This window comes from Podarcis muralis, chromosome 6 (genome assembly GCF_964188315.1).
Source record: "Podarcis muralis chromosome 6, rPodMur119.hap1.1, whole genome shotgun sequence".
NCBI classification, from domain to species: domain Eukaryota; kingdom Metazoa; phylum Chordata; class Lepidosauria; order Squamata; family Lacertidae; genus Podarcis; species Podarcis muralis.
In genome coordinates, this window is record NC_135660.1 from 89,204,027 (window position 1) to 89,266,910 (window position 62,884).

At 44.0% G+C, this 62,884-nt stretch overlaps 1 protein-coding gene across 1 annotated transcript; it reads left to right on the forward strand.

Annotated features, from left to right (window-relative positions):
- Positions 1–7,935: 7,935 nt before the first annotated feature.
- On the forward strand, positions 7,936–57,024 carry ERCC6 (ERCC excision repair 6, chromatin remodeling factor). Its single transcript, XM_028728897.2, has 21 exons — positions 7,936–8,041; positions 11,135–11,553; positions 12,884–13,004; positions 14,731–14,836; positions 18,337–19,045; positions 27,135–27,263; positions 30,387–30,545; positions 32,051–32,186; positions 37,794–37,964; positions 38,146–38,322; positions 40,702–40,818; positions 41,513–41,608; positions 42,866–43,084; positions 44,677–44,787; positions 46,374–46,493; positions 47,295–47,389; positions 50,121–50,266; positions 50,351–51,028; positions 52,201–52,369; positions 53,919–53,997; positions 55,052–57,024. Exons 2-21 carry the CDS (start codon positions 11,138–11,140, stop codon positions 55,484–55,486), a joined length of 4,389 nt encoding a protein of 1,462 aa, XP_028584730.2. The 5' UTR covers positions 7,936–8,041; positions 11,135–11,137; the 3' UTR covers positions 55,487–57,024.
- The last annotated feature ends 5,860 nt before the right edge of the window (positions 57,025–62,884 follow it).

Below are 62,884 nucleotides of genomic sequence, written 5' to 3' on the forward strand. Positions count from 1 at the left end.
GCCCCATTAGCTAAAGAGGTGCTTAAGGTTAAGAACAGTTTCTTTTTTATATATATATAAAAATTTTATTAGGGTTTTTACATTACAAAATAGAAAAAGGAAAAAAGGAAAAATACAAAATAAAAATAGTTAAAAACAATCAATCTTTTCATCACATTATTTTTCATTTACTTGTTTCCCGGACCTCCTCATACCTCCCTTTTTTGTATTCCAGTTCAAATTTATTAGCTCAGCAGTTTCTTTCCCTCTTTATTCTACCCAGATCTTTAATCTTAAATTATTATAACATTAAATTTTTACTTATAAAAAAACCATTTTTTCATATTCTTTTATACCATTACAGCTAGAAACCACTTAATTTCAATCCAACATCATTCTAGCATTCATTAATTTTGCAATATCTCTGTAAATAGTCTTTAAATTTCTTCCAGTCTTCTTCCAACGACTCTTCTCCCTGGTGTCGGATTCTGCCAGTCATTTCCGCCAATTCCATGTAGTCCATCACCTTCATCTGCCATTCTTCCAGAGTGGGTAAATCTTGTGTCTTCCAATACTTTGCAATAAGTATTCTTGCTGCTGTTGTAGTGTACATAAAGAAAGTTCTATCCTTCTTTAACACCGATTGGTCAACTATGCCCAGGTTTCTTCAAGAAGGTATATTTAAATACCTTTTTCAATTCATTATATATCATCTCCCAGAAAGCCTTAATCCTTGGGCACGTCCACCAAAGGTGAAAGAATGTACCTTCAGTTTCTTTACATTTCCAACATTTATTATCGGGGAAGTGATAGATTTTTGCTAGCTTGACTGGGGTCATGTACCACCTGTATATCATTTTCATAATATTCTCTCTTAAGGCATTACATGCCGTAAACTTCATACCTGTGGTCCATAACTGTTCCCAGTCAGCAAACATAATATTGTGTCCAACATCTTGTGCCCATTTAATCATAATAGATTTCACCGTTTCATCCTGAGTATTCCATTTCAACAGCAAGTTATACATCCTTGACAAAGTCTTAGTTTTGGGTTCTAACAGTTCTGTTTCTAATTTTGATTTTTCCACCTGGAAGCCAATTTTCTTGTCCAAATTATATGCCTCCATTATCTGATAATAATGAAGCCAATCTCGCACTTTGTTCTTTAGTTTTTCAAAACTCTGCAGTTTTAGTCTATCTCCATCTTGTTCCAAAATTTCCCAATATTTCGGCCATTTAACCTCCATATTGAGCCTTTTCTGAGCTTTCGAAGGTTAAGAGCAGTTTCAGGTTAAGAATGGACCTCCGGAACAAATTAAGTACTTAACCTGAGGTACCACTGTAGTTAAAATGGTTGCTTTTTTTTTAGAATGCTTGCTGGAAGTGGGGAGTTTTAAGACAACTCTCTGAAATGTAATGGGAGGGCAATTTAAAGCGTAGGTGCCACCACAATAGATGCTCCATTTTGACACTGCAAGGAATGGACGTTCTAAGATGGTATCTGCACGATGCCTTTTCCTGCACAGCACTGTGATTGGTTGGCTGTAAAAGGAACGAGACACACTTCTAGGTATCCTGGTCCCAAGCTGTTTAGGGCTTTGTACCAGCATATTGAACTTATCCCAATAGCTATTGGACTATTATTATTTTCCAGAACTGAGCTCTGCATTGACCTTGAGTGAGTGAGTATCAACAACTTGAGGGACGCGGGTGGGGCTCTGGTCTAAACCACAGAGCCTAGGGATTGCCGATTGGAAGTTCGGCGGTTCAAATCCCTGTGACTAGGTGAGCTCCCATTGCTTGGTCCCAGCTATGCCAACCTAACAGTTCGAAAGCACGTCAAAGCGCATGTAGATAAATAGGTACCGCTCTGGGGGGAAGGTAAACGGTGTTTCCGTGCGCTGCTCTGCTTTTGCCAGAAGCGGCTTAGTCATGCTGGCCACATTACCTGGAAAAACTGTCTGTGGACAAATGTCAGCTCTCTTGGCCAGTAAAGCGAGTCGTTTGTGACTGGACAACTGCCAGGGGTCCTTTACCTTTAAGTATCAACTAAGGGACTGGCTCTTCTGGATAGAATCCAGAAGGGATTTGCAACTAATTAAAAACACCAAATTTTCCCCCTGGTATCCACTGAGAACAGAGCATTTTAGAACTAGTTATCTTACCAAACTCTTGATAGTGTCCTTCAGAAGTGCCTTTATTGAGCTACATTTCCAAGTAATGCCCACTGCAGTCTTGGATGGCTGCTACAACAAGGTCCCACATGCAGACAGACTATGTGTGGTCAACCTCAGGTGGAAGACATCACTCATTATCTGTTAGCTTGCCCCAAGAGATCGTTTCCTGTTCGTGCAAATGGCACACAAATGGTTCGGTTTGAGTGACAATGTTGTTGTTTAGTCGTTTAGTCGTGTCCGACTCTTCGTGACCCCATGGACCAGAGCATGCCAGGCACTCCTGTCTTCCACTGCCTCCCGCAGTTTGGTCAGGCTCATGTTTGTAGCTTCGAGAACACTATCCAACCATCTCATCCTCTGTCGTCCCCTTCTCCTAGTGCCCTCCATCTTTCCCAACATCAGGGTCTTTTCCAGGGAGTCTTCTCTTCTCATGAGGTGGCCAAAGTATTGGAGCCTCAACTTCACGATCTGTCCTTCCAGTGAGCACTCAGGTCTGATTTCCTTAAGAATGGATGCGTTTGATCTTCTTGCAGTCCATGGGACTCTCAAGAGTCTCCTCCAGCACCATAATTTAAAAGCATCAATTCTTCGGCGATCAGCCTTCTTTATGGTCCAGTGACAATAACAACTTCATAATGCATAAAGTAAGGGACGCGGGTGGCGCTGTGGTCTAAACCACAGAGCTAGGGCTTGCTGATTGGAAGGTTGGCGGTTCGAATCCCTGCGACGGGATGAGCTCCTGTTGCTCAGTCCCAGCTTCTGCCAACCCAGCAGTTCCAAAGCACGTTAAAGTGCAAGTAGATAAATAGGTACCGCTCCGGCGGGAAGGTAAACGGCGTTTCCGTGTGCTGCTCTGCTTTCGCCAGAAGCAGCTTAGTCATGCTGGCCACATGAGCCGGAAGCTGTATGCCGGCTCCCTTGGCCAATAAAGCGAGATGAGCACCGCAACCCCAGAGTCGGTCACGACTGGACCTAATGGTCAGGGGTCCCTTTACTTTTTATGGCACAAAGTGGCCCTCTATGCCAGGAAAAGGTTGCTGCCCCTGCTCTATGTGCTAGCTAAAAAATAAATAAATCAGAAAAAAGGAGTTAGATAAAATCACTATCAACTGTTTTTGGTGATTCAGAGGCTTAATCTGAAAGCAAGCTAGATTTAAGCTTGTTGGTGTCTCTGGTATCTTCTCTCTCTTACTTCATGGATGTCGGCTTCTGAGTAGAGATGCATGTTCTGCATTATTTCATTAATACTATTGCTACAGGTTTGTCATGGCCTTTGGCTAGAACACTGAAATTATAACTAACAATAGCTAACTGGCCAGCCAGTGGCTGTTGAGCTACTGAGTTCTGCACTAGCTGTAGGTTCAAGCTCAAGGGTTGGGAAAGATGCTGCCAGTACGGAAACAGACCAATGGTCTGACTCTGTATAAGATAGTTCTATGTTTCACAGGTAGAGACATCACCTTGCCAACAAAGGTCCGTATAGTTAAAGCTATGGTTTTCCCAGTAGTGATGTATGGAAGTGAAAGCTGGACTATAAAGAAGGCTGATCGCCGAAGAATGGATGCTTTTGAATTATGGTGCTGGAGGAGACTCTTGAGAGTCCCATGGACTGCAAGAAGATCAAACCTCTCCATTCTGAAGGAAATCAGCCCTGAGAGCTCACTGGAAGGACAGATCCTGAAGCTGAGGCTCCAATACTTTGGCCACCTCATGAGAAGAGAAGACCCCTGGAAAAGACCCTGATGTTGGGAAAGAGGGAGAAGGAGAAGGGGATGACAGAGGACGAGATGGTTGGACAGTGTTCTCAAAGCTACTAGCATGAGTTTGCCCAAACTGTGGGAGGCAGTGGAAGACAGGAGTGTCTGGCGTGCTCTGGTCCATGGGGTCACGAAGAGTCGGACACGACTAAATGACTAAACAACAAATGTTCCACAGGGGTGGAGGTTGCAAGGTGTTTGACAAGCAACAGGGCAGCCCTCTCTGCCTAACTGGATGCATCAGCTTCCACCATGTTGCGGCGTTCTGGGATGCTTCTCTGTCACTCCTTCCTAATGAAGGACAACTAAAAATGAGCCGCAGAAGCTGGTAAGCAGAATGAGCTCTCAGCTTTGTGGGAGATGTTGAGAACAAGAGGAACATCAAGGAAATGGTAGGTCTGCAGAGTGGAAAAGATGGAGAAGTGTTAGCAAATGATGACGAGGATGCAGAAGGACCATGACATAGGTGGTGTTTCTGTCTCGAGGGTAGGAATGGCAAGATAAGAGATTTAGACTAAATGTTAGGGAGAAGGTCTTGCCGGTATGAGTTGTTTAACAGTGGAAAGAGATTTATAAGCAGAGGCTGGAAAGCCACCTAGCAAGGATGGTGTAGCAGCAGGATTTCAACATCAGCAGGGGGCTGGTTATAACAAGACATATTATCCAAAAATATATCATCCTTGTCCCCCCCCCCCATTTTCCCTCCCTCCTCCCCCTCACAACCCCCCCCCCCCGACTTCCCTCAGTTCGTCTTTGGTTTCTCTGAGACTGCTGTTTTCTGCATGTTACAAAGTTGTATAGATCCTCAAACTATTTAGCTGATTATTATCAATAAAAGGTTTGCGAATGTTTATTCAAAGCCTGCCAAGGAGTCAAGTTCGCTTTGTTGCATCTTCAGATTCATCCTTAAAGTCACAGTTATCCTTGTCCCGTAGCTTGTATGTCAGTTTTGCCAGTTCTGCATAGTCTCTTTAGTTGGGGTTTTTTCAGTCTTCCATCCTTGCTACCAAAACTCTCACGGCCGTTGTCGCACACATGAAGATGTTTTTCAACTTTTTTGGCAGGTCTTTCCCTACAATCCCCAACAAAAATGCCTCGGGTTTTTTAATAAATGTTAAATGGAACATTTTCTTCAATTCATTGTATATCATTTCCCCCAAATTTTTAATTACCTTACAATCCCACCACATATGATAAAATGTCCCCTCCTTTTCCTTACACTTCCAACATATATTTGAACTAGTTTTGTACATTTTCCCTAACTGCACTGGTGTTGTGTACCATCTGTATATCATCTTCATGTAATTCTCCTTCAATAGGGAACAATCTGTAAATTTTAAGTCAGTTTTCCATAATTTTTCCCAATCTTCCATCATAATGTTGTGACCATCAGAATGTTATGACTTCCATCATAATGTTGTGACCTACATCATAACTGCTACGTGGGGCTACCTTTGAAGGTGACCCGGAAACTGCAATTAATCCAGAATGCGGCAGCTAGACTGGTGACTGGGAGTGGCCGCCGGGACCACATAACACCGGTTCTGAGAGATCTGCATTGGCTCCCAGTACGTTTCACAATTCAAAGTGTTGGTGCTGACCTTTAAAGCCCTAAATGGCCTCGGTCCTGTATACCTGAAGGAGCATCTCCACCCCCATCGTTCAGGCCGGACACTGAGATCCAGCGCCGAGGGCCTTCTGGCGGTTCCCTCATTGCGAGAAGTAAGGTTACAGGGAACCAGGCAGAGGGCCTTCTCGGTAGTGGCGCCTGCCCTGTGGAACGCCCTCCCAGCAGATGTCAAGGCAATAAACAACTATTTTACTTTTAAAAGACAACTGAAGGCAGCACTCTTTAGGGAAGTTTTTAATGTCTAATGCTGTATTGTTTTTAATATTCAGTTGGAAGCCGCCCAGAGTTGCTGGGGAAACCCAGCCAGATGGGCGGGGTATAAATAATAAATTATTATTATTATTATTATTATTATTATTATTACCTCTTCATCTTTCGTCTCCCATTCTAATAGTATGCTGTATGCAGCCTTCAGTAGCTTCACTTTCCCTTCAATCACTTCCGTTTGAAACCTAGGTCTAGTATAACTAAATCCTTTCTTGCTGTCTTCTTTATGTGTTTTCTTCCAACTCTATGATGCTATCCAACAAGTCAATACTGAAGGCAATACAACCTTCATGTTTCTTTGATTTTACTTGGTTCTTGTACAACCACAAAACTTAGCATCTGGAACTTCTTTCCAGTCGATGCTGCCTTTTTTTAATTAGGTGAAAGCGTACTAACTAGACAGGCTGGGAACCGTATACCTGAGTTAGATTTATCAGCTGCTAGATGAAACTAAAGAATTCAGGAAGGGAAACTTTGCTGTCGAGAGATAAAAGACACTCTGAGCTGAGCTCACACACTTGGCTCTTAATTTCCTGGCTCTCAACGCAAATAAGAGGAGCATCATTTTCCTTGCCTAACAGAAGGAAAAACAACAGTACTGATTCACGTGGTGTTTAGAAAACTCTTCCTGCTGGCTAAAATCAAGACAGGTATCTTTCCATGATGACCTTCATACAGTTAACCACATACATAAAACACATAAAATCCAACACTGATGCCATCTAGACTATATGTAGAGAGAAAGTGCAGTTGCCATGTTAGTCTTGTGGCACCTTTAAAGGCTGACACATTTTATTAGTTTCCTAAAATGTATTGGGGTTTTTTTAAACAACAACAACAACACCACCACCACTCAAAGTGGCTTACCAAAAAAAAGAAAAAGAAAGAAAGACAAAAGCGTAGAATCAAGAAGAAAAACATACAGCCCAACTTTAGTTAAAACTTGAAAGCAGTGTTATGTACTGAGTTGAATAGGATCCAAAATGCAGCAGTCTGATTGGTCCTAGAACAATAGGATTCAGAATGCAGCAGTCTGATTGGTCCTAGAACAATAGGATTCAGAATGCAGCAGTCTGATTGGTCCTAGAACAATGCAGCAGTATGATTGGTCCTAAGGAGCCACCCATTCCAGCTCCAGGTGGAAGTGAATCCGCAACCTGATTGGCCTACAGGAGAATCCCGGAATTAGCAAATCATGTGGGTCCCATTGTGTAAATAATGTACAGTGGTACTTCAGGTTACATACGCTTCAGGTTACAGACACCACTAACCCAGAAATATTACCTTGGGTTAAGAACTTTGCTTCAGGATAAGAACAGAAATCGTGCTCCGGCGGCGCGGCGGCAGCAGGAGGCCCCATTAGCTAAAGTGGTGCTTCAGGTTAAGAACAGTTTCAGGTTAAGAACAGACCTCCGGAACAAATTAAGTACTTAACCTGAGGTACCACTGTATATAAAGCAGACATCCTGGGGGAACTTCCATTCCTCCTCACCAATATGAGCGGAATAAAGAGCCTGAAATCCACTCTCGACTCTGAGTATATTTCAAGCAGGTTAGAAGTCATCTCTGCTCTCCAAGCACATGGGTACTTATTTATATCTGTAGACCGCCAATCACCCAAAGATCACAGGGCAGTTCACAAAAAACCCCAAAAAACCCCAAAGCAGAATGATGACACAAAATGCATAATATATACATACCTACATATATATACACATTATATATATATATGTGTGTGTGTGCATATATATATATGTGCATATATATATATATATGTGCATATATATATATATGTATATTATATATATAAATATATATGTGTTTTTATATATATATATATATATATATATATATATATATATATATATATATATGTGTGTGTGTGTGTGTGTGTATACATATATAATTTTTTTTATAAAAAAAAAAGCAAAGAAAACTAGCTAAGGCCTCCAAAAAATTGCACGGCGATGGGGCCTGCAGGGAGTTCCAAAACGAAAAGCCCCCGCCACAATAGCCACAACCAAGAAGCGCCGCCACCGGAGGAGACGCCGCGCGGCCCAGCTGACACCAGCTGGGCGGTCGAACCGGAAGCAGGGGGCGGAGCCACTCCCGCCCCGCCCTCCCCCCGTCAGCCCGCGCGCGCGTGCGCAAAGCGCCCCGCCTCCCGTGCGCTTTGACAACCTTTGGAGCGGCGCACGCCAGGCCCGCGCGGTTGTTCCGTGAGGGGGCAGGTGAGGAGGAGGAGGAGGAGGAGGGCGCCTTCCCGGGGCCTCCGCATCCCCGGGGTGGGGGGTGGGGGGCTCGGGGGGCCTGGCGCGGCTTCGTCGCCGCGGGGTGGGGTGGGATGGCGGCCGAGCTCGTAGGCGCCGAGGGAAGGCCCTCGTCGCCCCATCGTCTGAGGCGCGGGGCGGTTGGGAAGAAATTGGGCCCACGGCTGGGGGGGGGGCAGGCGGGGAAAGGTCCCCAAACCGGCCCCCTCCACCGCTGCTCATCTCCCCATCTCCTTTCTCCTTCCCTCCTCTACCTCTATCCCTCCCTTCTCCCCTTCCCCCACCCTTCTCCTTAACCCCCCACTTGCCCTTTCCCCTCCCCCTCTCCCTAATAATATTAATGTTAATAATAACAATTTTATTGTTTACACCCCAGCCACTCTGGTCTACTCGCCACCAGTGCCAGATTTACCTATAAGCTAAACAAGCTACAGCTTAGGGCCCCACTCTCTTGGGTGCGCCTCCCAAAAAATTAAAGGGGAAAAACAACAACTGGATGTACATTTCCAAAATATAAGATAAAAAACAAATAAAATAAAACCTACATACAGCAACAGTGTGTTCTGTTGTGTAGGCTCCTGCTAGCCTGCTCCCTAAAATATCACTGGTTTGCTCAATATACAGGCATATATTCAGCACAAAAAACAGCTGCTCATCTCCCTTTCTCCTTCCCTCCTCTACCTCTATCCCTCCCTTCTCCCCTTCCCCCACCCTTCTCCTTAACCCCCCACTTGGCCTCTCCCCTCCCCCTCCCCCTCCCCCTAATAATATTAATGTTAATAATAATAATTTTATTGTTTACACCCCAGCCACTCTGGTCTGCTCGCCACCAGTGCCAGATTTACCTATAAGCTAAAGCTTAGGGCCCCATTCTCTTGGGGGCGCCTCCCAAAAAATTAAAGGGGGGAAAAAAACAACTGGATGTACATTTCCAAAATATAAGATAAAAAACAAATAAAATAAAACCTACATGCAGCAACAGTGTGTTGCGTTGTGTAGGCTCCTATGGTGTAAGTCATGGGCCCCATCTGCTAGCCTGCTCCTTAAAATATCACTGGTTTGCTCAATATACAGGCATATATTCAGCACACAAAACAGCTGCTCATCTCCCCATCTCCTTTCTCTTCCCTTTCTCTACCTCTATCCCTCCCTTCTCCTCTTCCCCCACCCTTCTCCTTAACCCCACTTGCCCTCTCCCCTCCCCCTTTCCCTAATAATATTAATGTTAATAATAACAATTTTATTGTTTACATCCCAGCCACTCTGGTCGGCTCGCCACCAGTGCCAGATTTACGTATATATTAAACAAGCTATAAGGGACGCGGGTGGCGCTGTGGGTTAAACCACAGAGCCTAGGGCTTGCTGATCAGAAGGTCGGCAGTTCGAATCCCTGTGACGGGGTGAGCTCCCGTTGCTCGGTCCCTGCTCCTGCCCACCTAGCAGTTCGAAAGCACGTCAAAGTGCAAGTAGATAAATAGGTACCGCTCTGGCGGTAGAGGTAAACGGTGTTTCCGTGCGCTGCTCTGGTTCGCCAGAAGCGGCTTAGTCATGCTGGCCACATGATCCAGAAGCTATACGCCGGCTCCCTCAGCCAATAAAGCGAGATGAGCGCTGCAACCCCAGAGTCTTCTGCGACTGGGCCTAATGGTCAGGGGTCCCTTTACCTTTAAACAACCTATAGCTAAGGACAAAGGACAGCTGGACATATAAATGGCCCCATTACCTTCAGTGGCTTAGGGCCGCATCAAACCTAAAACTGGCCCTGCTCACAGCATATATTAGTACTGCTCACAGCATATATCAGAACATACTAAAGTACTAAAAAAAACAACACAACTTCCTGATACAGGGCTTCCCTTCTGCACTTCCTCCGCCCCCATCCCTCTCCTCTCCCACTTCATGCCTCTTCTCACCTAAGGCTGGGTGATGTAGGCTTTTCAACAGCAGCCCAACATCACATACATGGCAATGTTGGAAAGCAGAGGGAAGGACAAGCTCTGTCAGGCCTGGCCCTGTGTTGATGCAGCTTGTTCCTCCAGGCGCTGGCAGAGGAGGGAGTCAGGCGCAGGCAAGCACCACCTGGCCCTCAAACCAGTCCTGGGTGATGTGTGGATACATAGCCCAGGCCTGCTGTCACCCCTCCTCTCCCGTTCTTCGCCCTCTCCCCCCTCCTCTCCCTGTTCCCCCACCCAGGGCTTTGCAGGAGGGCACCCCTTAGCCAAGGGGCAGATCAGCAGGGTTGGAAAATCATACAGTTTGAAGCAATCTTGAGAATCACCAGGATCCTCAGCTGAAGAATTCATGACAGATGCCCACCCAACCTCGGCCTGTATTCACTTCTTCCCACTGTTCCCCATGGGACTGCAAATTCAGGGTTTAAATTGGGGTGGGGGTGGAGTTTCCATTTGCAGCAGCTTTTTTAAATTGCCGCTGCTGCACCAAAAGTTATTTTTGTGTTTGCTATATAGAATTGCCCACATTTCTTGTGTTAAATACAGAGGGCTGTATAACTGCCAAGTAAGGCAGGTCTTGGTAGTTTTATTGTGCCAAGGGAATTGTTATTATATATTTGTTTTATACCCAACCTTCTTACCCCAACAGAGACTCGGAGATAAAAATAAGAACAGCAGAAGAAAGCATGGGAGGAGAAATCATTTGAAAAGGATTAATCATTCCTAGAACTAAAACTATACGTATATATTAAAAGTCTGTTGAAATCTTATCATCTGCCATCCTCTCAGTGAACCTGCATGAGAGGTTTTGCTCCCTGGGAACCAAGGCTTGGGAATGGGTGATTTAGCCAATGAGATTCGCTGTGAGAGGTTTGAATGTCAGGTTCTACAATACTAAAGCGGCTCTTGGTGAGATTTAGGGGCTGAAATTAAATACTTGAAGGTGCTTAAGAAAGGTGTATTGTCTAGCCCCTTGACTTAACCCATCCACTCCAAGAAAATGGGACCAATTTGAGATCCTGCTTGAAGGTGAACTTTTATTGGTTGTCTGCTTCTAGTCAAAAAGCTTCAGAACTTAAAACTGTCATTCTTTTATGAGCAGAAGATGCCTGCCGAAAAACATCAGCCCGAAGGAGGGAATCATGTTTCTGTTGGGAGTGATTCAGGTAATACAGGACTAATGGAAGCTGAACAAAGAGGTGCTTTACCTCCTAGTGAAGGTCACATGGGAGACCACCTGGAAGCTCTTGCCTTGGAAAGCAAGCTACCTGCAGTAGCAGGCACGTCTTCTGGAGCACTGAGAAAGGGACCGCTGCTGCTCATCGACAGGCAGCAAATCCAGTCTGTGGCACGTGGTGCTCAGGCAGATGAACTCAGAGACCTGGAAGTTGATGTGTATGACCAGGATGTATTGGAACAAGGAGTTCTTCAGCAGGTAGACAATGCAATAAATGAAGCAAACAAGGCAGTGCAAATTGCTGATGCAGAAAAAGAATACCAGTCTGTACTGGATGACTTGAGGTAAGCGGAGTTACTTCTTTTTACTTCAAGGTGAAGGGTATACACATGGGGAGTAGAAATTGTGGACAGGATTCAGCTGTCTTGCATGCACAGACTGAAGTCTTCCTCTCTTTGTGCTGTGCCCCCACACCCCTTAAATCTGCTCTGGAGGGTTGGAGGAAAGTCCTGTTGCACGAATGGACCTTGTTCCCTGTGTGCATAGCCCACTCAACATTACATTGAATTCCACCCTATTGATGCCACATTTGTAGAAGCCTTAGGACACATTTCATCAAGTAAACTAAAAGCCCTGTCCTAGTTATCTGCCAACATACTACAAAATATATTTCAGTCCACTAAATGTCAACAGGTTTATTTACGCAAATACTCAGAACCCAGCCATTCTGGTTAGCTAGCTCAGAGAAATATTTGGGTGAAATCCACTGATCATTTATGCTAGGTAAGCCAGTGGAGCTTCTCCAGACTGGTTATGAAATAGCTTGTGGACCAGAGCTGGCTGAAGAAAACCTGAACAGTGCCCATTTAGTGGAATTACAAAGCATCACCAAAACATCACAGCTTCACAGAAAGGGAAGAAATGTTTTGCTTTCTTCATAATTGCTTGCATGGTTACCAGCCAGCTGCTAAAATTTTAGACTGCAGTTGTGTTGCATTGAAGTCAGTGCATACTTTGTCATGAATTTTGGTAGGCTCAATATTGCATTTGTAGCTGCTTTCTCTTGTGTGAAAAGGATTTGAGCCTTGGGATATGGAAGGTTGGCAGTTCTGTTTCACCTGAATTACTCTTCCTGCTTCATGCTAATGCCCTAAAGCAAGAGTGGGGAATCTTTTTCAGGTGAAGTGCCAGATATTTACTTCCCCTCCAACCCCTCAAGCGGTTTTGATAGGTGGGTCACCTGATCAGTCACCTGATGTCAGGTGAAGTGCTTTCCATTACATGTGCAGTTTGAAATCAAGCCACATGGACAAAGGCAGGGATTTGCAGGCACCACTGATCAGTGTTCAATTTTCTCTAAAATACTGAATGTAAAGCAAGAATTGAAATAAATCTAAATAATTTCTAGTGAGATTTCATTGACCAAGCGTCTCCTCCTCCTCCTTCTGCTTCCATAGTAAAAATGTTTTAGGGACCATTGTCATATGATGGTCATATCTTCAAAGTTGCAGGTTTTGTGAGCGTCTATTTTTCAGCTACTATTTCTAGAAACAATATTGGGTTTTCAGTTTTAAACATTCCCGAGTGTTTGCGTTGAATATGCTTTTATCTGTATTCAGTTTTTGAAGCTACTCAATGGTGCTCAATAGATGATGATTAGGTTTGTGTTTTCAGGTCATGCACAACATCCTTGAAACAAATCGCTACAATTATTGAGCAATTTACTCCACAAGCTGCCACTAATAAAGATATTAGTAGAAAACTAGATTCTGTGAAGCGGCAAAAATACAACAAGGTAATTGGAAGTTCCTAATTGTAAGTGTGTTAAATCACCTTTAAATCTTTTTTTAAGTTAGTATCTTAAAGAACTCTGTACAAGTCTCTCTGAAGCTAATTAGCTGGTTCTGGCTTCATGAGTCAGATTATTTTATTTTTCAACTTCATGTCCGCTTCAGGTTATGTGTTTTCGTGTTGCGTTCTGTGGCAACCTGGAAGTAACCCCTTTCTGGTACTTCCAGGTTGCCGCAGGAATGGGTTACTTGCGGGTTTTGCCGCTCGTGCATGCGCAAGAAGCACTAAATTGCGCCGCTCACAGGTGCGGCACTTCAGCTTGCGTCAGTTCTGTGTTCTGGACAGGCCTCTGGAATGGATTCCATCCGTAACATGAGTTTCCACTGTAACTGCTGTAGGTGTAGGTTGCAGTTCCCTTAAGCTGTTTTGTACTTTAAACTCATTATCAGTGTTGAAGGGGTAGGCTCTTCCTGTCACTCCTGTCAGATTATTTCTATTTCCTTCAGATTCAACAAATAGATTGGTTTGCCCCTAAGTCCAAGGACTTCCACTCGTGGAATGATGGAATAGTGCCTTCCCCCATCCTACCCCCCCAGCACCCACCAAAATTGGCTCAGAGTTGGGGTCGGGGGAGCCCCAAGAACGGTGGGGGACTGGGGGATTGTTCCATCTGGGAAGTGGCAGTGCTTGCACAGATGGAATGTTCCTCATAGCATTACATTTGAATTCTACCCATTGTATCAGTGCTGGAACATCTGTGCAGGCTCTGTGTTGCCTTCTGGGCTTGGTTCAAGTTGAAGTTACAAACCATAAATCCTTCAGGGGTTTGTAGAAAGAGGGGCATTCTCTCGACTGTCTTCTGTCATGGAATACTGTTTTCCTAGACAAGTCTTTCCATACTTGGTGCACTCCAGAAGTTTGGGATTACAGTTCCCATCAGCACCAGCCATGTTGCCTGGTGCGGATGCAAGTTTTAGTCCAGAACATCTGGCGGGCATCAGGTTGGACAAAGCTGCACTAAACACATAATACAGTGGTACCTCGGGTTAAGAACTTAATTCGTTCTGGACATCCGTTCTTAACCTGAAACTGTTCTTAACCTGAAGCACCACTTTAGCTAATGGGGCCTCCCGCTGCTGCTGCGCCGCTGCTGCGCGATTTCTGTTACAAAGTTCTTAACCCAAGGTACTATTTCTGGGTTAGCGGAGTCTGTAACCTGAAGCTTCTGTAACCTGAAGTGTATCTAACCCAAGGTACCACTGTATCTTATTTGAGCATGTTCTAAAAGTTTGGTTTTTTAAACTTGGCTTTAAGTAACATTTGGATTATTTTAGGGTTCTATGTGTTTGTAGTTATCCCAATTGTTTTATTTGTAAAAACATGCAAACATGTTTTTATATTTCTTTTTGCAGTTATACATATCAAATGCAAATTGTTCATCTGAGAAGTAGATGTTGTTGTTTTCCTTCCCCCTTGGGAATTGAACGAAAACTTAAGTGAGCTTTACAAATTATGTTTATGAAGCAAGTATTGTTCCCATTCTGTCTTGCTATTTGTTGTCATCGTTGAGAATATAGGGTTGAATCCTACTAAGTCATACTCCATTGAACTCAGTGGACATGACCAATTTAAGCCCATTTATTTTAATAGGTCTTCTCACAGCATGAATAACTGGATATAACCCAGATAATTTGCTAGTCTGTTTTAACTGTATTCTCTCATGATTTCAGGAGCAGCAGTTGAAAAAAATCAAAGCAAAGCAACGACGCCTTCAAATAATTCTTGGAGAAGAAATTTCTGGTGAAATAGATGGTGTTGACTTTGAGGAAGATGTCGGTAAGGAAAATGATAATTTATTTGGGTCATCGGTATAATACCTTTATTTGAAATCAACTTTTAATATTACGCTTGAAAAAAATACACCAAGTTTATTACTGAAGTTTATTAACTTCAGTGAGGTTTTTTTAGAGAGATTTAGCACTGTTTTAATTTTCTGCACCTGCAGAATTGCTCATCTGAGCACTCGTATGGGAATCTTCATGGATGAAAATAAATCTTGGTTCAGTTCAGAAGGGATGGTTGTTCTTTAGAATCACTAGAGCTTTGCTCTTAATAAATTGAAACTGTTAATCAAATTAGCTGAGCTGCAAAGAAAAAATAATGTTTTAAGTTGACAAACACCATGATAGCATTTCACTGAAAGATGTAATTCAATCAATCAACATTCACAATTTTTAATATGTGGAAAGAAAATTACATGCAGTAAACACAAGCACAACAGTATGTTTTGCATTGTTGTTAGAGCTGTCACTTTCTGTTCCTCACAGCTCCAGCTGCAGTCTACCAAGTATCAATGAGCATGCATTGAACAGGCTATTAAATTAGAGAACTGAAGCTTTGCAAAGATATTGGAAGTTTTGCCCTTAGGTCTTGTCAGTCCTTTCCATTTTCCCTTCTGCTCTGTTGAAAGCATTCTTACTGAGGTTTCTGCTGCTCCTTTTATTTTTATTCCTTTTTTTATAGAATGTATATACCACCCTTCTCATTCATACGCATCACTCATACTGATTTACAGCAATAAAAATGTTACAATCTCATGATACAACAACAATAAAAAACACATATTAAACAGAGTTGAGTTCAGCAGATAAAAACACCACAGAAAAGACAATGTGCACAGCAAGACAGAATTTTGTCAGAACAGAAAAGTCTTCAGCAAACAGGAGAAGATGGAATAGCAAAGGCCAAATGTACCTTATCAGGTGGTCTCGGTGTAGCCACTGAAAAGGCCTTGTCTCTCCTAATCATGTGCCCATCACAGTTGGAACCCACCGAAGGGCCTCTCTACTGGATCTTAGTGGGGTGGGCAGGCTGATGGAGGAGACAGTCCTCAAAATAACCTGAACCCAAGCCATTTAGGGCTTCAAAGGTGCTCTGAAACAAATTGGCAACTAGTGCAGTTGTTGCAGAGTAGGGGTCATTTGGTCCTGAGGGCAAGCACCCATTGACATCCTAGCTACTCCATTCTGTACCAATGGAAACCTCTCTAGGACCCTTGAAAGTAAGTCCAATGTAGACTACATTGTTGGCATCCGTCTGTCTCAAGAGACAATGGAATGTACCTCTGGAAGTGAAGTCAAACAGCTGCATTAGCAGCACTGAAGTGACGTCCCCGGGGCACAAGCCTGAACAGTGTGTGTGGAGGTCCTGAGCTACGCAGAGATTGATCCCCCATTCAGCTTTACTGATGTGGTCCAAAGAAAAGCAGAGACATATGTTTGGCACCAGCTTAGCTGCAGGAATTGCTGGAGGCATACGAGGCGCCATCTAACCGCCTTAGGGTCTCCACTTTGGATTTGTGTAGGGTTTACTCTTTTCTTCTCCCAAAGATATCCCACAAAGCAGTGGAGGCTTAGGGTGAGAGATTTCCTTCTCCTAGATAGGCTGCCTTTCCAGGTTGACTTCCCTCTGGGCTACATTACCATAATCCAGTTTAGAAGTAACTAAGATGTGTGCTATCATGGCCAGGTTTGATTCAGGAACATGTGCATCTTGTACACCAGCATAAGTTGGGCAAAAGTGCTCCTAGCCACAGCCAGGGCATAAAAATCCAAAGTCAAATCCAGGCACACCCCCAGACACTAATCCTATTTATTCAAGCGGCATACTAGCACATTCAAAACTTGTTGAATCTTTCTAACAGAGTCCATTTCTCTCCTGGCCAGGAGCACTTCTGCCTTTTCTGGATTAAACTTCAATTAATTGGCCCTCATCCAGCCCATTAAAGGTAAAGGTAAAGGTACCCCTGCCCGAAGGCCAGTCGTGTCCGACTCTAGGGTTGTGCGCCCATCTCACTCTATAGGCCGGGGGCCAGCGCTGTCCGGAGACACTTCCGGGTCATGTGGCAAGCGTGACGAAGCTGCTCTGGCAAGCCGGCACCAGAGCAGCACACGGAAACACCGTTTACCTTCCCGCTAGAAAGCGGTACCTATTTATCTACTTGCACTTTATGGGTGCTTTCGAACTGCTAGGTGGGCAGGAGCTGGGACCGAAAGACGGGAGCTCACCCCGCCGCGGGGATTCGAACCGCCGACCATGCGATCGGCAAGCCCTAGGCGCTGAGATTTTACCCACAGCGCCACCCGCGTCCCCCAGAATTTAGGGTATCAGCAGCTTCCTTGGTATTAGACAAAAAATAGAAATATTTCTGCTTGTTATCCGCATTTTGATGGCAGTGCACCCAAATCCGTGGATGGTCTCCCTCAGTGGGAGGGAGCTGACCCCAACTTTAGGAACTGACCCCAAAGAAAATTTATTGGTCTTCTGTTTCTTCCATGCCAGGAGTCAGCAAACTTTTTCAGCAGGGGGCTGGTCCACTGTCCCTCAGACCTTGTGGGGGGCCGGACTATATTTTGAAAGGAAAAAAAGAATGAAATAACCCAGAGATGCATTTTAAATAAAAGGACACATTCTACTCACGTAAAAACACCAGGGAGGCCCCACAAATAACCCAGAAATGCATTTTAAATAAAAGGACATTCTACTCATGTAAAAAACACACTGATTGTGTGCTGTCTGCAGGCCGGATTTAGAAGGCGATAGGGCCGGATCCGGCCCCCGGGCCTTAGTTTGCCTACCCATGTTCTATGCTGTATTGTCTCACCATGTGCTCCAAATAGGTTATTTGGCTTCTGGTAACACTTTTACAATGATGACCCCTAGATGTCTGTCTTCTCCCACTTTCAGTCCTATAGTTTCTTTCATTTAAGCATCTGTAAGAGCCACCCGTCTGTCTGCACCTATTGCTTTTTTTCCTCCATTCTCTTTCTTTCTCTCCCCCCTTTTGTCAAGTCTCTATTTTGGTTTCTGGCCATTTTGTGCATTGACTTTCTTTACATTTATAGTTTTCCTACCTCTCTGCCCTGTGTTCCTCCTATAAAGCACAAGGATATAACAGATCTGTTCATTTGAACTCTCAGGATAATAGCTTTATCCTGAAGTTTGTTTCACACTGAGATAAATAGGTGCACTTGTCTTTTTTACATACAGTGGTATCTCTGGTTAAGAACTAAATTCATTCTGGAGGTCCGTTCTTAACCTGAAACTGTTCTTAACCTGAGGTACCACTCTAGCTAATGGGGCCTCCCACTGCTGCCGCCGCACGATTTCTGTTCTCATCCTGAAGCAAAGTTCTTAACCTGAGGTACTATTTCTGGGTTAGCGGAGTCTGTAACCTGAAGCGTCTGTAACCCGAGGTACCACTCTATATGTTTCTGTTGGAGGGGAAGGAGTCATGTATAGATCTTTTTAATCTTTGGGGGTTTTGTGTTTTGTAGAACCTGGTCCCTCATCCCTTGGGAGCATGCTTATGCCAGCCCAGGAAACTGAATGGGAGAACCTCATCCGAACTGGTCAGATGACTCCATTTGGAACAAAGATACTCCAGAGCCAAGAGAAGAAGCCCCGTCGGATAATGCTAGATGAAGGAGCTGGCTTTGAAAAATACTTGGCGGATCAAGCAAAACTCTCATTTGAAAGGAAGAGGCCTTCAGTTCGTAAGGGGACCAAGAAGAAAGCTCCTTCGCAGAAGAATCTGATCAAAACTCCAGTACATCCCATAAAAGGCAAAGGAACCGAGAGTAAAAGCCGGCCCAAAACAGACAGCCGTTTGAAGAAGCACATGAGAAAGCTTCAGAACCACGTTCTTAAGATTCAGGCCAAGGCCAGACTTCCTAAGGGCAGTGAGATACAGGGAGAGGAGCAACAGGAGGACAGTGAGGGGTCGGAATACAGGCCTGATGAAGAAGAGCTTGGCAGTCTGGATGGGGAAGATGAATTTTTTCGAGAAGATGATGGCGATGATTACGAAGTGAAGCCTCTGCCAAGGAGAAAGAGATTTTCGTTAACACACGAATTTCAAGAAGATGTTGGGGATGATGACTTTTTCCCAAGCTCTGATGAAGAGGAGGATGATATTGCTGGGAAAAGGAGAATTAAAAAATGTAGAGATGACGGCAATGAAGATTACTATAAACAAAGGTTAAGGTTAGTAAAAAACCACAACACCCACCCAAATATTTCTAGTGGCAATTCCAGGTTTTTTTAAATACATACAAAAACTAGACTGTTGTATGCCCCCTACATTTTAGAACTAACAGCTGGGGAACAGAACAGAAGATCCTTAATATCAGAATATGTTGTTGGTTTCATTTTTTTCTTGGAGAGCTCTTTTTATCCCAATGAAATAATTAGATGTAGATGCCCAGTCAGTGCAAAAAAAGCAGGGATATTGTAATGTATGAATGACTAACAGGGTACTCTATAAGTAAACATATATCATTAAATATGGTGGTGCAAAGTACAGTACCCAGTGGGCAGAATTTCATCTTCAAACAGGGTAAAGGCTGTTCTGTTTAGGGGCCTTCCTTTGACTGCCCTTTTGCTGCTTCTCTCTATTCCTTTGATTGATTGATTGATTGATTGATTGCTTCAAAAAGTCTTCGCATAAGTGCTTGTAGTGATTTGCAGCCAGTGTTAGTTGTGCAGCTCCACTATTAGGTGATTGCGGTGCCACATCACTCAGTAGTGGCATGAAGTCTGTTGTGCTGGATAAGTTGAACTTACTCAAAGGATTTGTCTTTTAGAAAAATGAAAGTGGATGCACTTGTTTTTTTAAATCAAAAGACTTAATTTAAAATAAACCACATGTTGTTGTTGTTTTGAAAACTAATCTACCTCGTCACGGAATAATTTTTATTCCAAAATTGGCCCATTGCTGGGCTGGAAGAAGGCAGAATTGTGAGACCTCTGAAACTATTTAAAAGAAAAACCATGTTCTCCTAATCTAGGCCCCCGAGGAGAACAACCCAACTGATTCCTTTTGGCTGGAGAAATAATAGCCTTTCTGAGAGATGGACTAAAGAATTAATAAATGTATTAATCTGTAAAATATTTGCTATTTTATTGAATGAAGCTCAACTTTGTTCCATTGACTTAGCTCAATATTAAATCATTTTTAATTCAGAGTTTTCATCAAGAGTAATTTATTTTGATTGAAAGTTTTAATATGATTCACAATTTAAATCCATCCAGACAAGTTTTTTAATAACGTTAAGATCGTAACAATTTATCCCTGCTAAAGTCATACATTTCCTGCAGTTGCTTAAGTTACAATAAAAGCCTAAATGAATTTTAGAAATATCAATAATTGTAATTGCCACCAAAACATCATATCTCCTAAAATTTCATAGCTCTAGTTATTGTAGCTGTTAAACTGCAGCTGCCCACATTGACGTTCTTGTACTTGCATTCCCCAGGTGATCTGTACCGTGGGAAATGCTGCTAGGAGATAAAGTGGAGTGAATTTGCTAAAGGAACGGCATTTGCTTACACTTGCATCTTATTCCTTGTCAGTTATAGTTGTTTATAAAAACAACTGGATGAGTGTCTGGCAAGTTTCACCCCCAAATGACGGATGCAGTCCTCCTGGATTGCTCGATGGAGCATTTTGCTGTGTGGGGAGTCCCACGTACTTCAAGAGGCAGAAAATGAGTTTTCTTTCCACAGCGAAGCTTTCAAGATTGTATCTGGGAGATGGTCCTGTATCAAGGTGAAAATATTACGCTTGTAAAGCTTGACAGTGAGCCAGCTGTGATTCTCCTCTGAACATCTGAAGCACAAGGCCAATTAAAAGTTTGTGATTCCAGGGGGAGAACGTGCAAACAGGGGGACTCTGTAGTAGTTCTGCCTTGTCATTTTTCTGTGGCAGATTGTTCCGAGGGAGAGGGAGCCCTCATTTTAGGAAGAAAGGTATGAGAGTGAGGGAGGCAGTTTACTTCTCTTAGTATGCCCAAGTGTGGATGGGAAATTGGAGGCTGCATATTAGATTGGTTTGAATGCCATTGCCTTAAGTACTGCAGGTTTGTTTGTTTTTTTAAAAAAAACACATTTCTGATATTCATAACCCACTTTATTGTGCTCAAAAAATTCCAAAATGCTTGCCAATAAAACCATTGAAAATTCCAGTATAATGAAATGTAAGAACAAGATCATAATAGCAGTAGATTGGACAAGTAAAACATAAAAGCAGCATTAACCAAAACGCCTACTAACAGTTGAGACCAGGGGTTGATTCCACCCCTAATACCCCCTGAAAAGCTGCCCCAGAAGGTTAAGTGACCGTCCCAAACGATGTGGGAAGTGATGCTGGAGTCTGAAGAGGAATTAGCAAAAATGGCGTCCCTCTTTCCTCCAGCAGAAGCCTCTGCTGGATCTCAGTCTCTTCTGCAAACAAAGGGAGCCTTTCTGCTTTGCAGAAGGCCAAGTCTGGACCCGTCCCAATGATTTCAATAGGCATGCTTATTTATCATATGCGAGCGTAACTTTGTTATTATGTGAGATGTGTTGCTTTTAGATCAGGGTGGGTGAAAATTAAAATAAGAGAAACTGTGCCTTACATCAGGCATCGGGAAACTCTTTAAATTTCCAGGGGGTTCATATCAGTGGTGGGTGCAGCCAGATGCAAAAGTGGGACTCTAGTTTGAAGCTGTTTCTTCAAGCCTAATAAAGTAAAGGTAAAGGGACCCTGACCATTAGGTCCAGTTGTGGCCGACTCTGGGGTTGCGGCGCTCATCTCGCTTTATTGGCCGAGGGAGCCGGCGTACAGCTTCCGGGTCATGTGGCCAGCATAACTAAGCCACTTCTGGCAAACCAGAGCAGAGCATGGAAACGCCGTTTACCTTCCTGCCGGAGTGGTACCTATTTATCTACTTGCACTTTGATGTGCTTTCGAACTGCTAGGTTGGCAGGAGCAGGGACCGAGCAACGGGAGCTCACCCCGTCGCAGGGATTCGAACCGCCGATCTTCTGATTAGCAAGTCCTAGGCTCTGTGGTTTAACCCACAGCGCCACTTGCATCCCTCAAGCCTAATATTTCCATCCAAATTGTGGCTCGTTTTTGGCCATGTCCGGGGAATGCACGTCCCTCCAAAGGTTTCCTAATCCTGCATTTGATCTTGGAAGAAACTACCCAAGTGAGGGGAAGTTTGGGGGAATAAGGTCATACTGCAAAACAGATGAGAAAGTGCCTGGGGGCCAGTGGTTTTTCACTCCTTTACTTGGATTTTGTTGCAGTTGTTCTGCTGATCCATCCTTTTGCCACAGTGTGTGGTCTACTGTTTAGAGGGTCAGACTAGGAACTGGGAGATCACAGTTCAAATCTCAACCCAGCTATGAAGCTCTCTGGGTGACCTTGGACCAGTCACTGCCTCCCAGTCCAAATTTACCTCCCAGGGTTGTTGTGGGGATTAACTGAAGAGCGGGGAGAACACCTTGAGATCCTTGGAGGAAAAATAAATTATTTAGCCATGAATCCAAATGGTACATCAACCCCACCCCCTTATATGTGTGGGGAGCTACTTTGATTTGTCCCACTGTTTGGACCACCAAATGCCACTGAGAAGAGACAGTGTTTCTCTACCACAGTGATCCATGCGACGGTCACCTCCAAGCTTGACTACTGTAATTCGCTCTACCCCTTGGTAGGCTGCCCTTGGAGCTGTCTCAGAAACTCCAGCGGGTGCAGAATGCAGAATGCGTGCAGACCTCAGGGGGTCTCTGCCATGGGAGCATATTCACCCAGTGCTTTTCCAGCTGCACTGGTTCCTGGTGGAGTACAGGGTCGGATTTAAGGTGTTGGTTTTGACCTTTAAAGCCCTTCACGACCTAGGACCCTCGTACCTACGGGACCGCCTCTCCCGGTATGCCCCACGGAGAGCCTCAAGGTCCATAAATAACAACACCCTAGTGGTCCCGGGCCCTAAGGAAGTTAGATTAGCTTCAACCAGAGCCAGGGCCTTTTCAACACTGGCTCCGGCCTGGTGGAACGCTCTGCCTCATGAGACCAGGGCCCTGCAGGATCTGATTTCTTTCCGCAGGGCCTGTAAGACAGAGTTGTTCCGCCTGGCCTTTGGCTTGGAGCCAATTTGATTCCCTCCCCTCTTTCTTTTTCCTTTTTCCTCCTTTGATGAGGCTGCATTTTAATATTTTAATGTTTCAATATTTTAATTTTTGTATTTTAATCTTGTTTTTAAGTTGTATTCATTCAACTTGTTTTTATTATTGCTTGTTAGCAGCCCTGAGCCCGGTATTGGCTGGGGAGGGCGGGGTATAAATAAAAATTATTATTATTATTATTATTATTATTATTATTACTACTACCTGTGAATGGCTGGTGGCACTGGATTCCAACTTCCACCTTGGAGGACCACATTTTTCCTCCAGTAGTTTCATTAGGAAGAGAGGTGCCTTTCTAGCCCAGCCTCTTGGGCAAAATATATCCAAATTAAAACAGGTCCTGCCTCCGGCTGGGCAGAGCAAGGAGCTCCTCATGGCGTGGCCCGTTGTCTGATGAAGCCGGGAAAGACAGCTCACTGATAAGGAAAATCCTTGATTTTGGTGCAGATGCCTAATCCCCCGCATCATCCTGGCTCTGCTCTCTGAGACTTGTAACTCTAATGGCATATGTTTAATCTGCTGAGGAGGCAGCGATTAGAGCGACCCCCACACAACTCATAAAAAGCCAGATCGGAAGAGTAACTCATTGTCTCAATTTACAAAATGAGAATGATCATTAAGGGAATCTTGGCTGTCTGAAATGGAAAATATATTATGCTTCAGAAACACAAACTATATTAAATACCCAGCTTGGTTCCTGAATATGTTTGGAAAAATCAGATTGTGGTCTGTTGTGAGCTACAATGTTTGAAGTGCCCGGCTGCACTTTTGTTCAAATGGGGAGGGGGGAGAACTGTGGAAGTCATCTTGAGCTCCTTGGAGGCAGGGCATGGTATAAATGTAATAATAAATAAATAAAAATGTTTTCAGAAGCCCATATTTAAAGACGGATGAACTCAAATTACTCAGGTGTTAACAAGACAACCTATAGGTTTTATGTTGCATTGACTTCAGGATTCATGAAAACCCTTTTCAACTTTTGTCCACTTTCAGGCATCACATCTTCAAGCAAGAGAATGCACTAAATGGAAAATGAACTCGTGTCTAAATTCCATCCTTCATTAATTAAACCACCTGCATTAATTAAAAGGATACGGAATCACAGCGAGGAGGGCAGGAATTAGGCAAAGATCCAGTAAGGATTATTGGACCCAAGGAGGCCTGTTATTCCCAAAGTGATGCATTATTGTCCAAAGAGGACATCAGCCCAGCTCTCCTGCATCGATGATCAATTATCATTTTAATTCTTAATATTGTAGGTTTCCATTTGTAGACATGGCCTGGTTAAAATTAAATCCAAATCCAAGCATTTTAAACCGATGCTTACAATTTCTTAAAGCTGAACCAAAGAGCCAACGAACTCGCTTTAGTTCAAACATAGCGGGAAACTGGAGAACAAGTCATAGGGCAGCCTTTCTTGAGAGTGTGGCGGGGGAAAGTAATCTGGCAATTAGGCTTGGAAAGAAAAGCTAAAGTGTTTTCTTCAAGCTTAATTGCTGAGAGAATAATGTGTGCATGTGTGTGGCCATGTACACCTCTGGTGTATGTCCCCTAGAGCAGGTGTGGCCAAACTCGGCCCTCCAGATGTTTTGGGACTACAACTCCCATCATCCCTAGGTAACAGGACCAGTGGTCAGGGATGATGGGAATTGTAATCCCAAAACATCTGGAGGGCCGAGTTTGGCCATGCCTGCAGAGGGTTGGCCAAGCAGGGATGCATCCCTTACGCCAAAGGAAAGTTCACCACTGCTGTAGGGTCATGCGAAAGCCCTTCAGCATGTGATAGCGGAGCAAGATGAATACTTCATAAAAGGAGATAGCTCTCATCACAGTGGTTTGGTGGCTCTGTTACTAGTTTAAATAATAAATAATAGCCTTGTTTTACAGTGGTATCACCCTATGCTGATTTTGCATCCAGTACGTTTGGACCAGCAGTGCTCCCCGTTCTGTTAGCTGCTGTTGATGTTTAGCTTACGGGTGTCTAGCATGACAGCCTGTCAGTATTCCAGTCTCCTGCAAATGCACTATGGTCGATTTGCTAGAGGAAGTAGACATTTGGAAGCACTCAAAATCCTTGTAAAAACATAAATGATTCACTAATCCTGCTTGCATCTCTTGCACAAAATAAAATAGTTTGCTAACAAGTAATAAATCAGAGCTTTTAATTGCGCACTTTAATATGCTTCCATTGGGTTTTAGTTGATGTATCAATTGTTTTATCAGTGACTTTATTGCCATTGCAAAACGTGGAAATAGCAGCAATATTCACTATTTATCCTTTACCTCTTTATTTGTTGGTATTGATGGCTCTTTGTCGTGGCTGTATGACACTTGAGTACAGTTTGCTAAATGCTCCTTCGCCTTTTCTTTTTGCTTGGCGAATTTCGTTCAGACATTTGGCACACAGGTAGGCTGTTGCAGGTGGTGGAAAAATGGTTGCCAGCTTCACGAATGATACCTTTAGCTGGGCATGTGAAATGTGTGAAATATTTCTTGCTCTTTGCCATTTTACATACCAACTGACAAATTAAAATCAGTAAGATGTTTATACAACCAACACTCAGCTAAATAAATTCAGAAGCAGCACTGGCACAACAGTTACCATTTTGTTGTTTAGTCGTTTAGTCGTGTCCGCCTCTTCGTGACTCCATGGACCAGAGCACGCCAGGCACTTCTGTCTTCCACTGCCTCCACAGTTTGGTCAAACTCATGCTGGTAGCTTCGAGAACACTGTCCCACCATCTCGTCCTCTGTCGTCCCCTTCTCCTTGTGCCCTCCATCTTTCCCAACATCAGGGTCTTTTCCAGGGAGTCTTGTCTTCTCATGAGGTGGCCAAAGTATTGGAGCCTCAGCTTCACGATCTGTCCTTCCAGTGAGCACTCAGGGCTGATTTCCTTCAGAATGGATAGGTTTGTTCTTCTTGTAGTCCATGGGACTCTCAAGAGTCTCCTCCAGCACCAGAATTCAAAAGCATCAATTCTTCGGCGATCAGCCTTCTTGATAGTCCAGCTCTCACTTCCATACATCACTACTGGGAAAACCATAGCTTTTACTATACGGACCTTTGTTGGCAAGGTGATGTCTCTACTTTTTAAGATGCTGTCTAGGTTTGTCATTGCTTTTCTCCCAAGAAGCAGGTGTCTTTTAATTTCGTGGCTGCTGTCACAGTTACCATAGAACCAGCATAAAATCCTTAAAAAGCAGTATGGAATCCATAAACAGAACTAAATAGAACTAGCATAGGAGGCTGTCTTAAACCAAGTCTGCCTGGGTGTGTCTAGCTCAGTATTGTCATTGCTCGCCGGCAGCAGGCTCCAGCTGGGAAAAGTACACAGGACACAGAAAGTTTTGGTAAGGATGGGGCTGAAATGTACAATGGATTGATCACCTCCCATTGAAGTTAGCGGGTGTGGATTTGCGCTGCCATCTTAAATCATCACATGCTCTCTCTTGCTGTAGCATGTTGTCATCCTGTTGTACAGAATGATCCTATTTTTCCGATAACAAATGTCTCCTAAAGGCCGTATAGCAGTGTGCGCTATAGGTTGATGAAAGTTTTTATGCCAACATTTAATTTGCCTTGAACTTTTGTTGGGTTTAGTGATTCAGTTAACCTTGTGAAGTGTCTTGCAAACATATTTTGTATCCAGATACTGTAAAAACATGTTCTCCCTCTTTTCCCCAACCACCCATTTTTTCTTATGTTTCTAAGTTTAAACACATAAACCTGCTGAATCCAGCCAAAGGCCCATCTACTGCAGCATGCTGTTCTCACAGTGGCCAACCAGATACCTGCAGGAAGCCTGCAATTTGTAGAGCACTACTTTGTAGAGTGCCCACAGGAAGCCTGCAATTTGCAGAGCCCTACTTCATAGAGTGCCTTACAGTCTTTCTCACTTCTTTATATCCCTCCTGTAGGAAAGCCAGCCAGAGAGTGCGTAACTTTGCCCAAGGCACAAGCACTTAAGCTCAGCTGGAACTTGAGCCCAGGTTTCTTATGTCAAAATCAACACACTGTCTGCTGGACCACAATAGCTGCTTTTCAGATTTGCTTTCTGTTCTCTCCTAGCTGCCTAAACTAACACTGGTGATTAAATGGTGATTCTTCTTGTAATTTCAGGAGGTGGCACAAGCAACAACTGAAAGACAGAGAGGAGCGGCAGAAGGCGGGGGAAGATTCGGATGATAGCGATGCTGAATTTGCTGAGGGTTTTAGAGTTCCAGGTTTCCTTTTCAAAAAACTTTTCAAGTATGTATATTAAAGTAGCGAACAACAATTCATTGCTATAAGGGGTTTGCTAATGTATCAGTGCAAACTGGAAAAGTTAAGAGTAAACCGGGTAGCTAAAGTGTATTATGGCATTCTGTAGCCAACTGAAGAACTTGAATTCCATTGTGGTTATACGTTTGTGTTGTGTTGTGTTGTAGCTGCCAAAACTGCATAGACATGTGTCCATCCTACACAAGCATAGTCAGTGTGTAAAGCAGAGAGATCACTCCATTCACGCCGTTAGTCTTTCCATTCAGTGCTTTAGCAAATGATTCAAGCAGCGTAGCTTGTACAGCGTAGTCTGTCTGTAACACTTCATTGAGCATGGCGGTCTTGAGCAGTGTTTATCGTTTCCCTGGAACTCACAGCTTGGTTAACAGGTTCCTCACCAACTGTTGGTGGACTTAAGGGTGTGTTACGCTGCTGTAACCATAATCTAAAAATGGATCTGTGATTAGAGAAACCCAAAGAGAATTCAACCAAGACGGGCAACTAAATATGAGTCTTGGCATGATAGCCGTCCCTGATGAAGGGTATCCCCTTGCAAGCATGAGTCAGCTGGCAAAACTTCCTGAGTGGTTAAAAAGATCAATTGAGCTGAATGATTTGTCTGACATGCAATTTAAAAGATGAGATCTCCCCAGCAGGAAAGGGAGGTTGCCATCATTAAGCATTAGAGGCTCCTCTGACCACACTGGAGCGCAAAGATGGCAGCAGTGAATCCCCATGCCGATTGATCAACTCCCAGTTAGTTTGTTCCTGGCTCTTAATTTTTCTCAGCAGGTCTTCTGAAAACTTTATCCTTTTCTAGGGTTTGTTTTCGCTGAAGTTGAATGAGGGCAGTCCTGAAAACTCCCATTTTAGTTTCTGTGCTTTGCAGTTTCAAAAATATCTTTGGAAAAGAGAAGCTAGAAATGGGAGAGTAGAAAGCGGCTCACCCATTTCTCCTCCCAACTTTCAAGCATTCTGTTCATATATCAAGTATTAATAGACTAGAGATCTATACCAGTTGCAACCTACTGTGTCTCTCTGAAAAGACTATGAAATATGCTAAATTCTATGCAGTTAAGAGGCACTTTAAGTCATAGGATGTAGAGAGCTACAAGAGACCATGAGGAAGAGGCCAAAACTTGTGTATGTGACTCTGGTAGGTCCTATTGGGTGTTTAAATGGAGAATTTGGTCTATTCTTTTTTTAGGCTTTTCTCTGCATCTAGGGCTAGAATGGCAAGCCCAGAGCTCAGTGTTGGAGTCCCTCTGGTATGTGAGGAGAGATGGGCTGTATCCCTTCCCATGATGCTCTGCTTGCTGCTGCTCTTCTCTCCCTTGCATGAGTTTAGCTTCTTGGTTCTGATACGTTGCAGAGAATGAAATGAGCAAGGACTCCTGTGCCTTGCTCACTCTCGGCAAGAACTCACTGTTGCCATCTGTTCGGCAGATGCCATCCGAAGGGAGAGGAAAGACTCTGCCACACTTACCTGCTCCTCTAGCAATCACACTGGTTGCTCAGCGTTGTACATCCCACACTCCATGTGAAGAAATGCTTTGTTTTGTAATATTGGGGGGGGGGGGGAGTGGTCTCCTGTCTCCTTGTGCCTAGTGAAGTGAAAATGTTAAGAAACTAGCTTGTTGAGGGATGCGAGTAGGAATCTACAAAAGGCACCCTTCCAACTGTCAGTAGGAGAAAGAGAGCAATGGTTTTAAATAAACAATAGGCTTTTCAGTTGAGCTGAAGAATTTGGTGAGCTTTTTGTGAGGAGTCAGCATCCTCAGATGAGAGAAGGTGGTGAGAGAGAGAGAGATTCTTTTTTAAGCCAAAATTTAGATCATGTCTCATGTGTGCAACCTGCCTTAAAGCCCTGGGGATAGATTAGCAAGTGAGCCAGACGTTCTCCACACACTGCAGATGGCAGAAGACCCCTAGGGATCACTCGCTAATCTAACCTGATGGAAATGTGTTCCTTCTCCCAATTGGAGTGCTTTTGGGGGACCACAATCTCTTTCTGACCTCACTGACCACCCAGTTGAGGCATGAGATGGAATTACAGTATACCGTCATCTTTCATGCATTTATCCAACTATTCCTCTGAACAAAGGAGATTCTTCCCGCAAAACTTCTGTTTGGGCAGAATTTTACATTCTTGGTTGAAAACCACCCCTAAACTTACTAGCAGGCAGCTTGCAGCCGTTGTTTTTGTACTCCTAATCTGACCTAAGCTGTATCATTGTTTGTATTTGCTGTATCCATCCCTGAAGGGCAGCCCTTCCCCTGCTCCCAGCTCCTTTCATCTAGGTTTGACAGGCTATCTTTTATCTCAATGCTGCTTATGTAAAGAGAAGTTGCTGGTGAACTGTGCCCAAAGCATAGCCCATCTTCCTGCTTCCAAATAGGGAGAGACAAAAATTAGCCTGGATAGTTCAGCTGCTTAGAGCGTGGTGCTAATAATGCCAAGGTTGCAGGTTCAATCCCTGTATGGAACAGCTACATATTCCTGCTTGGCTGGGGATTGGACTAGATGACCCCCCCCCCAAGGTCCCTTCCAACTCGACAATTCTATGATTCTGTGTTTTTGCAATTTGTAACTTGTGTAATTTAGCAAGAACAGCCTGATAAGTTTTCACTGGCAAAGGGATTTCTATTATTTTTAATACCTCCCTCTTCTTAGTTTGTAGCCACTGTTTACTTTTTGTTCCTTTTCAGCACTAGCTGTTGGGCTCCTGGGCATGGAACCACTCCGCCACGTTCCACTGTGATTTAACAGTCCTCCTATATGTTGGGCTGCGGAAACAATTGCACTCACTGTTCTGAAGAACCAGAAGGGGCCGTTCTAGCAATATTTATACAAAACGAAATAAAACACCCTCCAATTATCATGTCCCGGTTTAATTAGATGTACTTTTAACATTGCACAAAGAGCGAGTTCATCACATCCAACGTCCAAAGGCATAAAAAATGCATGACGCTGTAAATACAGCCTTCATGTAAAACACATGCTGCAGCATGTTACGGTAACTAGCTTCTGAGCGTTGCAAATGACTAATTCATGTGTTTGTCCTGTTGCGATCTCTTGTTTGCCATCTGATTTTGCCCTTTTCCTTGCAGGTACCAGCAGACAGGTGTTGGGTGGCTCTGGGAATTGCACTGCCAGCAGGTGGGAGGAATTCTGGGAGACGAGATGGGATTGGGCAAGACCATCCAGATAATTGCTTTCTTGGCAGGTCTGAGCTACAGCAAGATCAGGACGCGTGGTTCAAATTACAGGCAAGTGCTCTTCCGCAGACTGTCAGTCTGTGGAGCGCGATGAATATTTCATTGGATGTATTGCCATGGAGGAGGGCCCCGTGAATTATTAATGGCATTTCAATTACAATATTCCTTTAATTCTTTTAGCGGGGGACATCAAAGGGAATTTTTTTTTACGAGACAATGGAGCTGGAGGGCAGGAAAAATTAAACATGTAACACTCTTAATGAATTCCAGGCATTGATGCTTCATTTTGCAGATGAGCCTCGCCAGTTATTTTGGGTCAATACTATGCCTTAAGGTTATAGAGCACAAATGGATTGCTTACCAATTCAATTATGTTAATATTGATAGTTTACACAGTATGGAATTTTCAATTAGGGGTAATACCTTTAGGTCAACTTACTACGTTTTTACATTAAAATATTTGCTCTGGCAAGAGACCAGTGGACTACTTTCATAGGCAGTCACAGGCTTCTTTGGGATGCTGGAAGTGAGAGTCGAGCGTGAGCAAGGAAACATTCTTGCAAGATCCTTCCTTGGCTCAGCACAGACAACCCACGTTCAAGTAGAGGGAGTTCCCGCTTTCTTTTTTTATACAAGCTGCTCCTTGTTGTCTTCCTCCTCCCACCCCATTCGCCTGGAACATCAAGTATCTGTAGTTATCAATCCAGCAATCGGAACAGTCAGGGGAAAATGTCTTGCAGCCCCTGGAAGCCCAGTGGGCATTCGCAAATTCGCTTGCTGATTCAGGTGCCCCTGGCTGAAACAAAAGGGGTTCCCAGTAGCCCCCAAGAGGCTGTTACTTATGCTGCTGTGTGGAGAACTAAGCGAACAACCAAGGCTGTTGCTTAGTGTATCCAAGCTTTAGTCTAAATAAGATAAGATCCTGCCTGGATTTGCATTCCTTGACTTGCAGACTGTGGGGCATGTAGAAGGCACATAGAAGCCTGATTGATGCAGGTGGTACCTTCTATGCACAAGGCTGTTCCAGACTGTTATGCCTTACTGAGTTTCCTCTCTTCGTGGTTGTTGCACAGACGGTAGACTGGATTGAGTTTGTTGCATTTTTTCTGTGCTGATAACTGTGTCCGCTACATCCCTTCATATGCTGTTGCTTTTATTTCTCTACCACGATCGCCCCCTGCCACTGGCTCTTGCAGGCATTATTTTAAAATTGGGATCAGCCTGGTTCTCTAAATTTAACCTGCAGTCCTCTGGTGTTTCTGTGTTTTACTGGTTTAATTGGTTGGAAGGAGAAACCTAGTATAGCTTCCCCAAAACTTTTCATTTAGCGTTGTGGCTGTTATTGACTCCAACTCCTTAGCATCCCCCTTTCCATTGTCTTCTACAGCGTCATCCTGCCATTTAATTTTATAGTTTTGCACCCATTTCATAAAATCATGGAATTGTAGAGTCATCTAGTCCAACTCTTCATTTCTAACTTGAATACAGTTGTTCTGATAGCTCTCATAATGCATGCTGCTTATTTCACGGTGCTGTCATCTTGTGATCTCTTCTAGGTTCCAAGGGCTGGGTCCAACAGTGATTGTGTGCCCAACCACAGTGATGCATCAGTGGGTGAAGGAGTTTCATACTTGGTGGCCTCCGTTTAGAGTTGCAATTCTACACGACACGGGCTCTTACACCAATAAAAAGGTACCTGCTCATTCAGGATGCTGCAAATTCAGACCTTCTCTTTCTCCGCTGAATAGGAACAGTTTGCACTTCTTTCTCTGGAAAGTGTCTTGAGAATTTTGTTGCCAGTACTGAAGATAACCCTTGAAGTTTTAGCTTTGCTCCCTCCCTCTCAGTGTTAAATGGAACGCATGTCCCCCCCCCCCCATGAAACACCTTGAGAGTTTTTGTTGCTGCGTGACATTGAGCGAGCTGTATGGTGCAGCGATTCAGCATCAGTGAAAGCCCAGCCCATCAGGTCCTCCATTTTTATAGTACCCCCCACCCAAAGAATTTAAGGACAAATACAGCACAGAGGGCTTCGTACCTCTGCTTTAGGTTCCGTCTTACACAAAGGCCACCTTTTTAAAGATACTTATAGGGTTGCTACTTTTATATCCATGTCTGCCTTCGTTCAGCACCAAGGTCTTTGAGTTGGGTGCCCCAGCAAATAGTTTCTATGGAACTTGTTGCAGCAAGGGGTCCTGCCTGGGGTTCTTTTTCTAAAAAACCCCCCAAATATGGTCTTTTCTCCCTCTACCTGCTGCTTCTCCACTCGGAATTGCCCTAGCTTCTGTTGCACATGCGTACATGCTTTCCGTAGTTCAGCCCTTAGATTAGTGATTAGTTAGGCTGGCCTTCCCTGTGCAGCTGGACTTGGCAGCTGATCTCACCATTCCCATGCCCCTTGCAGACTTTACCACGATCTTCCCGTCTTCAGGGAGCACTTGCCTAGGAAACCTCCAGCAGTGCAACCTCCTGAGTGCTAATCTTGTGAGCTTGGGGGCAACGTTGCCGACACCTGGGTGAACTCTTGGGCTCTTGAGCATCTTGTTTATTTATCTAGAACGGTTATGGGCCACTTCATATTCCAGAAAGATCTCAAAAGCGGCATGCAAGATAAAAATACAAAATCACGTGCAGCGTTAAATATATTGAAAAAAGGGTCCAACAAAATTGCACTCTCGTAGCTGATATCATCCTTCTGGAAATGCCCGGGTAAGCATAAAAGTTTGAAGCAGGTAGAAGCGCAAAATTGTCGGTGTCTGTCTGATAACGTGATGAAGTGCATTCCACAAAGTCGGGGCTGTAAGAGCAAAAGCTCCACTCTGTTATTGAGAATCATTGCCGCATATAGTGATCAGCGTCGGTGGTGTTTCCATGATACTATTGCACATCATAATTATTTACCTAGACTAATAACTTATTTATTAGTCTGGAGAGATCGAAAACATGAGCCTCAGGCGAATGATGCACAGCAGCGAAGCGGCTGGAGTCTCCACTCCGGGAGCTCGCACATCTGCACTAAGCCCATGGTGAAGCTTGGAGTGACGTGTTGCGATATATACACAAATGGATCAGTCTGATAAATTGTGCTGATAGTTTTCTGAGGTTTGGCTAAGTTGGTGTTGTCACCTCCGAGGATCTCGTTTTATCCGGGAAGCACCGAAACGTGCACAAAGGCTCCTCTGCAAAGATTGTTGTGTATTTAAACACACCCGGACCCCTCGTTTTCTCACCTGCAGTTTTCCTCCATCGCTACTGCCCTTTTGCAAGTTAAAACTAAACAAAGCAATTGTACTGTTAGGAGGTTAGCTGGCAGCGGGAGTGAGCCAAGCTGAAAACCAGGCAGGTGGGCTAGTCAACCAGCTGCCCAACCAACTAATTCCAGAACTTAATTATCACATTTTTTGCAGTGATCACAGGAATTGTGGCTTTTTTGGGGAGGGGGGAGGGGGGAAGGATGCTTCTAAGCCCAAACTCTTCCAGAGTAAAATGACAGGGCAAACTAAGCTCCCTCCAGCTGTTGGTTATCCCTCTGCAGTAGTAAGGGATGGGGGAACGGGAGAGTTGTTTGTGAAGCTGGAGGAAGTGGCTGGGAACAGGGTTTAATTAAACATATGCCATCTTGGTTTTGTGAGCATTCCTTGCAAATACTCACACAGTTCCCTTAGGGGAGGTTTTTTTCATGTATTTACAGAGGGCCGTGTATATACAGTCCCACTCGCACAAGAGACTTCCCTTCCATTTCTCTCCCCATGCACCACCGAAATCTTCTCCGTAGGGTCCTCTGATCCTCTAGAGGGGGCGGTAGGGGAAATTCCATTGCGCAAGTGGAAGTCTGCTGCGCCAGCATTGGATAGGACCCAAAGAACTGAATACTGAAGAGAGCAGGGGGCTGTTCACCAGTCCCTGTAAATATTCTCCAGTGTTCTACGGACACGGGTTGTTGGCATGCCCAAGAGCTGGGAATTTACTGAACTACGGTATCTTCTCAGGAGTCTGTTGAGAAAGTTGTAGACAGCACAAAGATTCCGTGTTCCGTTTATGAGCGCACACCAGTATATTGTTTACATACTTGTACATATGTGCCACAAGCATAGAAACGAGCACCCTGCAAGGCTCTCAAAGGCCACGGAGGGTTTTGCCCACTAGCTTCACTGAAATCAGAGGTGGGGAAGATGTAACACTCCAGGTATTGCCAGACTATAACTCTTATGTTCATCATGCTGGTGGGACTCATGGGAGTTGGAGTGCAACAAAATCTGGAAGGTGCCCCCATTGACTGCCTCCTTTTTTCAGCTGGAACTCAGTTCTGACACCTCTCAGAAGGGTTCCAGCACCTTTCAGGTGGGTGCCATTGCTATTCTTAGAGAATGAGGTAGGCGTTCATGGTGAACTCAATCACCTATTTTTCTAGAAAAATTGCACTGCATATACCCAATCCTATTTACCCAACCATTGCTCCCAGCAGCCACCCCAACTAGGTCTTAAAACGGGCAGGACTTCTCTCTGATAATTCAGCAGCATTAGCCGTTTGTGAGTATTCCGTTCTCGAAATGTCATATGTGTTTATTCCTGAGCTTAAAGCTGTTTGTTTTCATTACTATCTGAAGCCCCTTCCCACCCACTTTCAAAAGGGGCCAATATTCTGTTTAGCTATAGCAGGGTTTCTCAAACTTTGGGTCTCCAGCCGTTTTTGGACTACAACTCCCATCACCCCTAGCTAGCAGGACCAGTGATCAGAAGTGATGGAAATTGTAGTCCAAAAAGAGCTGGGGACCCAAGTTTGGGAAAACCTGAGCTGCAGAAAGGATTGTGAACATGGTGCCCTCCTGGGCTGGGCACCAGCAGAATATGGACATAAGGTTACAAAGGGAGCTTACTATCTGAACAGCTCTGAAGAGGTCAGCCTAAGCAGTAGAAGGGGGCTGAGAAAAGAGATGTCACTACAACAGAAGCCGGAGTAAGAGTGGGGAAAGGATACTGTGGCACCGTAGGGTGGCACTTCTCATTTAGTAGCACACATCTCTGTGAAATCCTTGACCTCTGTTTTGTTCTCTCACCATTTGTATCTGCTCCTGAAGTGCATAAATCCCTTTGCAGAAACTTCATTAAGTGCAGCGTTGAGGCATAAGGCTGGCACAATTTCAGTGCCAGAAGGCATATTGATGTAAAGTTAAGCAGTTCCTTCTCTCAGTAGCCCTCTCTCTAAAGCAGAGCAGAGCTGAAGTTAGAGTAGCATGTGCAGTATTTCTTCAGCCCTTTATTTTTCTTGACAAAACAGATTTTAGAATAGCACACCTACTACATTGACCCTTTCACTCTGTAGGGTTTAGTATATGCTGGGTAGCCTAGGAGCTCTTCCTTATGTCGTGGGGTGTGGTGGTGGAAGCAGGTTCAAAATACATGCTAAAAAGCATTTATGCAGTAAGGAAGAGGGGGAATTAGGGCACCAAACCATTTCCCTTCTTCCACAAAACCATGTGTCTCATTACAAAAGTTAAAGCTGTTGTGGGATTGCTCTGGCTTTCACGCGCGCACCTGCAGTTTTAGCTGCCATCCTCATTTAACCTGACGATAGAAGCTGAAAACCTGACTGTTTTTCCATCCCAGATTCTGGCTACTTCATAATCCTTAGTCTTATCCCATCCTGCTTTTCTGTGTCAGAAGTGATTGAAATGGCTGTAAAAGGCTGTAGTTGTGGAAATTGAATTTTAAGAGAAGAAAATATTAAAAGCCCTCGCCTGTGATGTTAGGAGGAAGGTATGTGATTGCCGGTCAGTTCCTGGGTAGAAACGGGCAACGATGAAATGAAATGCGGAAGCAGACGCGTCCTTAGAGCACAACATTGAATATGCTTATAAATTATCGGAGAGTACTGTACCAGGGTGGACCACGGGGTCCCTCTGAGCTCTGCAAATCCCTTTCCCTTTACAGAACTCAACAGACTTTCGCGTGGCAAAGCTTACATTACCTTAACCTGAACCGGGGGAAGTGGTCGGTGATGAATTGCCTTTCTGTGTTTTTCCTTCATTGTCAGCACAAATCCTTGTTTAATAAAAGATTTGGCTTGAAGGAAATTTTAATTAATTACAGGTTCAGTAAATCCTGAGTAGGACTCTGCTGTGCTGTGTCTACAGTGAATGGCCTTCATGTGCCTTGTGTTTTTACTCCTGTTCTCTCTGCTGCCTGACAGTGTGATTTATGGCTGTTGTTTTCTACCACTACACTGTTTGCCCTCTAGGAGGGATTGGTCTCCTGAGCCCCCATAATAACAGGAGCACTTTCACAAAACATCTTTTAATGACAACATTGCAGCAGCCTTCTGTAAGTCAGGCTAATTGCAGACATACCCTATTAATTGCAAAATCTAGGAGAGGTTACATATTTTACAAGCTTTTAATTTGAAATCGCCTGAGATGATTTGTCTTAAGTGTTTGAGGAGAGATGCCTATAGTATTCTGCAGTAGACCATTGCTAGGAAATAGATGCAATGAACGTGGGTTGCAGTGGGGGCTTAAAAATATCAGATTTTACTACAGGGGCAAGAGAGTCTGTTTTTTACCTCCATAGTAAACCGAATCTGTTAATTTCATTAACTAGTGTTCATACTTCCTTTCTCCTTCTGGAAATAGGATTCCTTACAAAAATAGGCATTTGGCATTAGAGAGCTTTTCTAGTGGTATCAAATTCAATGACTATTCATGAAAGTTAGTCGCCTTTTAAAATAAATGTTTTTTCCCCCTTTCTGTTAAAAAAGACATTTTTAAAAAAATTCAAGTCCTAGTCTGTTCGTTCCTCAGGAAGTTGTAAGGGGAGGAAGAGGTGATAGTGACACAGCAGCAAATCGAGTTGATGTAGCACAGCAAGTTCTCAATTTGCTGCTCTGCTATATTCATAGTGCATTCTCAGTGCTTTGTAGTTCCCTATTGTGACTCGCTCAACTCTATGTGAGGCAGCCCAGTATCCTTACTTGCATACATGATGCTGAAACCAAAGTAGGTGTCTTTAACTTACAGTGGTCATGCTTTTTTTAGGGGAGGGGAAGAGATACAATTGAATTTGTTAGTGCCTTAACTCATACCTTGGAATGGAGGATTGTTTGGTCCTAGATTTAGCTTTTCGGGACTTGCTATTTTTCCCCTTGCAATATCGGAATGAAACGTGTTTATTTTAATGCGTGCTTAAGTCCTGTGACAAGTGTTGCCGTGTTAGTGCTGCCTGGGACATTGATTATCCAAAACAGTACTTTCTTTACGGACTCTCATAGTTTCAGTAATGGACAACGTATTGTTCTCTTTGCAGGTAAAACTGATTCAGGAAATTGTAGCATGTAGTGGCATTCTGATAACCTCCTACTCTTACATTCGCATGCTGCAAGATAACATCCATGGTTACGGTTGGCATTATGTGATTCTAGATGAGGGACATAAAATTCGGAATCCAAATGCTGCAGTCACGGTTGCTTGCAAACAGGTAAGACTTTTTAAAAACAAAAGCATTTCGATTGGTTAAATTAGTGATAAACTTGGTCTTAACGCTTACTTCACGCTTAGGCCATGTTTCAAAGACTTCGTGTCATGTGTAAATTGCTGGTGGAATTTGCACTTTTCTGTGTTTTATTATGACATGAATACGCTTCTCCCTGCATTTACAGTTCTGCACTCCTCATCGAATCATCTTGTCTGGATCACCTATGCAAAACAACCTAAAAGAGCTGTGGTCCCTCTTTGACTTCGTATTTCCAGGAAAACTAGGAACACTTCCTGTCTTCATGGAGCAATTTTCTGTTCCAATAACCATGGGAGGCTATTCCAATGCCTCTCCAGTTCAGGTAAAGGATGCAATTCTCAGAAAATTGAAAAAAGCTCAGTTCCAGGCCATGTTCTAACACAGTCACTAAATGTCCTATCATCTCCTGGACAGTTAACATTAAAAATATAAAACAGTAAACAACAAAGAGAATCCTAAAAATTGTGCAGAATAAAACCACAATTCAAAACTAATTAAATAAGACTTAGATCTCCGGCTAATGAAGACGTGCTATTACTACCATTATTTACTTGATTCTTAATTGTGCCCTTCATCAGACAATCCAAGGCTGAGTTTACATATAACAGACAATAAAAACTATTGCATACAAAATACAAAAATCAGGTAAAAATTAACAAAAGTGCTAATAGGCACTAAAAAAAAACATTGAGCCATCATAACATAGTGACTGAATGTCTTACCTCGCCCCCTGCCAAAGAGCTGGGCAAACAGGTATGTCTTCATTTGCTACTGAAAAGGTAAATGATGTTTGTGCCAGATGACCCCCAGAAGGATGCATTTCAGAGATGGTGCCACCATCAAGAAGACCCCGTCCCACACTGCTGTCCCACAAACTTCATCTGATGATAGAACCACAGGAGGCCTCCCCTATTGATCTAAATGAATGAGCAGGATGATATAGAGAGCCTTATTAATTCCAGACTGACCACATAAGGCCATCCACCATTTAGTACATGAAGAAATGCAAGAGAATTACTGGATAGCATAATATACAAAGGCAGATTCTATAGCAGGGTGTCTTAGGCGCAGTGACCAGTATCCAAGCAATCACTCACATGCTTCCAAGCAGAGGTTTTGCCAAGGGAGCAGTGAACTTGTACTCTTAACAGCAAGGCCCACGTCACTTGACAAACCGTTTCTGAACACAGTTTGGAGTCACACCAAAGTCCTTTTTAAAATGATGTCCGGTGGAGTTGATATTCTTTTTCCCACTGAGGACAGGAAAGGGGTTTTCAACTTCACTTAGCTTCATTCAGTTTCTCAGATTGCTCACAGTTATAGACTTGATTGGTCGACTCACCCAGTCTGCTGATTTTGAATTCTTTAGACACTTCCCCACCCCCCAATCTCTCTTTGTAAACTCACATGTTCCTGCCAGGCCATTTTTGGTTGTTTTCTGGATGTCCACGCTCTTCACTTTTAACTCACAAACTTGTGTAATTCGGCCTACCTTGGGCTTCTCCTCAATATAGCGAACTTCCTACCTTATTTTTGGGTGACCCTATTTTGATTCCAGATTGATAGGCACCCAGCTCCACTGCTGGAGGGAATGGCACATGTTCAAGTGGGGTTTGCTGCAATTCTATGTAGTTTTTATTTTTATGTCCTTTCAAATAAATTCCACCAACTAATTTTAAGGTGAATGGAGAATGATTTGCTATTAGTTTAGATCTGTTGTTCCCAACCCCCACAGGGGGGCAATTTGATTTTTAAGGTGGGCAATTCGAGAATGAGTTATTAACAGTTAATGGCCTTTTAGGCTTCCTCCACGTGAATAGTTCACGTTTTGAATAATAAGAATTATATGTCGGGGTGGGGGTGGATCAGGATTTTAGAGATGCTTAGGTGGGGCATGGGACGCGGGTGGCGCTGTGGGTAAAAGCCTCAGCGCCTAGGGCTTGCTGATCGAAAGGTCGGCGGTTCGAATCCCCGTGGCGGGGTGCGCTCCCGTTGCTCGGTCCCAGCGCCTGCCCACCTAGCAGTTCGAAAGCACCCCCGGGTGCAAGTAGAGAAATAGGGACCGCTTTCTAGCGGGAAGGTAAACGGCGTTTCCGTGTGCGGCTCTGGCTCGCCAGAGCAGCGATGTCACGCTGGCCACATGACCCGGAAGTGTCTCCGGACAGCGCTGGCTCCCGGCCTATAGAGTGAGATGGGCGCACAACCCCAGAGTCTGGCAAGACTGGACCGTACGGGCAGGGGTACCTTTACCTTTAGGTGGGGCATGGCCCAAAAAAGGTTGGGAACTACTGGTTTAGATGCAACTGGTGCCCGTATGAGTTTGCTTTCATTTAAATGTACATGCAAACAGACATAATAAGTGTGCAAAATATCAGCATGATAACCTACCCAAAGTTTTCACTAACCGGTGAAGTATTTTATCCTCCAAAGTACATTAAAATAAATATTTAGTGTGGTGCACTGGTTGGAGTGTTGGACAGATCAGGAGAACCAGGGTTAGGATTTCTAGTCAATCATGAAACCTAACAGGTAACAGCGTACTTTGAGCCTATCCCACGTCACAGTTGTTTTTGCGAGAGGATAAAATGGAATAAGCCCCATGCGTATTATGCTGAGCTCTTAGTGAGAAGTTTGGGGTAAAATGTGGAAAGCAAGTATGATTAATAAACTAGCATTGGTGTTGTTTTTTCCCTTTCAAAAGGTAAAAACAGCATATAAGTGTGCTTGCATTTTACGGGACACAATTAATCCCTATCTGTTGCGGAGAATGAAGGCGGATGTTAAAATGAGCCTGTCACTACCGGAGAAAAATGAGCAGGTATTGTTTGACTCTATATTTTGCACCCCGAAATTTATCTGAGAGGGGCTACATGTGAAGTTATGCTTTGAGGAGCTCACTGCATGTATAGGGTGGGAAGTCACAGGGATAACCATAGTACATTGCCCCACTTGCTTTCCTGTTGCTTCCTCGTGATACACTTCCACCAATTTAATGAATTCTGACCTTGTAGTAAAAGATATGGGTTGTATCCATTGCTGCTGTTCCATTCATGCAACAGATGTCTGCTTCTAACGATGGAACTTCCCCTTACTCCGCCCTGAGAAAGGTGTGGGGGTTTTTTTTGCAATATTTATTTTCTTTTCGGATCTAAGCTTATTTGGGTACTTTAAGAACATGAAATAAATTATGTATAACTGTGTTGCAGCACAGGCTGATATTAGCAAGCAGGAGAACTCTGCAGAACTCACAATATAGAATTAAGTAAGATTTCCCCTTGAGGACCAAGGGTGAGGAAATTCTATGTTGTGGCTGTGACTCGTGACTTTTAACAGATGATGAGCCCAAGGGCTGGGAAAGTCTCCACAGAGATGCTAATCCCTGCGATAAAAGCAAAACCTATGCCAGTTCATAGATCGTGAGCTCCTTGGGGAAAGATCTGTATTTTTCATTCATGTTAAGTATAGCTCCATACTTTCTACATGTAATAATGTCTGCAGTGTCTCTTTTTTAGGTACTGTTTTGCCGTTTGACAGATGAGCAGCACCAAGTATACAAAACGTTTATTGATTCCAAAGAGGTTTATCAGATTCTCAACGGAGACATGCAGGTCAGTGCAAAGAAAGAAATTGGCATGCCAGATAGCACAAAAGGAAAAAGTTCATCTTTTCCATTTGCTGTCAAACAGCTTAGCAGAGCACTAGCAGAGGGTTAGTTAGTAGGCATGAGAAGTTAACAGAACTGACAACATAGCATATTTACCTTTATAGTTTTCAAAGAAGTCCTTTAAATTCAGGCTGGCCAATGTCTTCAGTCTAAGGAGCTGTATTTTCATATACCGTATTTTTTGCACCATAACACTCACTTTTTTCCTCCTAGAAAGTAAGGGGAAATGTCTGTGCGTGTTATGGAGGGAATGCCTACGGGTGGCATGCCTACGGATTTTCCTCTAAAAACTACGTGCATGTTATGGTCGGGTGCGTGTTATAGAGTGAAAAATACGGTAGTTCATATGTCTCAGTGAAAACAAGCACTGTAGGAAGAGAAGCAGAGGAGTGGTGGTGGAATTGAAAGAGGGAATTCTGCAGCCAGTACCTTTGGCAGTGCATAACTTATTTGGCATTCTAATCTCTCAGTCTGCATTTCTTCTCTTCCCTATTACATTTCAAACTCATAACCAATATCTCTATCTTTTTCTACTTTGTAACACTTCGTATATTTCTCCTTACAAAACCTCTTGTAGTCCTACTAGCGTAATTTGTTGATTACCGTTGCTCTTCAAATAGTTCATATACTTCTTCCAATCTTCTGTAAATCTCTGGTCCCGCAGGTTTCGAATCCTTCCTGTCATTTTGTCCAATTCTGCATAGTCCATTAATTTCGTCTGCCATTCTTCTTTCATTGGGATTTCTTCTTGTTTCCATTTCGCCTCCTCCCTCCTTGCACCAAGCGGAATGGGTGGCTCCCGGTAGCCACTTCTTGAGCAGCAAGCGGCTGTCGTCAGGACGAGCCACAGCTGGCGGTTCCAGGGAGACTGGCAGCTCTGCAGTGCCGTGCCATGCGGTACCCAGGCTTATAGGGTCTGTCTGCCCAGCCTCACCAGGAAGAGGCAGAAGTTGCGCACAGTGACACCAATCGTCTGCATGGCCAGCAGCTGCCTTTTCCCTCCCCGCTTTCTTTCCTCCTCCCAGATGCCATCATATACTGCAAAGTTTAGCTGGTGATATGTTACGGTATAAGAGCCCTAGTCTCTTGTTGAAAACCTTCTTCCAGTGGCCACTTGCTTTCATTCTGATCTATTATGCTGGCTTAAATGTGGAAGGACCGGAACATGCAGAGAATAAACATTTGGCTGTCCTCCGTGTAGATTTTCTCTGGATTGGTGGCCCTGAGAAAGATCTGCAACCACCCAGACCTCTTTTCCGGTGGTCCTAAAATTTTGAAGGGTGTCCCTGATGAAGAATTGAAGGAAGAAGACCATTTTGGATTCTGGAAGCGTTCTGGGAAAATGATAGTTGTAGAGTCTCTGCTGAAAATATGGCACAAGCAAGGCCACAGAGTACTTCTCTTTACTCAGTCTCGGCAGGTAAGTCACACTTTGCATCTTCTCTGTCTAAAGTCCACAGCTGTGACCTGGTGCTGCACGCTAGAAAGTTGCCTGCAGAATCCTCCCAGAAAGCAATGTTTTAAAGCCAAGGGGCAAGGTTCTGTGGAGTTCTGATCGACATGCCTGGGGAATATACACGTGTGTTTTTGTTTATATTTTCAAATAAATACATGATAACAATACAGTGGTACCTCGGTTTACAAACTTAATCCGTTCCAGAAGTCTGTTCTTAAACCAAAGCTGTTCTTAAACCGAGCTGTGCTTTCCCTAATGAGGCCTTCTGTTCGTAAACCAAGGTAAAGTTCGCTAACCAGAACACTACTTCCGGTTTTGCGGAGTTCGTATACCAAAGAGTTCGGAAACAGGGCTGTTCTTAAACCGAAGTGCGGTTGGCGCTGTGGTCTAAACCACAGAGCCTAGGGCTTGCCAATCAGAAGGTCGGCGGTTCGAATCCCTGTGATGGGGTGAGCTCCCGTTGCTCGGTCCCAGCTCCTGCCAACCTAGCTGTTCGAAAGCATATCAAAGTGCAAGTAGATAAATAGGTACCGCTCTGGCGAAAAGGTAAACGGCGTTTCCGTGTGCTGCTCTGGTTCTCCAGAAGCGGCTTAGTCATGCTGGCCACATGACCCAGAAGCTGTCTGCGGACAAACGCCAGCTCCCTTGGCCAGTAAAGCGAGATGAGCACCGCAACCCCAGAGTCGTCTGCGACTGGACTTAACTGTCAGGGGTCCTTTGCCACTGTACTAAGAAAAATAAAAATAACAGGATACATTTTAGCAAGTTACGTAGTAGATAAATAGATGCAAATTTCCAACTTATAACTACCTAAAGAATTCAGATAGAAATGCATACGCCAATTGCTTCCAATACATAAAATATTTCACAATCTTCTCAACAATGTGTGTGGATTTACATTTTCTTGCACTTCTTACACCTGTTTTCAATGATGAAAACTAGATTTTTCAACAAAGAGATAAGATTGCCTCGCCTTTATGACTCTGTTGATCGGTTTTACCATTCCAATGTTGGAGTCCTTCTCCCTCCCCTCCCCCCCAAATTTTAACAGATAGTTGCTCATGCCACTGTCAATATATATTGAACAATTTCCCTGACACCAAATAAGATAGCTGTTAATTGGATTAACTGGTATTTTTTTAAAAATTAAGAGTAAAAGTGAATCTTCAATTTTTAAGTCCATTAGATAGTAAATAAAATCTGGTTTTGGTACTTTGGTAAGAGCATTCCCTACTCTAATTTCAGTTGCACATACCAACTTTGGTTAGACCTGGATTTTAATTTGTGGCTGAAAAACGTCCTACTTAGAACCTGCTTTGAATTTATTAGGCATGGGTGGGCAGAAACAATTTCTGTGCGAGAGAAGTGTTTAAATGTATTTTTCTGGTTTTATATTGTAAACCACCTTGTGATCTTTCGACGAGTGGCAGTATAGACATTTAATAAGTCATCGTCGTCATCATCATGATCTCTGCCATTAGTTTTTATGCTGTACAGTGACTGTTTTGATTTTGTTTTCCTGCTCAGCATAAATCTTTCCCCCCTCAATTTTGCAGATGCTGCACATTCTCGAAGCGTTTCTAAAGCAGAGAAGCTATTCCTATCTCAAGATGGATGGCACCACAACAGTGGCATCAAGGCAACCCCTTATTGCAAGGTTTAATGAGGTAAGAAACTCTGGATCAGCCAGGTGGTCTCTGATCTTCATTGGAGAAGCATGGAATTTAGCATTCAGTTTCGTAAGAAGAGCAAGACTCAGATGAAAAGACTTGTAGGAAACCTCTGGAACTATACCCAGGTACAACATGCCCAACACATTTTGAATGAGGGATTACTCAAAATAACAAAACATTTACCAGGTTCCGATAATAACTACTACTACTACTACTACTACTACTATTATTATTATTATTATTATTATTATTATTATTATTATTATTACTATTATTATTATTATTATTGCTGCTGCTGCTGTTGCTGCTGCTGCTGCTGCTACATAACAGGAAAGGATGAGATTCGAAGATGCACCAATATTTAAAATTAAAGTTACAGTGGTACCTTGGTTCTCAAACAGCTTAGTTGTCGAACAAATCAGCTCCCGAACACTGCAAAACCACAAGTAAGTGTTCCAGTTTGCGAACATTTTGCGGTAGCCAAACACCCGACGTGGCTTCCAACTGAGTGCAGGAAGCTCCTGCAGCCAATCGGATGCTGCGCCTTGGTTTGCGAACAGTTTCGGGAGTCAAACGGACTCCCAGAACGGATTAAGTTTGAGAACCATGGTACCACTGTACTGTGATTATTATTTATCACTTACAAAGCTCCTAAAGAGGCCTAGGACCCTCGTACCTATGGGACCGCCTCTCCTGGTATGCCCCACAGAGAAACCTACGGTCTGCAAATAATAACATCCTCAAGGTCCCAGGCCTCAGAGAGGTTAGGCTGGCCTCAACTAGAGCCAGGGCCTTCTCGGCTGCGGCTCCAATCTGGTGGAATGCTCTGTCACAAGAGACCAGGGCCCTGCGGGACCTGACATCTTTCCGCAGGGCCTGCAAGACAGAGTTGTTCCACCAGGCCTTTGGTCAGGCACAGCCTGACTCCCTCCTCTGGCAACCTGCACAGAATTTTGCTTAATCGGTTGCCATCAATTTGATTTTAATTAATTTTTATAATGAAATATTTTTAGAATGTGTGATTATTTGACTGTTTGATTATTTGATTGTTGTTAGCCGCCCTGAGCCCAGCTTCGGCTGGGGAGGGCGGGATATAAATAAAATATTATTATTATTATTATTATTATTATTATTATTATTATTATTATTATTAAATAGTTTTTAAAACTGCATAAATTGCCCATCCACCCACCCACCCTTGGAATTTCAAGCCTGGCAGGGTTTAAATTTAGATTCACAGTTCAGACGGAAGAATGAATGAAGCTTTTCCTATTCTGTTCAGTTCTAATGGTTCCCATGTCACACCAATTATTTGATCAGCTTATAATAATTCTTAGCACTTGAACTTTGCAGATGTGTGGCCTTTCTCCTACACGCAAATAACTATGTTTGCTGTATGTGAATCACAGGTGTAAGTTAGTTTTAGCTTTATTTTAGTGGAATCTGTTCCCAAGTAAAAACGTTTAGGATTTTACAGCCTTGGACAGCTAAGAAGCACGTTCACTGCATCCATAGGCTGGAAAGACCTACAAACGCATTTTAAAACTTTTCCTAAATGTGGCTTGTGTATGTATTTACAGGACGAATCCTTATTTGTATTCCTACTTACCACTCGAGTCGGTGGGCTTGGTATTAACTTGACGGGTGCAGACAGAGTGATTATTTATGACCCCGACTGGAATCCCAGCACAGACACTCAGGTAGGTTTCATGGAAAAGAATATTAAATCTGAGATGTACCTTTATAAAGGTAAAGGTACCCCTGCCCGTACGGGCCAGTCTTGCCAGACTCTAGGGTTGTGCGCTCATCTCACTCAAGAGGCCGGGGGCCAGCGCTGTCCGGAGACACTTCCGGGTCACGTGGCCAGTGTGACAAGCTGCATCTGGCGAGCCAGCACAGCACACGGAAACACCGTTTACCTTCCCACTAGTAAGCGGTCCCTATTTATCTACTTGCACCCGGGGGTGCTTTCGAACTGCTAGGTTGGCAGGCGCTGGGACCGAACAACGGGAGCACACCCCGCTGCGGGGATTCAAACCGCTGATCGGCAAGTCCTAGGCACTGAGGTTTTACCCACAGCGCCACCCACGTCCCACCTTTATAAATAAGCCAATTCAATATCTGCCTTGAGCCAGGATGTCTTAACTTTGACCATTCAGAAGCATTCAAGGCTCAGGATGTTGAACTGCTGTGGTTTTCCAGGCTGCACATCCATGCTGAAGGTGTTTTAGCCAAATGTGCTTAGAACCACTCACATCTCTTCCTTTAGAAAATGTAGCTCTGGGAATCCTGGTCCAGTTTTTAATCACAGCATGGATGGAGCAGGATTTAATCCTCTCCCCCTGAACTATTTTCATGCCAAAAATTGCATGTCTGCTTCTTTTTCCAAAGACGGCGATGTGGCTGCTTTTAAGCACATTAGTTAAGGTTTTTAATTTGGTCTGGCTCCTGGAATTTTGTGTCTGAAAATGCCGTTTGCAAAACACTTCTTTGTATTCTAGGCTCGTGAACGTGCTTGGAGAATAGGCCAAATGAGAGAAGTAACCGTGTACAGACTTCTTACTGCTGGTACTATCGAAGAAAAGATTTACCACAGGTGAGTGACATACTCGCATTGACTTGCTAGTGTTTCACCAGGTGCAGCTCTGAAGAACAGCATTTATTTGTATTTTGCCGTTTTCCCCCCCTGCTGTGAAACTTAAAGCAGTATACAAAGGGTTCTCAGGCAGCCTCCCATCCAGGCACTAACCAGGCTCAAACCTGCTTAGCTTCAGCCGTTTTGCTGCATCGTGTTCTTTTTCAGCCTATGCCGACAACATGTGCAACACGACAACATGTGCAAGGAGAAATTCCAGCCCTGGATGGGGGTAGGGCTGGGGGAAAGGGGTATGTCCTGGCTTGTGTGTCACCATTTGTGCTAAGCAAGGAGCTCAGTGGCAGGTCAGGGGCTACTTGGAAGTGCATGCCGCTTGTGTATATCTTGGTGAATGCAGCTACTTGTTGTTGGTTAGTCAGTTAGTCGTGCCCGACTCTTTGTGACCCCATGGACCAGAGCACGCCAAGCACTCCTGTCTTCCACTGCCTCCCACAGTTTGGTCAAACTCATACTGGTAGCTTCGAGAACACTGTCCAACCATCTCATCCTCTGTCGGCCCCTTCTCCTTGTGCCCTCCATCTTTCCCAACATCAGGGTCTTTTCCAGGGAGTCTTCTCTTCTCATAAGGTAGCCAAAGTCTTGGAGCCTCAGCCTCAGGATCTGTCCTTCCAATGAGCACTCAGGGCTGATTTCCTTCAGAATGGAGAGGTTTGATCTTCTTGCAGTCCATGGGACTCTCAAGAGTCTCCTCCAGCACCATAATTCAAAAGCATCAATTCTTCGGCGATCAGCCTTCTTTATGGTCCAGCTCTCACTTCCATACATCACTACTGGGAAAACCATACCTTTAACTATATGGACCTTTGTCGGCAAGGTGATGTCTCTGCTTTTTAAGATGCTGTCTAGGTTTGTCATTGCTTTTCTCCCAAGAAACAGGCGTCTTTTAATTTCGTAGCTGCTATCACCATGCAGCTACTGTTTTTAAGATGCATACATAGTTACAAAATGTTCAGTTTGGGGGCTGAACACAAAGCACATCACACACAAAGGAAGGTCTTTGGAGATATGGGAAAGAGAAAATGTATTCCTTCCTTCCTTCCTTCCTTCCTTCCTTCCTTCCTTCCTTCCTTCCAAACCACCCCACCCTATCCCAGAACGGATCAACACTTTAAAGGCTGGCAGTATAGCGTAACAAAAGTTTGCATGCCCTGGTTCTGTAAATACTGACACAAACCTGTATCCGTGGATCTAGCTTCTTCCATCCGACAAGCCTTAGGAAGCTTTTTCTGACAGTAGAGAATAACATATGGTAGCCACTTCCAGTAGGGCGGGAGCTGCTTGTGCCTGAAATAAGCGGTTTAGACATCATGAGCAAAACCATGGTTCAGTAACTGGGAATCTGCTGTAAGTTTGTATGGAGCATAGATCACTTCCAAGCCAGAATTAGGGACCTATCTCAAACCGTAATATCTGCGAATTATGCTCAGTAACAACCATAGTTTGTAAATAGAAATATCTAAATAGAATTATCATGAACCTGGAAGCTGAGGAGGAGCCTTATTGCTGTTGTTGGCATTTCTCTGTCAGTGGAGTGCACCTCCGGGGGTGAAGTCAAACTGCTGCGTTAGCAGTGTGGAGGTCCTGGGCTGCCCAGACAACAGGACCCCTCTCTTGGCCTCACTGACGTGGTGTAAAGAAAAGAAAAGCAATACGTTCTGCAGCATATTCCTGGTGTCCTAACCATGGTTTGGTTGTGACATCTAAGCCAGGCCAGTTCACAGCCACAGCTTGTAGGTTTGACACAGGACACTAAGGTTCAAGTCCCAAAGAAGTTGTTTTTATTCTAACCAGTCTCTTAGCTTTTAAGATCATCACACTTGCCCTCTCTAGGCTGGAGTTTGCTTGGTTCTTTTATTATGAGATGCTGGGATGCAAAAGTACCAGAAAAATGTTGGCTCTGTATCAGGAAGCCCCTGAAGCAGGTACTGTGTGGGTGACTAGTGTGAATTTAGTGTTAAAAGTTATTGATAGGCTTAATGACGAGCATAGCTCCCCTCAGTTCCATATCCTCACTCCCCTCGAGTTTTTCTTTTAATATTACCATCTCTCTTGCCTTCAGAGAGCCAGTGTGGTGTAGTGGTTAAGAGCGGTAGATTCGTAATCTGGGGAACCGGGTTCGCGTCTCCGCTCCTCCACATGCAGCTGCTGGGTGACCTTGGGCCAGTCACACTTCTCTGAAGTGTCTCAGCCCCACTCACCTCACAGAGTGTTTATTGTAGGGGAGGAAGGGAAAGGAGGATGTTAGCCGCTTTGAGACTCCTTTGAGTAGTGATAAAGCAGGATATCAAATCCAAACTCTTCTCTTCTTCAGGAACTGAAGCAACTTTTATTATAGCTTGTTGGACCCTCTGCCAAACTTCTTACTGGATTTAGCTTTCTTTCCCCCTTCCTCCTCTTTTATGGGGATTTCCTTTTTGTTTGTATTTTCTGCTGTGGATAAACAGTGTCTCGTGGGATATATCTTTGGTGTGTCATGAGATTAAGTGCAGTAAACTCATATGGTTAGCAGTTTGTGGATTGCTTAAAAGTTACCAAAGCAACTCGGAGCATCCATGTGAAGCATGCTGCACTGTGTAATTTTTCCCTGGGGCAAAATTCGCATTGTTAAGTTTAGTGCTTTGAACAGAAAGCTATGCATATCTTAACACAAAATTCTGTGGGGTTTTTCCAGACAAATCTTCAAACAGTTTCTAACAAATAGAGTGTTGAAGGATCCGAAGCAGAGGCGCTTCTTCAAATCAAACGACCTCTATGAACTCTTTACGTTGAGCAGCCCAGATGGGGCACAAGGGACCGAAACCAGCGCTATATTTGCAGGTATGTCTGATGAGGAATTGTAGCATCTGCACAACAAAACATGGGATAGCAACAGCCAGTGATTTTCTGTGTAATTCGTTTCAGGCACTGGCTCTGATGTTCCAACACCCAAATGGCAGTTAAAGCGTAAAGCTGTGAACTTAGCTGACGCTTCTAAGCGACGGCACCGTCTTGCAGGGCGTACATCATCCACAAGCACCAGGCTGCCAGATTCCTTCTCCGAAAGACAGCGTGTAAGTTCACCTACTACAGCAGCAGAACCAGATGAAACAGGCAGGCGCAGCACAGAAGTGTCGCCTCGGATTTGCAGTCCTCCCCAAAGCGATGCTTGGATGACGGCAGCTGCTCCTACAGATCCATTGAGCGGAGTGGAAGAGAAACCTTTAGGATCAGGTGATGAGGGAGCGCAGTTGGAGAAGAAAGAAGCGCCCGAGAATGTGGGATGTTTGGATTCCTTTCCCGTTGGTGATACAAGCGTATTTGTTGAAAGTCGGTGTGATCTCGTACATGAGAAAAATAGCCATTGCCAGGCGCAGGATGGGAATGAGGAACCGGAGAATAATTGCAGCAAGCACACCTCAAAAACGAAACATCACAAGCACAGGCCACGGAAACGGAAAAGTTCTCGGGATGCCAGATTTGAGGGTCAGCGGATTCCTCACCTTGTGAAGCAGAGAAAGTACCGAAAGGAGGACAGCGAGGAAGAGAAACATCCCAAGAAAGTCGAGGATTATGTTTTGGAGAAGCTTTTCAAAAAATCAGGTAACTCTCTCTCTGTGCAGAATTTAGCCTGGCCCAGGCCCAGAAGGCCCATTGCGGATGGCAGCGTGTGCCACCTCTGCTAAAACATCTGCACTGCCAGATGTTACCTTCGAGGTTCTTGTATTAATAGACAAAGCCCTGAACAACGTGGGCCCAGGATACTTTAAGAAGCCCCTGAGTTTAGAAGTCACCCCAGAACTGGCCCTACTAAACATCTTCCAAGACAATAATGCCCACTCACAACACAAAGAACTCATAACCCACCTATTGTCAGCAGCCAGAAGCATCATAGCCAGACACTGGAACGACCTGTCAGGAGTAAGCATAGACCAATGGTATCAAATAGTATGGGAAACAGCCTTATTAGAAAAACTAACCAACAAACTGAAACTGACACGGGGACAAATAGAAGAAGGCACCTTCACCCCAGTATGGTTACCCTTTATCACACACACAGCCCAACAAGGCAACAAGAACCCGCCAACAGCATACAAATCAATCTGGCTAACCTGATCCAAAAACACACACACACCACTCTCACACAAAAACAAATTTCACTACAGCCAATCAAAGACAACCAGGGTCATTGAGCAAAAGTTTTTCTTCCCATAAAAGAGATACAGGAAATCTTAAGCAAAGTTGTTTAGTTGTTGTACTTATCTCTTCTGTTTTGTTAATCGTGGTACTGTAGAGTGCTAATCTTTAGCACTTAGAGCTGTTCTTTTAGATTGAAAAATGACTCAAGGATTACTCAAAACAAAAAAAATCCTTCCAGTAGCACCTTAAAGACCAACTAAGTTAGTTCTTGGTATGAGCTTTCGTGTGCATGCACACTTCTTCAGATACCAGGTTGATGGACTTCCATTTCATGCGGCTCAATGTGGTGCCTTCAAGGATTACTGTAAGCTTAGTCCTGTGGCTGCACCAGAAAGAAATTCCTGGGAGCGCACAGAAGGGGTAAAGTATATTTCTAAGTGGGCTGGAGAGAGAAATTGCAGCATATGTTAATGATAGAGGTTCAGAAATGGGGGGCAAATGGTGGGGCACAAGCTCCTTGTTTGGGGGGCTTGCTCCCTGCCCCCCTGGCACCACCTATGCCTAAGCCCCTCCATTGGTCTTGTAAAATGTGCTTTCTATTTTTTAAAGCAAGCCATGTTCCTCTTTTCTCCCAGGAATACACAGTGTAATGAAGCACGATGCCATTATGGAAGCCTCCAGTCCGGATTACGTGCTGGTGGAAGCAGAAGCCAATCGTGTCGCTCAGGATGCCCTCAGAGTGCTGAAGATCTCTCGGCAACGATACCAGGGAGCCACTTCTGCTGGTTTTCCAGCAAGAACAAAGTAAGGTCTATGGCACCACTTTCAGATTCATTGACTTTTACTAGTTTATATATCTGAAGTACAGTTGTATCTTGGAAGTCAAACATTGGGAGTCATTTGGCTCCCGAACTTCATATGACATTTTGGCTCCTGAACGTCGCAAACCCGGAAGTGAGTGTTCCGGTTTGCGAACATTCTTTGGAAGCCAAACATCTGACGCAGCTTCCGATTGGGTGCAGGAAGCTCCTGCAGTCAATTGGAAGCTGTGCCTTGGTTGTCAAACGTTTTCAGAAGTCGAACCGACTTCCGGAACAGATTCCGGTTGACAGCCAAGGTACGACTGTATACTTCCGGTACCATTACCTCCGTAAAGTTTTACCAAGAGGAGTAAGGTAAATGGACGATCAAATTTTAAACTCATTTTACTGCCTGGATTCTCTGCTTCAGCCCTCATAATCTCCCACAGAGCAGCATGGAGCTGGGCTTTTGCCTAAGCGGAACAGTTGCAAGGTGCTCTGAAGCTGTCCTGAGCTGAGCTGTTTGATAATAATAATAATAATAGGGACGTGGGTGGCGCTGTGGGTTAAACCACAGAGCCTAGGATTTGCCGATCAGAAGGTCGGCAGTTCGAATCCCTGCGACGGGGTGAGCTCCCGTTGCTCGGTCCCAGCTCCTGCCAACCTAGCAGTTCAAAAGCATGTCAAAGTGCAAGTAGATAAATAGGCGGGAAGGTAAACGGCGTTTCCGTGCGCTGCTCTGGTTCGCCAGAAGCGGCTTAGTCATGCTGGCCACATGACCCGGAAGCTCCCTCGGCCAATAAAGTGAGATGAGTGCCGCAACCCCAGAGTCGGCCACGACTGGACCTAATGGTCAGGGGTCCCTTTACCTTTACCTAACAATAATACCCCACCCATCTGTCTAGGTTGCCCCAGCCACTCCTGGCAGCTTACAGCATATATTAAAACATAAAATCAAACATTAAAAACTTCCCGAAACAGGGCTGCCTTCAGATGTCTTCTAAAAGTTGTATAGTTCTTTATCTCCTTTTCATCTGGAGGGAGGGTGTATCACAGGGAGGGCGCTACTGCTGAGAAGGCCCTCTGCCTGGTTCCCTGTAACTTCACTTCTTGCAATGAGGGGAACAGCAGAAGACCCTCGGGAGGAGGACCTCAGTGTCCAGGTTTAGCGATGGGGGTGGAGACGCTCCTTCAGGTATTCTGAGCGCTTTGTCTGGCTGAAATGTGTCCTTGAAGTAGGATAATGCCTCTTGATTGCCGGGTGTGTGTGTGTGTGTGTGTGTGTGTGTGTGTGTGTGTGTGTGGAAAGATGGCTATAGGTTTGTGGAAACCTCTGGCCTTCACATGGCTGGAATGTAACCTGCCTTACAAAGTAAAAGTCACATCTTCCAGCTGCATCCACTTTTGCCTCTGGCTTCACCCACCGTGAGCATGCGGTCCCCAGAAAGTTATTCACGGGTGGAAAAAGGTCTCTGCATTCCCTTGCATTTATCTATCTTATCACGGGTATACATTTGCAAAGAATTTGTGTGCAATTCTTTGGTATGTTTCAGAAGCAGATTTGGTCAGAAGAGGAACCCAACCTTGGTGACAGAGTCTACCTCCTCTCCATCTCCAGGAAAGAAATGCAAGGTGAATAAGCACTTCATATGACAAGCCTACAACGTCATTCCACAGCTTGAAAGCTCCCAGCAGAGATCATTATTTGCTTGCTGACTGCTCAATCTAGCTGAATTAAACTTAAAAACAGGAGCATTATTCCTTCCTTGCAGTAGTGCAGCTGGGGCTGAGACTGAGACAAGTAAAAATGCAGTTTTATGTCAAACTAAGTGCAAAAGAAGTCATGTCCGTGTTCTATAATCCATTGAAGCTATCAAAATGTAGACAAATATCACCCTTTGCAAAGTGATTGCCACTTTAATGTGATGTCGTTTGATATATTTGTCAGTGTTCAGTGCTAACACTTGCGCTAACAAAACACATCTGTTACTGTTCATTTTAAAAAAACCATAGCTTTCCAGTGAAGCACAGAATGTGTAATTTGATCTTCCAGAGAGATGATAAAATATGCTACAAATAATTATTATAAATTACATTCATTATACAGCAATATAATGATGTGTACATGTGTGCACGCACACACACACACAATTTCTGTGTATATATGGAAATAATAAGGAAATTAGAATCTTGTGTTTTCAAATCACAATTGGCTGGATCCAGATTAGCCATTGTACAGACAGAAGGCACCATAAGTGTTCAAACTTGTATAAATGAAAAGCTACCCAAAACCTTCTCACAAAAGAATCTTGTGTGTCTATAATTTCAACAGGTTCCCATTGCATTGACAAATTATCTTCACCTCCTTTGCCGTTTTGAAAATGCTTTCCTAAATACATAATTTTTCAAGATTTTTGATAGGTCCAATATGACTTGAATTGATAGTGTAAAACAGGGCTGGTGTGACACTGGCCCTTCTGCTACTTGATCACTAAGCTATAAAGCCACAGAGATTTCGTGACCAAGGAAAGATGAACCTGTAAACTTCCGGGCTCACACTTCCTTGGCAGTTCGCCATCTACAGAAGATTTTTGTTGTTCTCGCTATAAACTGCTGTTTTTCACAAGGGGATGAGGTTCTGTGTATATGAGAGCTTCCTTCAGTATTTTCCCATTTCTGTTTGCAGGATCTTGAGAAAAGGAGAGAAGAGAATAAAAGCAGAAATATTTCTCCCGCTCACTTCGATGGAAGGGTGGAAGCGGGAGAGTCTTCTTCAAATGCCATGGACTCATCATCTCTGCTAGCTAAAATGAGGGAAAGAAACCATCTGACTGTACCCCAGACAACTGACAGTCAAACGGAGGAGAATCTCCCGCAGGGAGCAGCCGCACCCTCTGTAGCTACAGAACATCAGGAGTTACTGATGGACGTCCGAAACTTCTTGGCTTTCCAGGCCCGGGTTCCTGGTCAAGCCAGCACTCAGGAAATACTGCAGGAGTTTGAATCAAAACTGACTGTGGAACAGTCCTCGGTCTTTCGAGAGCTCCTGAGAAACCTCTGCACTTTTTATAGGAGGCCAAGCGGGGAAGGACTCTGGAACTTAAAACCAGAGTTTACCTGACATATTATTGCTGGGTGTGTGCTTTCCATCCGACGCTTTTTGCAGTCAGCTTTTAAAGTGATGCTGTGCTCATCCTATGTAGTGAGCTGGTTGGTGCCTGGTGCTCTGCTTTAAATACCTTTATATACTGTTTCACACACAAAGTGCCGTCTACCTCGAAATGCATCACTAGCAGCCCAGTGTGGTTTTTTTTGCAAAAGAACACGACTGGGACTCAAAATACTTGATTTATAACTCTCTTTCCATTCCGCTTTCTGATAACCTACGCCATAAAAATCAGAAAGCACAAGCTGTTGGTCCGAATGTGTATTGCACATGATGACATCTTAGGTGGGTACCGGGTGCGTAATCACAGTGATGAACAATGTTAAGAATAATTGCATTTGATCCTGAGATATATATGCACTGTATACTCTTCGGAAGTGATCTGTATATGATAACTTCTTCTACTGCCGAATTTTAACTGGTCTAGATCTGGGACTCAGCATCCTATTTGGGTGTTAGCAATGATGGAGGGGCAGGTCTCCCTCTATATCAGAAGTTCTCACACACTCGGTTAGGGGTTTCTTGGTGTTATTCAGTGTGGTGTAGTGGTTAAGAGCGGTAGTCTCGTAATCTGGGGAACCGGGTTCGTGTCTCCGCTCCTCCACATGCAACTGCTGGGTGACCTTGGGCCAGTCACACTTCTCTGAAGTCTCTCAGCCCCACTCACCTCACAGAGTGTTTCTTGTGGGGGAGGAAGGGAAAGGAGAATGTTAGCCGCTTTGAGACTCCTTAAAGGGAGTGAAAGGCGGGATATCAAATCCAAACTCTTCTTCTTATTATTATTCATTCGACTGCCTATCTTGCTGCAGTGACTGGAAGCCATAGGCTTGGCTAGAGAAAAGTCATGATTCTCTCTTTGGTTACTAAATGAATATGATTGAGACAAGCTTGTACAGGGTGCCTCATCCAACACCACCTTTTTCTTTTTGGGGGGTATGGTTCTATTGGGAACTTGGGCATTTGTTACTCCAAGAGTTATGGGCAGTTGATAATAAGTGCAACCTGAAGCACAGTACGCCAGAAAAAGATTTTTTTAAAGTTTAGTGATTTATTGTTTGCCCTGCAATAAGGCAACCTTAGTAACTGACGGTCTTCATCAATTCCTTTGCGTAAAGAATGGACATGATTCCTGGTGTTGGTGGCGATGCGTGTGGTCGGTCTGATGTTATTACTCTCTCAGTTGCGGAATTCTGGCAATAAGAGAAATAAACCACGGAAGATCTAGAGACAAGAACATGGACAATTCATTTTGTTGGGATTTTTGTGCTTAGCGGTACTCCGTTGATTGAGATATGTCAACACTGGCTTTTGTATGCAGAAAAACAAAATATCAAAAATATTTTGTCTGCCAAAAATATCAAGATCTACCATATACTCCACTAACACTGAAGCAGTTGGTAACAATAAGCACTTCTACAATCGTGTAGCTCTTTAGTTACAACTTGTGATAAAATAAGTTGCACCTACAACAAATAAATCTACTTTATAAGTCACTGTCCTGTTCGTCATTCAGCTAAAAGATCACCTTGAATTTGATGGTTATCTATCCATTTTGGTCAAATATACATCTGATAGTGTCTGTCTGAGCTTTATGCAAGGTGCAGTTAAAGACTCATTGAGCTTATCTGCTGCTCCCACCCTACTTTTCCTTCACAGCAATGTAATTTTTTTAAAAAATCATACACTGCCCTTCAGTATTTCCATTTTAAGGATAGTTACGGTATGTGTGGATAAAATCAACAGCAACAGTAACATTACACAGTCGCCAACTATATTACCCAAATTTCACCAATGACTTCATAGGTGGAAGACGAGAGCACTCTTCAAATACCTGAAGGCTGTCGCACAGAAGAGGGTAAAGATTTGTTCTCAACTGCACCCACGGAGAGAACTAGATTGAATGGTTTAAGTTGTAGGAGGGCAGGTATCAGTTGAATCTTCAGATAAATATTGATGATTAAGAGCAGTTCAACAATGGAAACAATTGCCTAGCCCTAGAGGGTGAGGGGTTCTTTCTCCATTGCAGGAAGTCTTGAAGTAGAACCATCAGTTGAGAGCACTTTATTTCTGGATTTCCTACTTTAAGCACTTGGGGGTCAGGTTAGATTAGAACGGAATCTAAAGGGCTGAATCACCCTAAACCAGGTGCCAGTCACCACCTTCTCCCTGCCAAATTAAAAGGTGCTCTACAGCCTTTTGGATTTCAAGTATAAGACATCTGGTTCCATTATGATTTAAGGGGAATCCATCTGTTTCACTTTGTTCCAAAATGTTCCCCCGTAGTTATCATACCAACCAAAATGTTCCCCCGTAGTTATCATACCAAAGCCCTTCCTCCAAACACCATGATTGCAGATTTTCTTGTTAAAGCAGCCCTACACATGGGGGGGGGGGGGGGAAGGATTTCCAAAAACACTTGGATACCTTTCATTTCAGCAACCTACATGGCAACCTGAACTGGGCTTCCAATACTCCTTCACTTCATTTGCCCACTGTTATATAGAGAGGCCACTGATTCTAGCACTCTTGGATCTACCTAGACCTCTTGTGATGTCAGCAGTCTTCTCACCAGGCAAGTAGCTCATCATTCAGTGAGCACACTTAAACCTTATTTTTTCTTTCTTTCTTTCTTTCTTTCTTTCTTTCTTTCTTTCTTTCTTTCTTTCTTTATTGAATAGATTTATATTATAATAATAATAATAGGCCGGGCTCAGGGCGGCTAACAAGCAAGAATAAAAACAAGTTGAATTAATACAACTTAAAAACAAGATTAAAATACAAAATTAAAATACTGAAACATTAAAATATTAAAATGACAGCCTCATCACAGGAGGAGAAAGGAAAAAGAAAAAAGAAAGAGGGGGAGGGAATCAAATTGGCTCCAAGCCAAAGGCCAGGCAGAACAACTCTGTCTTACAGGCCCTGCGGAAAGAAATCAGATCCTGCAGGGTTCTGGTCTCATGAGGCAGAGCGTTCCACCAGGCTGGAGCCAGAGTTGAAAAGGCCCTGTCTCTGGTTGAAGCTAATCTAACTTCCTTAGGGCCCGGGACCACTAGGGTGTTGCTATTTATGGACCTTAAGGTCCTCCGTGGGGCATACCAGGAGAGGTGGTCCCATAGGTACGAGGGTCCTAGGCCGTGAAGGGCTTTAAAGGTCAAAACCAGCACCTTAAATCTGACCCTGTACTCTACACATATCATGCCTTTAAAAAAAAACAAAAACAACCTGTGTTATAAGAAGGCTTACAATAATATAGAAATTTATAGCAATAATAAGACCAGAAAACAATGGCAATAAAATTAATGCATAGTATAAATGCATCTCTCTTTCCCTAACTATTAAGTCTCCAATGCAGACCCTAAGTAGTGTGCAATGCTTTTTTCTTGGGGGGGGGGGTGCAGGGGTATGCATACCCCTAAACATCTAACGGGAGAAGAAACTTAAATTTTTTAGTTTCTTCTCTAGCACAGGTTCCATTGAATAGCATGGTGAATCTTCAGTTCCGTTGCTACTCCCGATGGCAGCCTCGTTTCCTGTCACATCGTTTCCTGAGTCTCAGAATGAGAGTACCCCTAAACATTTTTTTTGGGGGGGGGAGCACTGGTAGTGTGTCTTCAGGAGGAAAGAATATCAGTTTGTCATGTAAGCAACTCCTTTCCAGGTGTTTCTCTGCAACATTACCAAAGCTGTCCTCATAATACCGTGAATTCTCTTTGATGCTGTCGACATCACGGACTAGCCGAACGAGGGGACAAAGGCTCAGAGCTGTGGGACGAGTGACCAGCTGGCTGAATTTCAGAGTGAGGCTCCCTTTCCCAAATCTGAATTAAGCATCCACTTCTCAATCGCTAAGCTTTTTGAGTTGGGGAAAGAATGACGTGTTTCCAGTAACAATTGATTGCAGGCTTCAGTGCAGGGAAAATGCAATATCCTCCTTGCAACAAAAGTTCCACCTTCGTGGATGACAGCTGGATCCCACCCAGATTAGTAATGACTGTGTATTCATTGTGCAATAAACTGATTATCTAGCAAGGTTATAAGAAAACTACCTGGTTCCATGTGGGTTGTCAGCCAGTACTCCCAGCGTTCATACCTCTTCCTGTTAATCATTTGCTCGTTCCACAATTTTCAATGCTTTTCTCCATCACTTTCCTAACAGCAAAAAGTGCAGGGTTGTTTTTTTTTAATAAGCAGATTTGTTCTGCTAAGGCAGCAAAGCCCTTTAACTGCAACCTAAGTTTCCTCATATGCATTTAATCCTTCCTGCAAAACACTGATAGACCTGGGGAACTCTACCTCCATCACTGATCATAAGGTAGAATCATAGAATCATAGAGTTGGAAGAGACCACAAGGGCCATCGAGTCCAACCCCCTGCCAAGCAGGAAACACCATCAGAGCACTCCTGACATATGGTTGTCAAGCCTCTGCTTAAAGACCTCCAAAGAAGGAGACTCCACCACACTCCTTGGCAGCAAATTCCACTGTCGAACAGCTCTTACTGTCAGGAAGTTCTTCCTAATGTTTAGGTGGAATCTTCTTTCTTGTAGTTTGGATCCATTGCTCCGTGTCCGCTTCTCTGGAACAAGTTTATTCTCTGGAACAAGTTTATTCCTATAAATATGTAAACACTTGTCTTGTGGCCAATAAGCTGGAAGTCCCAGATCCAAACTGAGATGGACATTACTTCTAAAGCAGTAGCCAGATTTCCTAGAAATAAACACTTTATAGTATTTCTCTGAAGCCAAATTGTTGTTGTTGTTGTTTAGTCGTTTAGTCGTCTCTGACTCTTCGTGACCCCATGGACCAGAGCATACCAGGCACTCCCGTCTTCCACTGCCTCCTGCAGTTTGGTCAATACATGGTGCTATTGAACTTTTTCCTAAGCTGTTGAAAATGTCCCTCTCTCTGCAACCTGCTCCCACTGTGTTGTTCAACAGCTGAGAGGGTGAAAAGGGGGCTGCATAAAAGGTTTCTCTTTATTTGGAAGCCCAAATAAACTTGCTGCTTGGCTGATCAGCGGGAGAGGATGTGAGATTAGGCAGTGGGCCAAAAGAGGTAGCCTGGGGAGTACAAATTGCACATTTCTGAACAAGAAATTGAAAAGAAAACAAAAACATGTTTCCTGGAGACAATGCATAATGACTGTATAATGTACATATTGCTTGGAGAATATGCAAAATGCAGTCGATTTAAACACATTCCCCAAACCCTCTTGGAGGTTATGCTTATTTCCCAAAGAGAATGTACAAAATCGAGTTGGTGTATGGACAAGATCTGTTGGAGATTATGTATATTTACTGGGAAATGATTCCCTCTTCATGGAAGGATTATGTGCACATTTTCCAAGAGAATGTGCACAATGGCCAGTTGTTATGCACATTAGCTGCTTAAACTCAAGTTCCCCTTAACATTTACCAGGGGTCGGCAACCTAAGGCCCATAGGCCACAAGTGGCCACCCACTCAGGGACCCCCGCTGGCCGCTGGGTTGGCTCCCATGCGCCGTGCTAAACCGGCGTGAAACAGTGGGGACCGCCTTCCACGACGCTGACTGGCTTCCCATTGGCCTCAGGGAGCTCCTGCAGCCAATTTGAAGCTGCACATGCCTCCTCCGCGCTGGAAGGAGCGCTGGAAATAGTGTTTGTGCGTGCGCGCGCACTCCAGCCCACTGCGGTATCTGCAGGACCGTGAACCAGCCCAAGCCACAAAAACTTTGTCGACTCGACTGCAAACTGCAACGGCATATTCTGCAACTGGGATCTCTGGAGCCACAAAGTGGTTACTCATCTAGAAGTGCGATCAGCTTGATCTCTTGCGGGAAATGTACAAGAAAACTTGTAAAAAAAAAAAATTGAGGCAAGTTCAATACTTTGAATAAAAGCTTGGGCCTTCTATCTGCTGTGCGTAATCTCACTGCTTCTGAAGGAAAATATGGGACAACTGCATATCCCTGCACTGCAGATGGGTGGACTAAAACCTGATGATTCTCAGGGTCCCTTCCAACTAATAAGACTAAACTGGAGTGCTACTCAGAGCTTTTGAGGAAGTTCGAAAGATTGTTGGTACTGGTAAATCTCAGACATAACCATGGGAAGGATCAAAAAGCAAACGGGGAAATGTAAGCTGTACGTTATTGCTTGAGAGCTACACAATTGTGCTCTGTAGTGAATTCAGAATATTCAAAGCAATGTGAGACCATGATAAGCTCACCTTCAGTAATGAGATGAGGAACGCACTAGGTGATCCAAAGCTACTCTTGCCATTAGGCAAAATGAAGCTACTGCCTTGGGTGGCAAATTTGGCATGAGGGCAACGGGAGCCCCCAGCCGTTCGCCTGATTCTCCCAGCTGTTCTCTTACATTGCCACATGGCCTGTCCCGCGTCTCCTAATTTGGCTCAGGTGTTCTAGAGCAGTGTTTCCCAACCTTGTGCCTCCAGCTGTTTTTGAACTACAACTCCCATCATCCCTGACTAGCAAGACCAGTGGCAAGGGATGATGGGAATTGTAGTCCAAAAACAGCTGGAGGCACAAGGTTGGGAAACACTGTTCTAGAGGACATTATCCCATCACCGCTTGGAAGTAAAATTCAGTTGGCTTCTGTGCTTGAAATCACCTCGGGCAGCAAAATGTCTTGGGCCATCCCTGGACAGATCAGACTTTGCCCAGTTGCTCCGTCCGCAGGAATCGCTTCTGTGGCATCTCCCTGCAGAATCGGCTGGATGCATTCCAAGTTCTCTGACAGATGGCCGAGGAATTGCCAGGCAGAAAAGGGAGGATCTAACACTAATGGTTGAAGCATCCCAAGGGTCTGCAGTCTGAGATACTGAACCGCTACGGCGATGGTACTGTGTTTCCACGAAAATTAGTATCAGATCTTCTCCAGGACATACCGTATTTTTTGCACCATAACACTCACTTTTTTCCTCCTAAAAAGTAAGGGGAAATGTCTGTGCGTGTTATGGAGGGAATGCCTACGGGTGGCATGCCTACGGATTTTCCTCCTCTAAAAACTACGTGCGTGTTATGGTTGGGTGCGTGTTATAGAGCGAAAAATACGGTAATTTCATGGGTGGCATCAACATGCGAAGTTCAGAAAGTGTAAAGGTAAAGGTAAAGGGACCCCTGACCATAAGGTCCAGTCGTGGCCGACTCTGGGGTTGTGGCGCTCATCTCGCTTTATTGGCCGAGGGAGCCAGCGTACAGCTTCCGGGTCATGTGGCCAGCAGGACTAAGCCACTTCTGGCGAACCAGAACAGCACACGGAAACGCTGTTTACCTATTTATCTACTTGTACTTTGACGTGCTTTTGAATTGCTAGGTTGGCAGGAGCAGGGACCGAGCAACGGGAGCTC

Coding starts and splice junctions, on each gene's coding strand:
- ERCC6 (XM_028728897.2), top strand. CDS start 11,138: ATGCCTGCCGAAAAACATCAGCCCGAAGGAGGGAATCATGTTTCTGTT. Junction 14,837..18,336: donor TGACTTTGAGGAAGATGTCG/GTAAGGAAAATG, acceptor TGTGTTTTGTAG/AACCTGGTCCCTCATCCCTT. Junction 27,264..30,386: donor CTTTTCAAAAAACTTTTCAA/GTATGTATATTA, acceptor TTTTCCTTGCAG/GTACCAGCAGACAGGTGTTG.